At 46.3% G+C, this 71863-nt stretch overlaps 1 protein-coding gene across 1 annotated transcript; it reads right to left on the bottom strand.

Annotated features, from left to right (window-relative positions):
- Positions 1–42649: 42649 nt before the first annotated feature.
- On the bottom strand, positions 42650–70579 carry RASGEF1C (RasGEF domain family member 1C). Its single transcript, XM_022563332.2, has 11 exons — positions 67759–70579; positions 67465–67587; positions 66136–66273; positions 59105–59305; positions 57950–58024; positions 52778–52867; positions 50994–51096; positions 50399–50478; positions 50221–50316; positions 45030–45125; positions 42650–43002 (listed from the first exon to the last, which is right to left on the bottom strand). The coding sequence occupies exons 1-11, from the start codon at positions 68095–68097 to the stop codon at positions 42853–42855; spliced, it is 1491 nt and encodes a 496-aa protein (XP_022419040.2). The 5' UTR covers positions 68098–70579; the 3' UTR covers positions 42650–42852.
- Between the last annotated feature and the right edge of the window lie 1284 nt (positions 70580–71863).

Below are 71863 nucleotides of genomic sequence, written 5' to 3'. Positions count from 1 at the left end.
ACCCGGAAACAAAGAGGGAAGAAAAAGTCTCTTGCCTCTTCGGCTGTTCCAGACTTTTTCCTGCACTCCCTCCCAGCTAGCCGTGGTGCACTAACCCCTTCAGGCTGCGATCGCACCACCAACCCCAGTCCTCTCCCTGTGATCCGACCGAAACCCGACCCTCAGCTCCTAGCCCCTGCCCGCCCTGGTGGGTGAGCAGACAAGCCTCTCGGGCTGGTGAGTGCTGGTCGGCACCGATCTTCTGTGCGGGAATCTCACCGTTTTACCCTCCGCACCCCTGTTGCTGCGCTCTCCTCCGTGGCTCCGAAGCTTCCCCTCTCCACCACCTGCAGTCTCCGCCCGCGAAGGGGCTTCCTAGTGTGTGGAAACCTTTCCTCCTTCACAGCTCCCTTCCACTGATGCAGGTCCCGTCCCTATTCTTTTGTCTCTGTTTATTCTTTTTTCTTTTGCCCTACCCAGGTACATGGGGAATTTCTTGCCTTTTTGGAGGTCTGAGGTCTTCTGCCAGCATTCAGTGCGTGTTCTATAGGAGCAGTTCCATGTGTAGATGTATTTCTGATGTATCTGTGGGGAGGAAGGTGATCTCCACGTCTTGCTCTTCCGCCATCTTCCCGTCCAGCTCTGTAATTTGTTTTTTTATAAAGTTAACATCATGTCTTTTTCAATACACAGTTTCTGCCATTGTTTACACTGCTACCTAGCATTCTATCACTTAGGTGGCCCGCAGTTATTTTAATCAGCACCACCTATTAACTGTGGGCACCCTCTAGATGAACACTTGGAGTGTTACCAATCTATCCTGTCATAAACAATGAGTAAAGTAAGGAATTTTGCATGTGTGCTACTGTATTAGTTTGGTAGGGCTGCCATAACAAATACCACAGATATGGTGGCTTAAACAACAGGAATTTATCTTCTCACAATTCTGGAGGCTAGAAATCCAAGATCAAGGTGCCAGCAGGGTTGACTTAATTCTGAGGCCTCTCTCTTTGGCTTGTACATGGCCTTCATATATTTTCATGTGGTCTTCCCTCCATGTGTGTCTGTGTCCTAATCTAATCTTCTTATATGGACACCAGTCATATTGAATTGCAGTCCACCAATATGACCTCATTTTACCTTAATTGTTTCTATAAATGTCCTATCTCCAAATATAGTCACATTCTGAGTTACTTGGGGTTAGGACTTCAACATGTGAATTTGGGGACAGGGACATACAATTCAGTCCATAACAACTGCTATATTGGTTGGCAGCAGGATAGCTGGGTCAAAGGATAAATGTAATGTAATTTTGATAGCCATTACCAAATTGCCCTTCATGGGATGCTATAATGGACCAAATGTTTGTGTCCCCTTGAATGTCATGGTATTTTGAGATGGGGCTTTGGAGTAGTAGTTAGGGTTAGATAAGGTCTTGAGGGTGGGGCCCTGGTCTGATGTGATTAGCACCCTTTCATTTATTTATTTATTTTTAAAAAATAAATGTATTTATTTATTTTTGGCTGCATTGGGTCTTCACTGCTGTGTGCAGGCTTTCTCTAGTTGTGTCGAGCAGGGGCTACTCTTCATTGTGGTGCATGGGCTTCTCATTGTGGTGGCTTCTCTTGTTGCAGAACACGGGCTCTAGGAGCATGGGCTTCAGTAGTTGTGGCATGCAGGCTCAGTAGTTGTGGCTTGTGGGCTCTAGAGCGCAAGATCAGTTGTTGTGGCACACAGGCTTAGTTGCTCTGCAGCATGTGGGATCTTCCCGGACCAGGGCTCAAACCCGTGTCCCCTGCTTTGACAGGGGGATTCCTAACCACTGTGCCACAAGGAAAGTCCCACAGCACCCTTTTAAGAAGGGACACCAGAGAGCTTTCTTTCTCTCTCTCTTTCCACATGTGCACAAAGAAGAGGTCATGTGAGCACATAGCGAGATGACAGGTATGTGCCGACAAGCCAAGAACAGAGCTCCCACCAGGAACTAAATCAAGTGGCACCTTGATCTTGGACTTCCCATCTTCCAGAACTGTAAGAAAATGAATTCTATTACTTAACCCACCCAGTCTATGGTATTTTGTTATGGAAGCCTGAGCAGACCCATTTTCCCACAAACTTGACAAGTTGTCAAGAGTGTGTTGTCAATATTATGTGTGAAAAAAAAAAAGCTGGTGTGATTTTAATTTGCAGTTCTTCTGTTATTGGTGAGAACATGCACTGTTTCATATATTTAAGGACCTCTCATTTCTTTGTGTGTTTGTGTGTGTGTGTGTGTGTGTATGTGTGTGTGTATGAATTGTTTGTTCATTCTTTACCTATCTTTCTATTAGGTTGTTTGGTTTTATTCTTTTCTATTTCTAGGAACTCTTTATTTGGCCAAGTAATAAGGGGATGGTATACCTTAGCACCAAAATGTAAGAAGGCAGTCATCTAAGTGTTGGGTAAGAGTGACTTCTCTTACTTTCTGGCAAGTTTATATATGTATTTGTCAACTGTTGGGAGAGGTATGTTAAAGTCTCCCTCTACAACTTTGGATTTCTCTTTTCAGTTCTTTTAAGTTTTGTTTTATGTATTTGAAACTATGTTGTTGGGTCCATACAGATTTAGAATTGTGTTGTCTTACTCCTGATTTGAGTTATTTATCATTATATACTATGGTTTGAATGTTTGTATTCCCTCAGAATTCATGTGTTGAAATCCTAATACCCAAAGATGATGGCATTAAGAGGTGGGGCCTTTGAGAGGTATGTAGGTCAGGAGGGTGGAGCCCTCTGCCCCTTCCACTATGTGGGGACATAGTGAGAAGGTACCAATTATGAACCAGGAAGAGGGGTATCACCAGAAGGAGACCACACTAGTACCTTGATCTAGGACTTCCTAGCCTCCAGAACTGTAAGCAATAAATTTCTGCTGTTTACAAGCTACCTAGTCAATGATATTTTGTTATAGCTACCTGAATGGACCAAGACATTATATGATGTCTCTTTTTACCTTTACTAATTCTTCTTGCCTCTAATTCTCCTATATCTGACATTCGTATAGCTAGACCAAATTTCTTTTGGTTAATATTTGCCTAGTATATCTTTTCCCATCATTTAAATTCCAACCTTTTGGTGTCCTTATATTTAAGGTTTATTTCTTTTAAGTACTGTGTGGTTGATTTTTAAAAATCTAGTCTGACAATTGTGATCTTTTACTTGCAGTATTTTGCTTGTTCCTATTTAATGTATAATTGTGTTGATATCTACTATCTTATTAATCTTTTCTCTTTGACCAATTTTACTTTTTCTCTTCTCTGTTGAATTCTTTGGACTAATCAAATCTTCTGGATTATTTCATTTTATAGTTAACTACACTTCTTTTGTTAGTCTTTTCATAGTTAACCTAAAGAGTGCAACAAACATTCTTGTTATGCTAACACATATATATGGAATCTAAAAAAAAAACAAAATGGTTCTGAAGAACCTAAGGGGCAGGACAGGAATAAAGATGCAGATGTAGAGAATGGGTTTGAGGACACAGGGAGGGGAAAGGGTAAGCTGGGACGAAGTGAGAGAGTGGCGTGGACATATATACACTGCCAAATGTAAAATAGATAGCTAGTGGGAAGCAGCCACATAGCACAGGAAGATCAGCTCAGTGCTTTGTGACCACCTAGAGGGGTGGGATAGAGAGGGTGGGAGGGAGACGCAAGAGGGAGGAGATATGGGGATATATGGATATGTATAGCTGATTCACTTTGTTATAATGCAGAAACTAACACACCATTGTAAAGCAATTATACTCCAATAAAGATGTTAAAAAAAAGAATGTAACAAATTATTACTTTTTACCATTTCTTAATACAAATTATTCCCTTTACCTTTTCCCTATTAATGTTAGGTGCTCAAAACAGTTCAATTCCATAGACTCTTCCTGAGTTTTGCATTACTTTGGTATGTGTTTATTTCTACATGTATTTTAACTCCCACATGATATTACTTTTATTGTTTTGTATTCATTTATTTTAACCCATATATTTACCCTTTCTGTGCTTTTCATTTCTTTTTTCAATTCTGTAATTCTCTCTGGGATTACTTTTCTTCTGTCTTAAGAACTTTATTGAGATTTTAGGTTTTATAATAAGTTTGCTAAGAATGAATTTCTCTTGGTTTTTTAATGCTTGAAAAGCCCTTATATCCCTCCATTTTTGATGGACATTTTCTTTGGCTATAAAATTTTAGTAATTATTTTGTTTCAGTATTTTAAAGATGTTTCATTGTATTCTGGTTTGTGTCATTTCTGATGAGAAGTCTGCCATCGATCTTATTTTTGCTTCTTTGAACGTAATGTACAGGCATACCATGGAGATATTGTAGGTTTGGTTCCAGACCACCACAGTAAGGTGAATATTGCAATAAAGTGAAATTGCAATAAGGTGAGTCACACAAATTTTTTTTGTTTCCTAGTGCATATGAAAGTTATGTTAGGGCTTCCCTGATGGCGCAGTGGTTAAGAATCCGCCTGCCAATGCAGGGGACACGGGTTTGAGCCCTGGTCTGGGAAGATCCCACATGCTGCGGAGCAACAAAACCCGTGTGCCACAACTACTGAGCCTGTGCTCTAGAGCCCATGAGCCACAACTACTGAAACTCACATGCCTAGAACCCGTGCTCCTCAACAAGAGAAGCCACCACAATGAGAAGCCTGCGCACCACAACGAAGAGCAGACCCCGCTCGCTGCACCTAGAGAAAGCCTGCACACAGCAACGAAGACCCAACACAGCCAAAGATAAATAAATAAAATAAATAAATTTTAAAAAAGGTTATGTTACTGTTGTCTGTTGTGTGACATAGCATTATGTCTAAAAAAACAATTGCCTTGTGACTGGTGTCTGAAGTCCAAGGAGCGGGTCATGAGAACCTCCAATCTATAGCTGGTGGTCAGAAGCACCTTGGCTTGTGACTGGCATCTGAAAAGTTGGTTGCGGGCAGTCTTGAAGGATTGAACTCTTAACCTGTGGAATCTGATGCTATCTCCTGGTATATAGTGTCAGAACTGAGTTGAATTGAATTCTTGGATACTCCTCTGGTGTACAATAATTACTTGGTTGTATGTGTGGGAAACTGCCCCCCTGCGCTGCATTGGAAGTGGCTTCAGAATATCTGTTTAGGTGCTTTTAAGATTTCCTCTTTTTTTCCTTTGGTTTTCAGCATTCTTACTATAATGTGCTTAAGTGTGGTTTTCTTTGTACTTATCTTTCTGGGGTTTGCAGTGCAACTTGAATCTGTGCTTTGATGTCTTTAATTAATTTTGGAAAATTCTCCTCAAATATTTCTTCTTCTCCATTTCTCTCTCCTCACTATATGGGGCCCCAATTTCCATGTTTTCTCTCTCACTCATGTGATCCACATGTCTCTAACACTGTTTTCTGTATTTTCTTTTATTTTTAAAAAAATCTCTGTGCTTCAATTTGGATATGTTCTATTTATAATAACTTGTCTCCATGATATTTGTCATCAACTACTTCCCACCCTGAATGCTAAGGCAATTTTCCCATCAAGAGGTAAAATCTATTCCGTTATTTTCCTTGTATCTAGGCTGGGCTTAGAATCCACTTAAACAACAGAATGCAGTGGAAGTAATATACTTGGACTTTTCAGGCTAAATCATAAGAAATCATTCACTTTCCATTTATCCTATTAGAATGCCAATTCTGGAGAAATCTGGTGACCATGTAGGAAACCTGATTACCCTGAGGCTGCCGTGCTGTGAGGCATCCTAAGCTAATCATACATACAGAACAACCACAGGTGCTCCAGTTGATAGTCTCCACTGAGCTCAACCTTATGGTTATCCCCCAGTGTGCTAGTCATACCAGTGAGTGTGAGATTACAGAAAATATATATTGGTCTCTGCCCCCAGTTCTTGGTACAGAGCTCCTGGTACCCTTATAATTTCCTAAGTGATTAAAACATTAGGAAACATCTCTTATTCTAATATTTGCTTTTGATCCCATCCCTGACACAGGACTCCTAAAACCCTTGTGAGTTTCTCTCTCTTTTTTAAAAAATAAATTTACTTATTTATTTATTTTCGGCTGCGTTGGATCTTCGTTGCTGCACGTGGGCTTCCTCTAGTTGCAGCGAGCGGGGACTACTCTTTGTGACAGTGCACGGGCTTCAGTAGTTGTGGCTTGCAGGCTCTAGGGTGCAGGCTCAGTAGTTGTAGCACACAGGCTTAGTTGCTCCGTGGCATGTGGGATCTTCTTAGATCAGGGCTCGAACCCATGTCCCTGCATTGGCAGGCAGATTCTTAACCACCGCACTACCAGGGAAGTCCCAACCCTTCTGAGTTTCTAAGTGATAAAAGCACTATGATCATCTTTTGTTCTATTGAGGTAACTGTGAGTGAGCTCCTGGATGGCTCCTGGATGGGGCTTGTCACTAGCAAGACCAAGTTATGATGAGAAGTTTGAAACTTTCAGCCCCAATTCCCCACCCCATTCTCCAGAGAAGGGAGAAGGGCTAGAAACAGCTTTAATAATTGATCATGCCTATGTGAGGAAGCCTTCATAAAATCCCAGTAGTAGGAGGTTTGGAGAGCTTCTAGGTTGGTGAATACATACACACTGGGAAGGTGATGCACCCCAACTCCATGGGGACAGAAACTCCTGCACTTGGGACCCTCTCAGACCTTGCCCTATGTATCTCTTCATCTGGCTGTTTATCTGTACAAAAGTCATACCCTTTAATAAACTGGTAAATGTAAGTAAGTGTTTCCCTGAGTTCTGTGAGCTCTAGCAAATTAATTGAACCCAAGGAGGGGGTTGTTGGAACCTCTGATCTGTAACTGGTTGGTCAGAAGCAAAGGTGACAACCTGGTTTTATGACTGGCATCTGAAGTTGGGAGGACTGTCTTATGGGACTGGGCCCTTACCCTGTGGGACCTGACAGTAGCTATCTCCAGGTAGATAGTGTTAGAATTGAGTTAAATTTTAGAACACACAGCTGATGTCACAGAGAATTGCTTGTTGTGACCAGATGTGTCAGAAGTAAAATGCTCTGTGTGAGTTAATAAAGGAGACTCATAGGGAAGAAAGTCATAGTAAGGAAGAAAGGGGTTTTTCTCTACATAGGATGGGAAAATCTGGGGTTTTCCTTTATGGTGAGATTCTCTTGGACCAACCTATCTGTTAGTTAAATATCACCAAACAACCTCAGTTGATGTTACATGGAGCAGAAGAATCTGCAGCTAAACCCTCCTTGAATACATGACCAACAAAACTGTGAGATAAAATAAAATGATTGTGGAAGCCACTAAGTTTTGGGGTAATTTTTTATGCAGCAATAGCTAACTGGGACATATTTCAGTACTTGGCAGTGGGGTGCTGTCTTAATGGAAACCTGAAACATGGGGCATTGGCATAGGGACTGGTTGGTGGGTGGGCACTTAAGGAGCCTTGAGGAGACTGTTGATGAACACCTGAAGGACAGTGAAGAAAATGCTATTTGGAGGCGGGAGAAAAGGAGACTGGGACCCTTGTTATGTAGTTTGGCAACACTGTCACCTGTAGTATTGTGGAAAATAGAAACTGTACTTACTGAACCTGTGAACCTGGTTGGGGAGAATTCTGGGGAGATTTTAGAAAAGGCCAACTGCCCTTTTCTGACTGCCTATAAGAAAATATGAGAAGAAATGAAGTAAAAAATTTGCAGTTCAAATTTGAAGCAGATCTTAGATAAAATAGTTAAAAGCCAGGACTACATAGGTTTGAAAAATAAAAATTTTCATCCCTAGTCTTTACCAGCAAAAGATTCTCAAAGTTAGGGCAAAGATCTGAAACACTAAGAAAGATTTAACAGTGTGCTCAGTAGGGTTCCTACGAATCCCTGCAAAACAAGTGGGCCTCTAAGAATTTTAAGAATGTATCTCCCAGACTCTTTCAACTAGATAAGCAGGCTTCCAAGAATCCTGAGGGCCTTGTCCCATAGCACCCTGATTCTCAGCCCAAGCTGTGAAAAAGGCTTATTCCGGAAAGAAATGAAGATGTGGCTTTTATCCAATGGAGTGGCTTACAATTGGATACACAGTAAGTGTACAACATTTTAAAAGGAATTACAAGACAATAAAGATTCATTGAAGCCTTTTGGACCCCCAACTTTCTGTGAGTAGGAAGCAAGTGAAAACACAGGGTATTTTTTTTTTTTTTTAAAGAATGACTCAGAAGGCAAACCCAATGATTCTCATGGAGACTCATTCCCAGGGAGAAGAACCCAAGTCAGGGAATTGGCAACAAATTCCCAAGTGGAATTCAGAATTGTTATGGAGCAGGAACTGCTGTGTACCTTCCTTTTAAGAGAGTCTGTCTGGTCCAGTTTCGTTCACAATTTCTCTCCTTGGCCTGAGAGGAAAGACTCTCATTTAAAGTTCCACTGAAAGTGGATACAATGGGGCAGATTTCATATCCCAAAAGGAAGTGGGGTGCTGTTACCAAAAGAAGGATCAGGGATGCTAAGAGGTACAAAATTTCCATAATGATATAGAAATCTGTCCATGACATAAAGTTAAATGGAAAATAGCTAGTTTTAAAACAGCTTCTATGTTATGGTGCCATTTAATGTATGTGTGTGTCCCAAACGAAATGTCTGAAAATTGAAAAGAGCTAAATCTTCCATTGTTGGTAAAAATATGGGGAAGAATTTATTCTCATACATGGCTGGTTGAGAGAAATCTGGCAACATCAATTAAAATTTGAAAGATATAGTATTCAACCCAGCAATCTCACTCCTGGAAATTTATCTCACAGGAATAAAATCAGTGGTATGTAATTACTGTGTATAAGTATGGCTATTACAGCATTGATTTTTTGGGCGCAAAAAAATCCAAAAGCAAAATGAATACTCATCAATAAGAGAATGGCTGGAGAGGTGGAGTCAAGATGGCAGCCTGGGAAGATGCAGAGTTCGCATCTCCCACAACTACGGTGCTTGTCAGATGCTGGTGTGTGACCTCAATCCCCAAGGAGATGGAAGGAACCCCCAAGTGAACTGCTGGGGGTTGGGCTGAAGTTCCTGCAGTGGGAGCTCTGAGTCCAAACCACTGGACTAACAGAGAACCTCAGACCCCAGTGAATATTCATAGGAGTGAGGTCTCCCGGAGGTCCTCATCTTGGCACCAAGACCCAGCTTTACCCAACAGCCTACAGGCTCCAGTGTTGGAAGCCTCAGACCAAACAACCATTAAGACAGAAACACAATCCCAACCATCAAAAAAAATAAAAAGAAAATGAGACGGCCAAAAAATATGTCACAGACGAAGAAGCAAGGTAAAAATCTACAAAACCAAATAAATGAAGAGGAAATAGGCACTCTACCTGAAAAAGAATTCAGAATAATGATAGTAAAGATGATCCAGAATCTTGGAAATAGAATGGAGGCATGGATTGAGAAAATACAAGAAATTTTTAACAAAGATCTAGAAGAACTAAAGAACAAACAAACAGAGATGAACAACACAATAACTGAAATGAAAAATACATTAGAAGGTATCAAGCAGGATAACTGAGGCAGAAGGATGAATAAGTGAGCTGGAAGACAGAATGGTGGAAATAACTGCTGAGGAGCAGAATAAAGAAAAAAGAATGAAAAGAACTGAAGACAACCTCAGAGACCTCTGGGACAACACTAAATGCACCAGCATTTGAATTATAGGGGTCCCAGAAGAAGAAGAGAAAAAGAAAGGGTCTGAGAAAATATTTGAAGGATTATAGTAGATAACTTCCCTAACACGGGAAAGGAAATAGCCACCAAGTCCAGGAAGTACAGAGAGTCCCATACAGGATAAACCCTAGGAGAAACACGCCAAGACACATATTAATCAAATTAACAAAAATTAAATTCAAAGAAAAAAGGTCAAAATCAGCAAGGGAAAAACAAAAAATAACATATAAAGGAATTCCCATAAGGTTATCAGCTGATTTTTCAGCAAAAACTCTGCAGGCCAGAAGGGAGTGGCAGGATATACTTAAAGTGATGAAAGAAAAAAACCTACAACCAAGATTATTCTACCCAGAAAGGATCTCATTCAGATTCAGTGGAGAAATCAAAAGCTTTTCAGACAAGCAAAAGCTAAGAGAATTCAGTACCACCAAACCAACTCTACAACAAATGCTAAAGGTACTTCTCTAGGCAGGAAAAATAAGAAAAGAAAAAGACCCACAAAACAAACCCAGAACAATTAAGAAAATGGTAATAGGAACATACATACTGATAATCACTTTGAATGTAAATGGATTAAATGCTCCAACCAAAAGACACAGACTGGCTGAATAGATACAAAAACAAGACCTGTATATATGCTGTCTACAAGAGACCCACTTCAGACCTAATGACACATACAGACTGAAAGTGAAGGGATGGAAAAAGATATTCCATGCAAATAGAAATCAAAAGAAACCTGGAGTAGCAATACTCATATCAGATAAAATAAACTTTAAAATAAAGAATGTTACAAGAGACAAGGAAGGACACTACATAATGATCAAAGGATCAATCCAAGAAGATAAAACAATTATAAATATCTATGCACCCAACATAGCAGCACCTCAATACATAAGACAAATGTTAACAGCCATAAAAGAGGAAATCAACAGTAACACAGTATTAGTAGGGGACTTTAACACCCCACTTACACCAATGGACAGATCAGTCAAACAGAAAATAAATAAGGAAACACAAGCTTTAAATTACACAATAGACCAGATAGATTTAATTGATATTTATAGAACATTCCACCTGAAAGTGGCACAATACACTTTCTTTTCAAGGCACACAGAACAGTCTCCAGAATAGATCACATCTTGGGTCAAAAATCAAGCCTTGGAAAATTTAAGAAGATTGAAATTGTATCAGGTATCTTTTCTGACCACAATGCTATGAGATTGGAAATCAATTACAGGAAAAAAACTGTAAAAAAACACAAATACATGGAGGCTAAACAGTGCACTAGTAAATAACAAAGAGATCACTGAAAAAATAAAAAAATACGCAGAAACAAACGCCAACAAAAACATGACAACCCAAAACCTTTGGGATGCAGCAAAAGCACTTCTAAGAGGGAAGTTTATAGCAATTCAATCTCACCTCAAGAAACAAGAAAAATCTCAAATAAACAATCTAACCCTACACCTAAAGCAACTAGAGAAAGAAGAACAATGAAAACCCAAAGTCAGTAGAAGGAAAGAAGTCATAAAGAACACGGCAGAAATAAATGAAATAGTAATGAAGAAAACAACAGCAAAGATCAATGAAACTAAAAGCTGGTTCTTTGAGAAAATAAACAAAATTTATAAACCCTTAGCCAGACTCATCAAGGAAAAAGGGAGAGGACACAAACCAATAAAATTAGAAATGAAAAAGGAGAAATGACAACTGACACCACAGAAATACAAAGGATCATAAGAGACTACTACAAACAACTATATGCCAATAAAATGCACAACCATGAAGAAATGGACAAATTCTCGGAAAAGTACAATTTAAGACTGAACCAGGAAGAATTAGAAAATATAAACAGACCTCTCACAAGTAATGAAATTGAAACTGTAATTAAAAATCTTCCAACAAACAAAAGTCCAGGACCAGATGCCTTCACAGGTGAATTCTATCAAATATTTAGAAAAGAGCTAAAACTGATCTTTCTCAAACTCTTCCAAAATATTGCAGAGGGAGGAACACTCCCAAATTCATTCTACAAAGCCACCATCACCCTGATACCAAAACCAGAAAAAGATATCACACAAAAAGAAAATTATAGACCAATATCACTGATGAACATGGATGCAAAAATCCTCAACAAAATGCCAGCAAACAGAATCCAACAACATATTAAAAGGATCATACACCATGATCAAGTGGGATTTATCCCAGGGATGCAAGGAATCTTCAATATATGCAAATCACTCAATGTGATACACCATATTAACAAATTAAGAAATAAAAACCATATGAAAAAGCTTTTGACAAAATTCAACACCCATTTATGATAAAAACTCTCCAGAAAATGGGCATAGGGAACCTACCTCAACGTAATAAAGGCCATATATGACAAACCCACAGCAAACATCATACTCAATGGTGAAAAACTGAAAACATTTCCACTAAGATCAGGAACAAGACAAGGATGTCCACTCTTGCCATTCTTATTCAACATAGTTTTGGAAGTCCTAGCCAAGGCAATCAGAAAAGAAAAAGAAATAAAAGGAATGCAAATTGGAAAAGAAGAAGTAAAACTGTCACTGTTTGCAGATGACATGATACTGTACATAGAAAATCCTAAAGATGCCACCAAAAAACTACTAGAACTAATCAATGAATTTGGTAAGATTGCAGGATACAAAGTTAATGCACAGAAATCTCTGGCATTCCTATACACTAACAATGAAAAATCAGAAAGAGAAATTAAGGAAACAATCCCATTTACCATCGCAACAAAAAGAATAAAATACCTATGAATAAATCTACCTAAGGAGGCAAAATACCTGTATGCAGAAAACTATAAGACACTGATGAAAGAAATCAAAGATGACATAAACAGTTGGAGAAATATACCATGTTCTTGGATTGGAAGAATCAATACTGTGAAAATGACTATACTACCCAAAGCAATCTACAGATCCAGTGCAATCCCTATCAAACTACCAATGCCATTCTTCACAGAATTAAATTAAAAAATTTTACAATTCTTATGGAAACACAAAAGACCTCGAATAGCCAAAGCAATCTAGAGGGGGAAGAACTGAGCTGGAGGAATCAGGCTCCCTGACTTCAAACTATACTACAAAGCTACAGTAACCAAGACAGTATGGTACTGGCACAAAAACAGAAATATAGATCAATTGTACAGGATAGAAAGCCCAGAGATAAACCGACGCATATATAGTCACCTAATTTATGACAAAGGAGGCAAGAACATACAATGGAGAAAAGACAACCTCTTCAATAAGTGGTGCTGGGAGAACTGGACAGCTACATGTTACAGAATGAAATTAGAACACTCCCTAAGACCATACACAAAAATAAACTCCAAATGGATTAAAGACATAAATGTAAGACCAGACACTATAAAACTCTTAGAAGAAAACATAGGAAAAACACTCTTTGACATAAACCACAGCAAGATCCACCTCCTAGAGTAACGAAAATAAAAAGAAAAATAAACAAATGGGACCAAATTAAGCTTCAAAGCTGTTGTACAGCAAAGGAAACCATAAACAAGACAAAAAGACAACGCTCAGAATGGGAGAAAATATTTTCAAATGAAACAACGGACAAAGGATTAATCTCCAAAATATACAAAGAGCTCGTGGAGCTCAATATCATAAAAACAAACAACCCAATTAAAAAATGAGCAGAAGACTTAAATAGACATTTCACCAAAGAAGACATACAGATGGCCAAGATGCACATGAAAAGATGCTCAACAACACAAATCATTAGAGAAATGCAAATCAAAACTACATTGAGGTATCACCTCACACTGGTCCGAATGGCCATTATCAAAAAATCTAGAAACAATAAATGCTGGAAAGGGTGTGGTGAAAAGGGTACCCTCCTGCACTGTTGGTGGGAATGTAAACTGATACAACCACTATGGAGAACAGTATGGAAGTTCCTTTAAAAACTAAAAATAGAACTACCATATGACCCAGCAATCCCACTACTGGGAGTATACCCTGAGAAAACCATAATTCAAAAAGAGACGTACCACAATGTTCATTGCTGCACTATTTACAATAACCAGGACATGGAAGCAACCTAAATGTCCATTGACAGATGAATGGATAAAGAAGATGTGGCACATATATACAATGGAATATTACTCAGCCATAAAAAGAAATGAATTATTTGTAGTGAGGTGGATGGACTTAGAGTCTGTCATACAGAGTGAAGTAAGTCAGAAAGAGAAAAACAAATACCGTATGCTAATGCATATATATGGAATCTAAAAAATAAAAATGGTACTGATGAACATAGTGGCAGGGAAGGAATAAAGACGTAGACATAGAGAATGGACTTGAGGTCACAGAGAGGGGAGGGGGAAGCTGGGGCAAAGTGAGAGTAACATCGACATATGTACACTACCAAATGTAAAATAGATAGCTAGTGGGAAGCAGCAGCATAGCACAGGGAGACCAGCTCTGTGCTTTGCAATGACCTAGAGGGGTGGGATAGGGAGGGTGGGAGGGAGGCTGAAGAGGGAGGGGATATGGAGATATATGTATGTATATGGCTGATTCACTTTGTTGTACAACAGAAACTAACACAGCATTGTGAAGCAATTATACTCCAATAAAGAGGCATTAAAAAAAAAGAGAATGGCTGAATCAATAATGGTGCATCTATATAGAGGGATATTATAAAGCCGTTAAAAATAATGAATTAAAGCTTTTCTGTGGACTGGGAGGGATTTCCAGGAGTATTGGTGGGTGAGAAAAGCAAGATGCAGGAAAGCATCTGTAATAGAACCCAATTTTAAAAATGACCCAAACCCCTTGTGATGAAAATTATATAAAATATGGAAGGGTGCATATTAGGCTACCTCTGGAGCATGGAGATTGGGTGGAGGGGGAAGGAGAAGGGGAAAGGCCAAGCAAAAAAGAAAGTTGAAAAATCACACTGGAAATGTAATCCTAATTACATGAATGCATACACATAAACCTATTTATGTGGAGGCAGATATGTAAAGACAAATTTTAACCATTTCTGGAAATATATTTATTAAAAGGTTAACAGTGGTTATCACTGGAAAATAGACTTCTGTTTATATTTACTTTTCCTTTATGTTTTTAAGTATTATTAAATTTAAATTAATAATAATAATATAGTAAGTTATTATTAATTTGATTAGGGAAAATTATTTGAATTTGGAGCATCTCAGGCCATGTGGGCTGCTGTAACAAAAATACCATAGACTGGGTAGCTTATAAATAACAAATTTATTTCTCACATTTCTTGGTCCTGGAAGTCCAAGATCAAGGTGCCAGCAGATTGAGTGTCTTGTGAGAGCCTGCTTCCTAGATATCTTTTTGCTGTAACCTCATACGGTGAAAGGGGCAAGAGAGCTTCCTTGAGCTACTTTTATAAGGGCAGTAATCCTATTCATGTGGGCTTCAACATGTGCACTTGGAGAGGCACAAACATTCAGTTTGTAGCATGGAGGAAAGAAAAGAAAAAAGGAAAGGAAGAAGGAAGGGAGGGAGGGAGGGAGGAAGGAAGGGAGGGAAGGAGGGATTCCCTCTGAGCCCAGGCTTCTCCTGGCAGAGAGCACATCAGTGAGGGAGCACACAGCCCTGAGCCCAGTAGGTCTCACAGTGCAGGACCAACTTCTCCTTTACCTGCAGTGGTTACACAGATGCCCCAGGCTCTGGTTCCTGGAATCAGAGGAAGCTGAGGGAGCAGATTTGCCTTCCTGTCCCCAGGAGCCAGGGTATGGGCATGCAGCCTCGTGGTGGCCCTCCTGGAGCCTGAGGTCAGCAGAGGTCCTTCATGGGACAGCAGTGCCAAGGAGTGCCCTGGGACACGATGCCACTGTATGTCGCAGAGTTCAGAGACATGGCTTTGAGGCCCCAGAGTGGATGGTTCCCCATCAATTCCTGTCTCAGCTCTCCTTGGCTCCTTGGTTCCTGCCCAAGCCTGGCTCTCCCACCTTCCTCTTGGCCTTGTTAGCTGCCTGGTAGGCTTCCAATAAATCCCTTCTCTGCTGAGTCAAAAAGAGTTCGCTTCTGTTGTTTGCAGGCACCGCTGTTCATAATCAGCCCCGTGGAGAGATGGGGAGCTAGGCCTGTCAGTTCTGTGCATGGGGTCCCTGGGCCCACAGCCCCTCCCACCCTGCTTTCTCCCTTCTGAACTGTTACCCAGGCAAGGCTCACACAAATGTCACCTCCTTGGCAAAGCCTCCCCAACACCTGCCCTGGCCAAGAGGTTTACGACATTTTCTTGCCAAAGGCCTCGAGTCAGCATCCCCAGGTAGGGCAGGCTGGGGTGTATTGGAGATGTGACCCCCAGCTGGGTCCTCAGGAGCTGACACTGAGGGAGTGAGCTTTGCTTTCCTGGTGATGGCAGGGGTACGGGGGTTGGGGGAGCCTGGGACTGTTAGTTTCAGGTCCCACACCAGCAAAGCTGTGGTAATTTTTTTCTCTGGGGCCCTAGAGTCAAATACACTCACCCAATGACCACAAGCAAGGTCTGCAGACCACTGAAGCTGTTCCACACATTCTTCTTGCTCATGGAATTGGACCCCACTACTTGGGAGAGAGTCACTGTATTCCCTTCCTGGTGCTGTGGTACAAATCACCACAAACTTGGTGGCTTAAAATCACACACTTCTATCCTCTCACAGTTCTAGAGGTCAGAAGTCCTAAATCAGCCTCACTGGGCTAAAGTGAAGGTGGCGAGAGGGCTGGTTCCTTCTGGAGGCTTCAGGGGAGAATCCATTTCCCAGACTTTTTCACTTTCTAGTGGTCACCTGTGTTCCTGGGCTTATGGCCCCTTCCTCCGTCCTCAAAGCTCATCACTCCAATCTCTGCTTCCACCATCACATCACCTTCTTCTGCAGTCGAGTCTCCTTCTGTAAGTACACTTATAAGTATACTTGTGATTTCATTTAGGGCCCACTTGGATAATTCAGGATAATCTCCCATCTCAAGATCCTTAACTTAATCACATCTGCAGTCCCTTTTGCCATGCAAGGTAACAGTCACAGGTTCCCGGGATTAGGATTGGACATCTTTGGGAGCCATTATTCAGCCTCATGCAGTCACCCTGGCCTGATTATGCTTACAGTGCCTGTGCCTCCTTCTGGCCTTTTTCTCTTCAGAGGGGCCATTGTAAATACTTCCTCTTGAGTGTCTGCATGAGCAATGCTATGCTCTCACCACTTCTGCAAGCCCCAGTGAGCTTCCCAGTGGCCAGGGCAAAAGTTTCAATTCATTTTGTCATGCATGCCTATCTTTCCAGCTAGGGTTAGAGGCCACTGCTAAATGTCTTTGCCTGTCTCAGCACCTACACCATGCTCGGCGTGGGATGGGCTTCCACAGCATCTGCTGGCCAGTCACAGAGGAAGAGGCTGTTCCCCTAGGCCCACATTGAGGCTACAGCCCACAACAAGTCCTCTGTCCTCTTGGAGGTCTGGATAGGAACCTCTGCCCTTCTCCCTGGTCCCTAACCAGAGTGCCCTCAATGCCTCCTTCACTGCTCAGCTGCTCCTCTGAGATTCGTAGGTGAGTTCCATTCTGGTGACAGAGGGGACATATGCCTTGCCTGGGAGCCAACCTGACTTATTCCCCCAGCTTGACCAATCCTGACTCCATCACTCAGAACCCACCTATGAGGAAGGGCCACCAGGCATATCTGACAGGTTCTGGAACCTTCTCTTTTGGGTGTAAAAAAGGAAAAAAAGAATAGTGTAATTTTCAAGTGAATGGGAAATTAAGCCCAGACCAGATGACAGAGGGCTGTGGATAGATTTCATTTGAATGGATGCCAGCCTCACAGCCTCCTCAGGGTCCTGAACACAACTGACTACAGCCCAGGCAAGCCACAGGAAGAGACGAGAAGGCCATTGGGATTGTACAGAATTGCTGTGGCCCAGAGCTGGCAGAGGTGCAGCAGCTTCTCAAGAGAAGCCTGAGACCCAGATTGGTATATACAATCTCCAGTTCTAAATGTTTGCTTCCAAGTAACTAAACTGCAGCCACCACGCAGGCCTGGCCCAAGGGGTCTGGACCAGAATGTGGGTCTCCGACTGTGCCTCTGCCTGGTTAGTGTCTTTGATACCATGCTCTGTGGTGCCCAGGCCACTGTTTTCTCAACATGGGGATTGTGGACCACCTGTGTCAGCATCACCTGGGGACACAGGTTACCAGTGGGACTCCTGGGCCTGAGCCCTATGGGTAGTGCTTAGGACCCTGCACCTGCCACAAGTGCCACAGCAATAGTTCCTTTAAAACTTCTGGATTTGAGAACCCTGGCTAAAGTTCATCATGGAGCCCTGAGGAATCCAGACATCCAGAGCTGTTTAGCTCCAGTCAGTGTCATATTTGGGACTTATGTGACATATGAGTTCCTTTAAAAAACAATCCCACCTGCTAAATAAAGTTGCTATCAAGCTTTGCTGATGTGGGCAGTGGGAGCATGGAATCTAAGGCAGGCAGAGCAAGCTTGAGTGTTTGAAAACGAGTCCAGCCATGCCACTTGTCTGCTCACACCCTCCAGCGGCTCCCCATACATTCATAGTCCAGTCCTTGGCCAGCTCATGGCCTCAGGCCCTGGATGCCTCCACCTCTCTGCTGTCATTCTCCACCATTGCGCTTGCCCCTTTGCTCAAATGTCACTTTCTCAGTAAGACTTCCTCTGATCTCCCTATATAATGTAGTCTTTCCCACCCCAAACTCTCTCCCTTCCAAACAATTTTTCTTCCTAGTCCACAGCTGCTTCCACATTCTGACATCACATTATAGGATGTTTTGTTCCCAGCTGTATCCTCAGAGAGCAGTGCCTAACACACAGTGGGTTCTAAATAACTACTTGTGGAACGAATGAATGCAGGACCACACTACAAGTTGTTTCCGCCTAAGGGCCTTGGCGTGGGCTGGTGCCTTTGTCGGGAAACTTCTTCCTCCTCAACACACAGTTGGCTCCTTCTTGTTACTCAGGTCCCATTAAGTGTCCTCACCTCAGAGAGGACTTCCCTGACCCTCTAATATCCTACCTCTCAGTCTTTATTTGTCATCCTGCTTTATTTAATTTTTCTTTAACTTGAGATATAATTAACATAATATAAAATTTCATGTAACATAAAACTCACCATTTAAAAGTATACAGTCAGTGCTTTTGAGTATATTCGCAAGATTGTGCAACCGCCATCACTGTCCAATTCCAATTCCATAACACCCATTACTCCAAAAGGAAACCCCATGCTCATTAGCATTCTCTCCTCATCCCCCTCCCCCAACCCTGCAACCACTAATCTACTTTCTCTATGGATTTGCCTATTTGGGGCATTTCACATAAATGGAATCATACAATCTGTGGCCTTTTGTGTTTGACTTTTTTCACTTAGGACATTATTTTCAGGGTTCACCCATGTTGTAGCATATATCAATACCTTAATCTTTTTTATGGCTGAATAATATTCCATTGCATAAAGTGACCACATTTTGTTCATCCATTCATCAGTTGATGGACCTTTGGGTTGTTTTCACTCTTTGGCTGTTATGAATAATGCTGCTATGAACATTCACGTACATGTTCTTGTGTGAATGTCTATTTTCATCTCTCTTGAAAATGAAAGTTCTTATCACTTTAGAGTTCTTATCACTTAGAGCTCTTATCACTTTCTGAAATTATTACTGGGCCTACTATTTATTGACCGTATCTACCAGGGCCAGGGTTAGGGTACAGTGAGTGAATAAGCACTTATCTCAGGTACAAAATATAAGAAGCATGACCCAAACCTCAGTCATCAGCATAAATACTATTTTTATGCAATATTTTAAAAAATCAAAGATAGGATCTGTCAAAGTGCTGGAGCCTGAGGCAAAAGGGAAAATCAAATCCTGTCTCTATTTAAAATGTTGATCTTTTGTTCCCCATGGATTTTTTGCCTTAGTTTTGATTTTTTAAAATATTGCATTAAAATATTATTAATCTTGATGGTTGAATTTTGGGGCACTATTTTACATTTTGCATGGAGGAAAGTGCCTCCTTTGCCTTAGTCCCCTCAGGGTGTGAGTACCATGGGTGCTCCATCTCCAACACACACAGAAGGCTCTCAGGAAGCTCATGTCTGGCTGAAGGAAAGGATTGTCTGTGAGCAGGGGGTATACAGTCAACTTTGAATTTAGGGCAAGCTCTCAAGCTGTGAGGCCATGGCTCCCCTGATGCCCTTCAGAACCCAAGGTGAGAGGGACTGAGGCCAGTCCCCAGGGAGGGCTGCTTGATGGAGAGGAGGGAATAGATCCCAGGGCATTGTGAAGAAGAAATGGACACAGATCTGTGAGCAACTGATGCGGGGAGGTTGGCAGAGGAATTTTACCGTCCAGTTAGGCGTCTGATATCTGGCATTGAAGGTGCAGGAGGCCCAGCATGGCTTTGGGGACAGGTTGGCTGGGACTGCCTGCTCTACAGATGCATGCCTGAGCCGGGTTGGGGGTGCCAGAAGAAGGGCGCCTCCCTGGTAACCCCATGCAGCACTGGCACCAGCTTTGGTCTTTGTGAGACTCCAAGCAGACAACTCAACAGGGCTGCAACCCAGGTGCAGAATTTAACCAAAGGGGAGACAAAAAACTCCGTAAACAAGATAAATATTTTAATGCAGTAGTAAAAAAAATTAAATCAGGAAACTATTGTCTATATACTGGCCACCTGTTTTTGTTTTTTTAAATAAAGTTTTATTGGAAACTTGGCAAAAATTAGAGAATAAAAGCCCCTGGTGCTGGCCATAGCATCACAGAAGGGCACTCTCATGCCCTTCCTGGGGTGTCCTGGGTGTCCTGGGATGACAGTGGCTTTTAGCAGGGCTCTCTTTGACCGTTTCTTTCCCTCATGACTGAAAGGGCTGGGTATTGACACAACCCTTTTGGAAAGTAATTGGTCGATACTTACTAAAATTTAAAACCCACTTCTCCTTTGGAGCTATCATTGCATTAAAAAAAAATCCATTTAGGGACTTCCCTAGTGGTGCAGTAGATAAGACTCCATGCTCCCAGTGTGGGGGGCCTGGGTTCAATCCCTGATCAGGCAACTAGATCTCACATGCACGCTGCAACTAAGAGTTCACATGCCACAACTAAGGAGCCAGCGAGCCACAACTAAGAAGCCCTTCAGCCGCAACTGAGGAGCCCGCCTGCCGCAACTAAGGAGCCCACGAGCCACAACTATGACCTGGCACAACCAAGTAAATAAATAAATATTTTTAAAAATCCATTTAAGTTTTTATATCAGGTCCCTGTATTAAGTACTCCCATTTAGCATGATTTTAATTTCTCTTGTCTGGAATCTGATTGATTTATCTTCTACATCCCTGAGCAATCATTTTAGGGAGAGAGGAGAATTATACCAAGGAGTGGGATCACTGGTTTATAAGAAATATGCACACAATTATTCAAAATACTGCTAAAGCATTTGCCAGCATGGCCAGCACACATAAACTCCCTCATCAGCAAATGAGAGGCCTCATCCCCTCACATTCTCATCAATATTTGATATTATCTACCTTCCTAACTTTTTTTTTTTGGCTACGTTGGGTCTTCACTGTTGCGCGCTGGCTTTCTCTAGTTGCGGTGAGTGGGGGCTACTCTTCGTTGAGGTGCATGGGCTTCTCATTGTGGTGGCTTCTCTTGTTGTGGAGCACAGGCTCTAGGCACGTGGGCTTCAGTAGTTGTGGCATGCGGACTCAGTAGCTGTGGCTCGCGGGTTTAGTTGCTCTGCAGCATGTGGGAACTTCCTGGACCAGGGCTCAAACTCGTGTCCCATGCATTGGCTGCTGGATTCTTAACCACTGTGCCACCGGGGAAGTCCCTACCTTCCTAAATTTTGAAGTTTGGGCATAAAAGTGGTATTTCATCTTGGTTTTAACTTGTTATTTTCCTGATTCTTAGAGAGTTTTGTTTTTCTTTCTTTTTTGTATTTATTTTTCTTAATTGAAGTATAGTTGATTTACAATATTATATTAGTTTCAAGTGTAAAACATAGTGATTCAATATTTTTATAGATTATACTCCATTTAAAGTTATTATAAAAGAGTGGCTATATTCTCTGTGCTGTACGTTACATCCTTGTATCTTATTTATTATATACATAGTAGTTTGTATCTTAGTCCCCTTCTCCTATCTTGATCCTACCCTCACTCCTCTTCCCATTGGTAACCACTAGTTTGTTCTCTGTATCTGTGAGTCTGTTTCTGTTTTGTTATATTCATTCATTTTATTTTTTGATTCCACATAATAAGTGAAAACATACAGTACTTGTCTTCTCTGTCTGACTTATTTCACTAAGCTTAATACCCTCCAGGTCCATCTATGTTGTTGCAAGTGGCAAATTTTCATTCCTTTTTATGGCTGAGTAGTATTCCTTGTATGTATATACCACATCTTCCTTGTATGTATATACCACATCTTCTTTATCTATTCATCTGTTGATGGACACTTAGGTTGCTTCCCTACCTTGGCTACTGTGAATAATTCTGCAATATTAGGGTGCATTTATCTTTTTGAATTTGTGTTTTCATTTTCTTTGGATGTATACCCAGGAGTGGAATTGCTGGATCATATGGTAGCTCTATTTTTAGTTTTTTGAGGAACCTCCATACTGTCTTCCACAGTGACTATACAAATTTACATTTCCACCAATTGTGTACTTGGGTTCCCTTTTCTCCACATCCTTGCCAACATTTATTATTTGTTGTCTTTTTGATGATAGTCATTCTGACAGATATGAAGTAATATCTCATTGCGGTTTTGATTTGCATTTCTCTGATGATTAGCGATGTTGAGCATCTTTTCATGTGCCTGTTGGTCATGTGTATGTCTACTTTGGAGAAATGTCTATTCAGATCTTCTGCCCATTTTGCAATCAGGTTGTTTGTTTTTTGATATGATGTTGAGTTGTATGAACTCTTTATATATTTTGGATATTAACCCCTTATCAGACATACCATTTACAAATATTTTCTCCCATTCAGTAGGTTGTCTTTTTGTTTTGTTGATGGTTACCTGTGCTGTACAAAAACTTTTAAGTTTAATTAGGTCCCCTTGTTGATTTTCCCAGAACCACTTATTGAAGGGGTTCTTTTCCTTATTTTATATTTTTGCCTCCTTTGTCATAGATTAAATTTCTCTATTCTGTTCCATTGATCTATGTGTCTGTTTTTGTGTCAGTAACATACTATTTTGATTACTGTAGCTTTGGAATATAGTCTGAAGTTAAGGTGCCTCATACCTCCAGCTTTATTCTTTTTTTCTCAAGATTGCTTTGGGTATTCTTGTTTTGTTTTTTCTTTTGTGGTTCCATACAAATTTTAGGCTTATTTGTTCTAGTTCTGTGAAAAAGGTCATGGATATTTTCATAGGGATTGCATTAAATCTGTAGATTGCTTTGGGTAGTATGGACATTTTAACAATATTACTTCTTCCAATCCATGAACATGGGGTATCTTTCTGTTTATTTGAAACATCTTCAATTTCCTTCATCAATATATTATAGTTCTCAGCGTATAGATCTTTCACCTCCTTGGTTAAGTTTATTCCTAGGTATTTTATTCTTTTTGGTGTGGTTATAAATGGGATTGTTTTCTTGCTTTCTCTTTCTGATAGTTTGTTTTTAGTGCGTAGAAAAGCAATCGATTTCTGTATATAAATCTTGTATCTTGCAACGTTACTAAATTCGTTTATTAGTTCTAATAGTTTTTTGGTGGAGACTTTAGAGTTTCCTGTATATAGTATCATGTCATCTGCAAATAGTGACAGTTTTACTACTTTCCTTCCAATTTGGATGCCTTTTATTTCTTTTACTTATTTGATTGCTGTGGCTAGGATTTCTAATATTATGTTAAATAGAAGTGGTGAAAGTGGGCATCATTTTTCTCTTCCTGAATTTAGAGGAAAATCTTTCACTTTTCACTACTGAGTATGATGTTAGCTGTGGTTTTGTCATAAATAGCCTTTAATATGTTGAGATATGTTCCTTTTATACAAACTTTTTGAGAGTTTTTCTCATAAATAGATATTGAATTTTGTCAAATGCTTTTTTTCTGCATCTATTGAGATGATCATGTGATTTTATCCTTTGTTTGTTAATGTGGTGTATCACATTGATTGACATGCAGATATTGAACCACCCTTGCATCCCTGGAATAACTCCCACTTGATCATGGTGTATGATCCTTTTTCTATATTGTTGAAATCAGTTTGCTGATATTTTGTTGAGGATCTTTGTATCTATATTCATCAGAAATATTGGCCTGTAATTTTATTTTTTTTTTGTAGTGTCTGTCTGGTTTTGGTATCAGGGCAATGGTAGCCTTGTAGAATGAATTTGAGAGTGTTTCCTCCTCTTAAATTTTTTGGAATAGTTTGAGAAGGATTGGTATTAACTCCTCTTCATATGTTTGGGAGAATTCCCCTGTGAAGACATCTGGTCCTGGACTTTTGTTTGCTGGGAGTTTTTTGATTACTGATTTGATTTCTATACTAGTAATTGGTCTGTTCAGGTTATCTATTTCTTCCTGGTTCAGTTTTGGAAAATTTGTATGTTTCTAGAAATTTTTCCATTTCTCCTAAGTGGCCAATTTGTTGGCATATAACTGTTCATAGTATACTTTTATGATTGTATCTATGTATTATTGATTGTGATTTCTCCTCTTTTATTTCCTATTTTGTTTACTTGGTCCTCTTTCTTTTTTCTTAATGAGCCAGGCTAAAGGCTTATCAATTTTATATTTTCCAAAAAATCAGCTTTTGGTTTTATTGATCTTTTCTACTGTTTTTTTCTTATTTGTATTTTATTTATTTCTGCTCTGATCTTTGTTATTTCCTTCCAGCTCTGGTCATCAGCATCCTACTCCCACACTGCCACCTCACAATCAGTCAGTCCCCAAGTTCTGTCAATCCACTTCCTTAGCACTGTCTGTTCCCATCACTTCTGCTCCATCCAATCATTCATCCACCCAGCCATGTTTCTCTCCTTCACTTCTTACCCTCTTTCTCAGTTCCTTGCTGACCTCCTTGTCCTCAGCTATACCTTCTTTTTCACCTAGCACACTGATCATAGGACAATATTTCTGGAAAAGAATGTGACCTTGTTAGGGACTGTGACCCTTGGATCTCAAGGACTTAAAGGGTAAAAGCCAAACAACTCTTTGTGCATTAGCCACCTACTTTGCTTTCCGTCCCCTACTCTTGTACCTGCCATTTAGTCACAATACTCTTCCCAGAGCTCAGCCTACTCTTTGAAAGATAGTCATGCTGGGTATAAGATTCTTGGTTGACACATTTTTTTCTTTCAGCACTTTGAATGCATCATCTCACTGCCTACCTTTGATTCTGATGATGTTCTCTTGTACATGATAGGCTGGGTTTTTTTGCTGCTTCAAAGATTTTCAAACTTTTTTCTCCTTCTCTTTCAGAACTTTTACTATGATATGTCTGTATGTGGATGTCTTTGAGTTTATCCTAGTTGGAGTTTGCTGAGCTTCTTAAATGTATAGATTAATAATTTTCATCAAATTTGACAAATTTTTAGCTATTATTTTTCAAACAATTTTTTCTGTTCCTTTCTCTCTTTCCTCTCCTTCTATTCTTCCCATTATGCATATGTTGGTGAGATTAATAGAATCTCACATTTCTTTGAAGCCCTGTTTACTTTTTTTATTCTTTTTTTCTCTTTGATCTTCAAGTTGTATAATCTGAATCAATATATCTTCTAGTTTGCTATTTCTTTCTTCTGCCAGTTCAAATATACTCTTGAGCCCTTTTAGTAATTTTTTCACTTCAGTTATTATGCTTTCGACCCCAGATTTCCATTTTCTTCCTCTTTATAATTTTATATCTCTTTATTTGTATTCTCTGTTTGATGAGACATTGTCATCATATCAACCTTTATTTCTTTAAGCGTGGTTTCCTTTAGTTCTTTGAACATATTTACAATGGCTGCTTTGAAGTTTTTGTCTGTTACATCTGACATCTTGGTCCTCTCATAGGTAGTTTGTGTTGTCTGCTTTATTTTTTCCTTATGCATGGGCAGATGTTCCTGTTTCTTTTCACATCTTGTAAATTTTTGTTGGAAACCGGAAATTTTAGAAAATATATGTTAACAAATCTGGATACTGGTCTTCATCCCCACCCCCCACCCCCAGCCTAGTTGTTGTTGTTTGCTTGTTTATTTGTTTGGTGACTTAGGTGGACTGTTCTAGTGAAGTAAATCTATTTTGCTGGCAGTGTGAAGCCTTTGATGTTGCTCCTCAGAGGGTGCAGTCTTGGGCATGTGCACAGTCACCCTGAGATGACGGTGGCTTTGGCAGGGTTCTTTTTGACTGTCTCTTTCCCTCATCTCTCTGTTATCTGTCTTTCTTTGTTGGTATCACACCCATCTGTTAAGCTCCACTAATTCTTGGATGATTTTTCTATTGCTTTTGACAATGTCCTGGGACATATACTGTTCCACAGTCTGGTCCAATTAAATGCAAGTCCCCTTTTCAGGGGTAGTTTTAAAGGTCAATTTTTGAGTTTTGTTCTGACCCCAGTTGGGTTCTTCATCACTGCCTTTTTCCATGGTTCTTTCTGGTAACCTAGCTGTTTTATGGTTTAGCTTATAGTTCTCACAAGCTACTAGTCTCCTACTAATTGCTTAATTGCAATTAAGCTAATTGCTTACAGAAATTTCTATTGTTTTTGAGAGTGCCCTTAGGCTTGAAATTTGCTACATTATGTTTCAAATAAAGTAATATCCTCTGGGTAAAGCTTGGGAGTTCTCTGTTCTTATGGCCTCCCTATCCCTGGGCAAAGTCTCTGAGCCACTGCTCCATCATGGGTAATGGGGACAGTGACCCACTTTCTCAGAGTGATATCTTTGCTTTATGGGCAGAGCACTGTGTGGGGGCTGTAGCATCTGGTCTCCTTGGCTTGCCTCTCCCAGCGTGGAAACTTCACCTTACAAGTGAGCTGGGGTGAGGGTAATCAGGGCTCCGATATTCTCTGACTAAAACACCTGGGATAGAGTTTCCACTCTATGAATAGGAGCTGGTGGAGGAAGGGAGCCTCTGACCTCTCAGGTGTACTAACTCAGGGTTTAACCTTTGCAACATGTAACTGGGGTGTGGGGATGAGAAATACTGGCACTGTGTTCCTCTTGGGGAGATATGGTAGCCCTTGACTGGAATCTGGGGGGAGAAGGAGCCCTATGTTCTTGGTTGCACCTGCCTAGAGTGGAGCATCTATCATGCTGAACTGAGAGTGAAGAGTAAGGAAGTGGGTTCAAACACCATAAACTTTCACTGTTCTTACTGAGTTTCAGTAGATTTTCTTAAATAAGTTTTTCTTCATTTACTCTATGCTCTTAAGACAATTTACAGAAACTTAAAAAAAATCATTTTCACCACCTATGCTTGTTTTACTGGAGAGTGGGTCCCTGGAGCTCCTTACATGACCATTCTAGAAGTGGAACTCCTCCCACCTGCTCTTTGAGATTTCTGCCTCTGATGCTTGAAAGAGACTCTTCATCATCACTGCTCTGAGAAACTTTTCTGGCCCTGCCCTCCCCATCCTCTGTCCCCAGGTGTTTCCTCCTCTGGTAGCCCCAAGTGTTTGGAATCGTATTACTTTGGAAGGAGATAGCTTTTGAGAGATAAACCTATCTTTTGCTGTCCCTGCACTTCCCCATTTCCCTGCTCATTATTCTGGGTACACAAGCCCTCTCAGGTTTGGGAGCCTCATTCTACCTCCCACAGTGATTTACTGTAATTTTTTTGGTATAATCCTTGAATGGAATTTTATAATTTGGCTTTAGAAATTATTATTATTTTTGCGGTACGCCGGCCTCTCACTGCTGTGGCCTCTCCCGTTGCGGAGCACAGGCTCTGGAAGCGCAGGCTCAGCGGCCATGGCTCATGGGCCCAGCCGCTCCGCGGCATGTGGTATCTTCCTGGACCGGGGCACGAACCCGTGTCCCCTGCATTGGCAGGCGGACTCTCAGCCACCGCGCCACCAGGGAAGCCCCTAGAAATTATTTTTGAAATTAATTTAAAAAATCAAAGTACTGCTTGAAAATAATCTATAGTGTTAAAGGGCTTATAACAAAGGTCAGCTATCCCTTTTCTCCCCTTCCCTTCCTTTTTCCATTCCCCAAGAGCACTCTGGGATAATGGTTAGGATGGTCACACCTGCCAGCCATCCCTCAGAGCAGGCTTTTCCAGGAGTTCCTGCCCTACTTGCTCCAGTCTGCCCTGTTTCCCCATGTCTTCCCTTGTTCTCTCCTTGCATTGTAGCCTATGATTGCTGGTGCTCATCACCTTTCTTATTTCCTTATTTGGCACACATATCTTGCAGCAGGAACATATCCTGATGTTATTAAGTGTTGGCAAGGATTTGGGGGGCCCCCTGAATCTTGTTGGTGGGGATATAGACTGGCAAATATTCTGGAAAGCAATATTCTGTGAAATTAAGAATGTATAGATCCTGTCCAGTAATCCCATGTGCATAGAAATCTCCCACAGCTAGAAGCTGGAAGTCTTCACTCTTCAGATTCTCAAATACACGCTCTCTCTGTGTGTGAAATTTTAATCAATTTAATTTTTGGATAGGTAATACATTGCATAGTTTAGAAGCAGAAAGTCTTTTTCTATCCACCCAGTCCACATCTCCCAAAGTTAACTATTATTAGATTTTTGTGTATTTTAAAACGTTTAAAAAATTTTAGAGACTTTGAATGTAATATAAGCAAATATAAATATATATTTCTTCCCATCCATTTTTACACAAATGCTAACATACTATACACGCTTTTTTATACCTGTATCATATAGTGGGTACCTTTTTATATCAGTAGGTAAAGAGCATCCTCATTACAGCTGCACAGTATTCTGTGGTAGGGCTGTGCAGTGATTGATTTAACAAGTTTCCTATTTATTGACACTTGGGCTGTTTCCAATCTTTTTCTGTCAAACAGTGCTGTGATGAATAGCTGTCTGCAGGCTTATTCATTTGGAGGTGTACAAGCATGATGGTAAGATAAATTGCAAGAGATGGAATAACTATGTCACAGCATACACGTATTTGCAATTCTGGTGAAAACTGCCAAATTCACTTCCATAGGACTGTATCAATTACACTCCAAAGAGCAATGTGGGACTGTCTGTTTCCCCATCTTTGCCCACACAATTTTGCAATTATTAGTCTGTCAATCTAAGAGGTGAAAACAGCATACCAATGTGGTCCTCTTTTGAGTGAGATTGAACATTTCTGCCATCCCTGAGCATCTCTTCATACATTTGAGTCATTTGCATTTCTTCTTCTATGAAACTGTTTTTATCTCCTGCCCATTTTTCTATGGGATAGTCAATCTTTCCATTTTCTTTTGAATCGTCTTCGGTCATACGTTTCCCCCACCCCAAATTTCCCCGGAACTCCTCCCTTTGAGGTTGCTGTTTACCTCTTTGCTGCCCAGTGTGAAGGTCAGCTCTTGGTTCTTGTCTTATTTGAATTTTCAGTAGCACGGGACACAGGTGATCATCCCTTCCTTCTTGAATCTCTCTTTATCAGCTTTTGTCTCTTCTTTGGTTTTCCTCTTAACTTCTAGAAACTCCTTCTCAATGTCCTTTGGTGGATCTGCTTTATTTCCCCAACCTCTAAACATTCGAATGCCCCAGGGCTCAGTTATCTTCTCTCTGTGCCCTGCTCTCTAGGTGTTTTATCTGTGCCCCTGGCTGTAAAGCAGCCTGCACAGGGAAGCCCCCCAGATTTATATACCCAGGCCAGATCTGCCCTCAGAACCCCAGAGTCATGTCATTCCAATTCGTACCAGACACCTTCACTGGGTTGCCTAATGAACATCTCAAACTGAGCATGCTCCAAATCAAATTCCTGATTTTCCCCTTTAATCCTACTCCTCTCCCGGTTTCCCACAGCTCAGTAAATGGCAGTGCCATTCCTTTATTTGCTAAGGCCCCCAAACCTTGGAGTCAGTCTTGACCTTTCCCTTTCTCTCACATTCAACTCCATCAGCAAATACTCTGAAGGTTTTACCTTCAAAATATATCCCAAACCGGGTCATGTTTTGCTACCTCCACTGTTACACTCTGGCCCAGGTTACCTTCTTCTCTCGCCTGCGTCCTGTTAGCGTCTCCTAGCAGGTCTCCTTGCTAAGTGCCTGCGTGTGTGAGATCCAGTGATTAACTATAAAGACAGACCTAGACAGAGAGGTTGTATATATTAGTGTTAAGAGATCTTAATTTAAACCAAACTGTGCTCTACCCTGATGTATTTTATTTATGTTTTAATGCAAAAAGGCAAATAATTATTGAAGTAAATGAGATGTAACTGTCCACAAAAGCAGTAAGAGTAAGTAAATTGGCTGAAGAGCTTTCTGCATTGCTATGCTGCACTAATATTATTGCTGACTTAGCTCCTCACTGTCAGCCCATCCAGTGTGCATGCAGAGGCCAGGAGAATGCACCAGTCTCCCACTTGGGCTCCAAGAAGGAGTTTAGGCATGCCTCTTCAGCAGGTGGGGGCTCTCTAGGTTCTGGGCTGGGCTGGGGAGCAAAATCCACCTGCTGTCACAGGAACAGGAATAATGTAACCATTAGTTACTTCCTTATTATGCAAATACTGTGCTAATCAAATTTTTTTCCTTAGGATAAATTACAAAAGTAGAATTATTGGGTTAAAAGGTATCAAAGAAATCTTTTTAAAACGGACTGTGTTTTCTAAAACTCTTATATTAGTCTGGGTTCTCCAGAGAAACCAATAGGAGAGATAGATGGTAGGTAGATAGATAGATAGATAGATAGATATAGATGATGGGTAGATGACAGATAGATGATAAGGAATTGGCTCATGTAATTATGGAGGCTGAGAGTCCCAAGATCTGCCATGTGCAATCTGGAGAGTCAGGACAGCCAATGGTGTAAATTCCAGTCCAAATGCAGAAGAACCGTGTCCCAGGTCAAAAATAGGCAGAGAGCGAGTGAATTCTCCGTTACTTCACCTTTTGTTCTTTTCAGGCCTCCAACTGATTTGGGTGAGTCCCCCTCACATTGGGGAGGACAATCTGATTTACTGAGTCCACTGATTCAAATGTTAATTTCATCCAGAAACACCCTCACAGACACACCAGAATAATGTTTGACAAAATATCTGGGTACCCTGTGGCCCAGTCAGGTTGACACATAAAAGTAACAACTACATCACCTCCTAAAACACTTTAGTGTCCCTCCTGCCCCAACCCAGAGTTCCAGGGTAAACTCCAGGCTCCTTGGTCTTCCCCAGGTGAGGGGGTTGTATTTCACCATATGGCCTCTGCAAGTCTTTCCTGCCATTGCTCTCTGCCCCCGACACACTGGATTCCTGTCTCCGCCGTCTCTCTGCTGATCTTTTCCCCAGCTTGCCCACTTCATGGAGGTCTATTGGTGGGGGTTCTAGCTTATGCCTCAGGTCTGTTCATTCCCAGTTAATTTTCCTACTCTTCTGGTCTTGCCTGGAGGCCCAGCATTGGATATCTAAGGCAGTGTCAGGCTCTCTGCTCAGCCTGAGGGCAAGGGCCTGGTTGTGCTGAGAAGCATCTTGTGTGTGTATTTTAAGATCTCTCTGGATCTGTTCCCTGGCCCAGGGATCTAGGGCTCCCATCTGAGTCCTGAGAGTGAAAAATGGAGCCATTTTCACTGAAGACGCTGTGTACTGGGATGTGAACCTTACAGCATGGATGCCGGTGGCAAAGGGTAGCATGATGGGGAGCGTGGGGTGAGGCCTGCTGTCTTCTGCTGCTGGGGAAGAGGCACAGCTGTGCCCAGCAGAGCCCACAGAGGTGTGTGTGCAATAGGGGAGCGGGGAGGTTGTCTTGAGCATAAATGAGACAGTACATGCACCAGGGGGCACGAGGGGGCTCAGCAACCCTCCAAAGAGGAAGGGGCAAGAGTGGAGGAAAGATGTGTGTCATTGTGTCTGTGCTGGCAGGAAGACCCAGAGGCCATTTGGAGCCCCCCTTGGCTCCTCAGCACCCTGAGCAGCAGAGCCTTGCTGGACAATGGGCCCTGGTAGGCCCAGGCTCTGTCCCTGCAAGCTGGGTGTCCTTGGGCAATGGCTTTGCCTTTCTGAGCCTCCGTTTTGTCACTTGGCAAGGGGGATGGTGATAGCACCTATCTCGTGGGATGTGTCAGGCTGTATACGAAGTGCCAGATCTGAGGCTTAGCACCCATGATGGAAGCATTTCAGTTTTGGGGTGAAATGGAGCTTCCAGCTGAGGCACACCCTGACTGTGGCTCTTGACTGAGTTATCTGGCTTCCTGCTCCCTTGACTCATGGATGGGGTGGTCAAGAGTTAGAGACTGTGGAGGGCACTGCTTAGGCGTGCTGTGGGTGGGGTGCCCCTTCCTTGGGAACCTCATATGAGCCCTGCAGCGTGGGGGATGAAGTGCCCTGAGGTCTGATACCTGCCTGCGGTATCTGAAGGACGAGGGGCCACACTGGTGGCTGTCTGTCTCTGAGTTGTTAGGGTCTGTGGTGTTCTGGGACAACTTTGGATACACGTTTGAGAATCATCCTGGGGTTGTCTGGGGTCCTGCCCTGGAGGGCTGTCAGGTGGATAGACAGGCCTCCACAGAAGCCTGGCTGAGTTCCCGGGATAAGTCACTGGTCACTGGCCACAATGGAGACACCCGCCCCAAGAAACTAGGGTGGGTAGGGAAGCAATGTAGGGGGCAGGGGCTTCAGAGGACCCACAGATCGCCCATATGAGATGAATTGATTCTGAACCCCAGCCAGCCCCAGGGGTCTCTGAGGCAAACCCCAGACAGGGACATCTTCCTGTCCTAACCCCCCTGTTCCTTCCCTGGAGGGCTCAGAGAAAAAGTGCTAGACAAAAAAAGAGAGACCATAGCCATGGCCCTTCCCTGGCCTCCTGTGCACAGTGGGGCTGTTGGTCGTCCCGGAGCCCTGAGGCCCAAGTGCCTGCTGTGTGGCTCAGCTGGGCGGCCTCAAACCTGCTGTGTGGCAGGGATCTGTGTCACCTGGCACCAAACTGGGCCTCACGGGCCTCACTCTTGGGCACCACCTGTGTGGCTGACACCTGCCCCCCAGGAATAGGCTCCAACTGCTGCATCCCCTGTGGGCCATCTGACCTGGCCATAGGGACTGAGGCCAGGACGGCAGGAGGACAAAAGGGCCTCTACAGGGAAGGGCCTGGAGTCCTGGATGTGACTAAGGAACCATCCAAATGGCTATGAGCAGGGCACCATCCCTCTCTGGGCTCCGAGGCTGCACCTGGAGAAAGGGCACCAAGATCCCCACCTGCGGAGTTACTGAGAGAAGGCCCTCCTCCTAGCCTGGGCACCCAGGGCTTGGTACCAAGTGGATGCTCAGCGAGGCAGGGAGCAGGGCCCCTGGGATGAACCTAAGACACAAACACACTCAGCTTGAGTCCCCTTGGCCCTGTGATCTCTGTGGGGCTGGCCATGGGCTGCCTCCTTCCCTCCTTCCCTGGACTCTCTCCCAGCTGGGGATGAGCCCAGGCCTCACACCACTATCCTCACCTGACACCTATTCTGCACTGGGCCTCTGAGGGGCTTGCAGACTAGAGGGAGCAGATGTGGGTGAGGGGGCTGCATGTCAGGAACCTCTGCCCAGAAGGGGGAACTTACAGCTGAGTTTGCAGCTCCGACTAGATCAACAAGCTCAGGAACAGCATGCCAGGCAGCGGGAAGAGCAATTGCAAGGCCACAGAACTAGGAAATAGGAAATAGCCTCAAGCCTGGGGGTGGGCCTCTATCAGCAGTGACATGCTTGACTTGCCTCCCACCTAACCTCCAGAGTTTCAGCTGCGGGCCCTGTACTGCTTCTCCAACATCCTTTCTTCATGCTCCCCACAGCCTGGAGGAGGCTGCCGCAATCTCCTAGTATGAGATGGAGAGGACTGCGAGGGGTATGGCTGAGCTGAGGAATTTGGAATCTGGCCTTGGAGAGAGAGCTGGGATCCTGGGCCTGGGTGAGGGATTGCATGAGGCAGGGGGGACAGTGGCCAGCTGCCCCCAGCCCCTTGACCTCACCTGCTGCTTCCTGAAGCTCAGCATTCTGGGGTTTCCTCATAGGTCCCTGAACTGAGTTGCTCAGGAGCAGGGAGCTGGAGCCAGGTGACCAGCAAGGTCGGGGCCCATGGGTAGACTGGGAGCCCCCTCCAGAGTGTCCTGTCTCCCTGTGGCTGGGGAAGGATATAACCTCCTCTTTCCCGGGCAGGCCTCCCAGAGCTCCATGGGCATCAGCCCTGGACCGGCCATCACATGTCTCCAAGGCCACTAACCCCTTCTGTGCCACTTGCCCCTGCTCCTGACAGGCAGCGCTCAGTGTGACCAGGATGCAGGGACAGTCCCTGCTGATGTTTGTAGGGGTTTTGTCTAATGTTGCCCCAGACACCAAGGGAGTGTGTTGGGTAGGGACGAGGGGATCAGGAGGTGCTTCTAGTCAGCTCCTGGAACCCCCCAGGACTCCTTGGGTTTGGCACCAGGGCCCCACCCACACCCCTGTGGGAGCTAGATATGGTGTGAGGCAGGGTGGGAGCCTGGGTTTGGCTGAAGCCCAGTTCCTGCTCTGCTACCCACTCCACTACTCACCCTCTCTAGGGTCTCAGATGGAAAGGGGTGGGCTGGTATGGTGCAGATCAGATCCCATTCAACCCTAACGTGCAGCATTCCCATGCCTCTGTCAGGCTGCAGGGCCCTTCTGGGGCCTTGCTGAGGTCCTGGGTTCATCAGGCAGAATGCCTCGAGTTGGGGGAGGCACCTGGGGTGCTGGTTGCTCTGGCTTTGCCTGTCCCTCAGGTGGGACCCAAGGCCACACTGCCAGGACAGAGGTGTCAGGTCCTAGCTGAAGGGGGCCTAGACTCTGAGAGTCCTGACATGGTCAGGAGCTGGCCAGGATGCATCAGTGCACCTTCAACACATCACTCTGCCCTCAGGCCCTGACCAGGAATGGGGGTGTACATCACGCTCCCTGACTTCTTGGCTGGGTGACGTGGTCACTTGCCAAGTGGGGGCTCAGCAGCTCCACAGCCCCTCCACTTCCTGGCCCAGAAACTTGGCTCAGCGTGTGAAGGGCTGGGTGAGAGCCCCAGGGGAGGAGCTTCATGGTGGGCTGAGGGTCCTCCCTGGGTTCATCACTCCTTGCCCAAACAAGAGATGTGTCTGGCCTCACACAAGGCTGTCAGTATCCATTCACCGGAGCTTACCTAGCATCTACTGCACACCAGCTCCTTTTAGCAGGACATGGGGTTTATGGAGTGGAAATAGCCACCAAGTCCCCCTCCTGAGCTGTGGTCACAGCATTCCTGGGCCTGAGCTGGGAAACTGCCCTGCATCCTGGCAGAAGCCCACGGGTGAGAGACATGAAGTGGATGTGGATACGCAGGGTATACCAATGTGTTTATACCAACTCTAAAATTTACAATGTACTGTACACACTGTCAAGTCTGTGACTCAAATTTGTCCTGCTGACCAGCATTATAGTGGTCACCAGAAAGCTATCCCGATACCAGCAGGATGCAGAAAGGGGGTGCACGGGGCTGCAGAAACCAGCCCATCTCAAGGGGCAGGGTCAGGTCCATCAGTAGAATGGCAGAGGCCACTGGTGGACTCTGGCCCTTCTCACGTCATGGTGATGTTTGCTGGAGATACAGAGGCTCCCAGGCCATCTGGAGATGGACCGGGTGTCTGTCTCCATGGCACGAGTCACCCACTGAGAGCAACACTGCAGTCACCCAACCCCTTGGGTCATCGCTGAGGACAGACAGACTGACCAACAATGTGAACATCACTGTCCTGAAGGTAGGGCCCCTGAGGCACGTGCCACCCCTGTGTTTGGAGGCTCTGGGCCCTTCCAGGGCTGAGGTTCCACAAAAGGTGGAGAAAGGTCTCCTGTGCTGTGTGGTCACTGTGATGGGCACCAGGCCACAGGGTCACGGTTTGCAAAGCAGCGAGGCACCAATGCCTCCTCCTCCCACTGGGCTGGCTGGGGCAGGGCGGCAGAAGGCTTCTGCTGGCTTCCTCTCCTCCTCCCCCCTCTCCTCCTCCTCCAGCTCAGTGCTTTTCACGTCTTCCCCAGAATAGAAGACCTGCAGATTTAAACATGCCGAGCGAGGGTGGTGAGAGCCTGCTGGCCCGGCCTGTGGTTATACTCCCGTCCAGCCCCCCACCCCACAGGGGCATGTGCAATCCTCTTGGCTCAGTCCTTAGAGCCCGCAGCTGCACATCATTTCCAACCTCCGCTTGGCTGTGTTAACAGGCCGAACAAGCAGGAGGTGGTGTGTGTCTCACTTTCTGGCATAAGAGTATGGACTGGGGTTCCAGGCCCTGGGGCACACATCTCAACTGCCCACGGGGCAGCCTCCAGTCGTGGGGGATCGTGGTTCCAGCCTCTTCTCCCTACCCTAGCGCTTAAGTTCCTCCTCCACCTCTAAGACCCTGGTCTGACCTGCCCCCTCCCCACGGAGGGGCTCCCAGGAGGCTGACAACCGAGTGTAGATGAAGTCCCTCCACTCTGTCTTGGCCCCAAGCGCCCCACCTGCTCCCTCCACCTGCCTCCCACACTTGTCTTGGCACAGAGACTCACCTTAGAGATTTCCACCTCTCTTTTTCTGTTTGGTTCTCTGGACTCTCACTTTCATAAGAAGCCAAATAAAGACCTAGTCAGAAAATGAAGTGATATTATGCATTTATGAGCCATGACAATAACCTCTTCTACACCCAGACTCTCACCTGCTTTTTGTTTTTAAATTAAATTGTTGTTGGGAGGTAACTGTAAATTCACAAGCAATTGTAAGAAATAATACAGGGAGATCCGTGTATCTTTTACCCAGTTTCCCCCAATGGTAACCACTTGCTAGACTATAGGACAGGATCATCACCAGGATTTTGGCGCCGACACAGTCAAGATATAGAACATTCCATCACCACAAGGATCCCTCATGCTACCCTTTTATAGCCACACACACTTCCCTCCCATCCCCACACCTCTCTTAACCACTGGCCACTACTAATCTGTTCCCTGTGTCTATATTTTGTCATTTAAAGAATGTGATATAAATGGAATCACACAGTATGTAACCTTTTGGGATTGACTCTTTTCACACTGTAATTCTCTAGAGATTCATCCATGCTGTAGTGTGTATCAGTGTGGTTCATTCCATTTTGTTGCTGAATAGTATTCCATACCATACTTTGTCTAACCATTCACCCACTGAAGGACATCTGTATGGTTTCCAGTGTTTGGCTGTGACAAATTAAGCTTCTGTAAACATTGGTGTATGAGTTTTTGTGCAAACTTGTAAATTCATTTCTCTGGAATAAATATATGCCCAAGAGTGTAATTGCTGAGTCACATAGTAGTTGCATACTTAGTTTTATAAGAAACTCTTTGTCTGGTTCTACATCCTGAAGATTTTCTCTTGCTTTTTTTTTTTCTAAAAGTTTTATAGTTTTACATTTTACATTCAAGCCTGTGATCCATTTTGATTTAATTTTTGCATAAAGTGTGAGACTTAGGTTGAAGTTCATTTTTTGCCCTATGGATGTCCAAATGCACCTGCACCATTTGTTGCAAAGACTATCTTTCCTCCACTGAATTGCTTTTGCACCTTTGTCAAGAATCACTGTGGGTCTCTTTATGGGTCCTCTATTCTGTTACATTGATCTATGTGTCTGTCCTGCAAACACCACACTGTCTTGAATACTGTAGCTATTCAAGCTATATTGGCCTTAATATCGGGTAGAGTGATTCCTCCTGTTTCATTCTTCTTTTTCAAAATTGTTTCAGCTATTTTAGTTCCTTTGCATTTTCATATAAACTTTAGAATAATCTTGTCTGTATCTATAAAAAATCTTCCTGGAATTGCATTAAATCTGTCCTGAAATTTGGAAAGGAGAACTGATATCTTTGCTAGGTTGGAGTCTTCCAATTTATGATTTCATGTCTCTCCATTTATTTAGATCTTCTTTGATTTCTTTCATCAGCATTGTGTAGTTTTTAGCATACAAATTCTATACATGTTGTGTTAGATTTATACCTAAGCATTTCTTTTTTGATTGATTGTAAATGATATTGTATATTTAATTTCAGTGAACTCATATTCATTGTGAGTACATGGAAATAAAATGATTTTTGCTTGTTTATTTTGTATTCTGTGATGCTTGCTGAACTCATTTTGTTCTAGGAGTTTTTATGGATCGCTTGGGATTTTTTACATCTTCTGCAAATAGGGGCAGTGTTAATTCCTTTCTGATATGTATGTCTTTTATTCCTTTTCTTGCCTTATTGCACTGACTAGGTCTTCCACCAATGTTGAATAAGAGTTGTGAGAGTAGACATCCTTGAGTTGTTACCAATCTTAGTGGGAAAGCATTCCATCTTTCACCATTAAATATGATGTTAGCTGAAGGGTTTTTGTAGATGCAATTTATCAAGTTGGTAAATTCCCTTCTATTCTTATTTTTCTGAGAGTTTTTACCATGCACGGGTGTTGAAATTTGTCAAATGCTTTTTCTCCACTGATTGACACAATCTAGTTTTTTTTTTGTTCTTTGGCCTGTTAATATGGTGGATTATATTGGCTGATTTTCAAATATTGAATAGCCTTGCATTTCTGGAGTAAGGCCACTCAGTCATGATATATGATTATCTTTATATTTTGCTGAATTATACTTGCTAATATTATACTTGCTAATATTTTCTTAAGGATTTTTTGCATCTATATTCATGAGGGATTATCTGGGTAGAGTGTATTATCTGTACTGTCTTTGTCCAGTTTTGATATCATGATAATGATATCATAAAATAAACTGGGAAGTTCCCTCCTCTTCTTTTTTCTGAAGGAGATTGTGCAGAGTTGGTGTTACTTCATTAGATATTTGGTAGAATTCTCTAGTGTAACTATCTGGGCTCAGACATTTCATTTTGGCATGTTTTTAAATGAAAAATTCAATTTCCCTATTAGCTATAGGGCTATTCAAATTATCTATTTTATGTTGAGTTGTGGCAGTTTGTGTTTTTTGAAGAATTGGTCCATTTCATCTAAATTGTTAAATTTACATGCATAGAGTTGTTCATAGTATTTTCTTACAAGTCTTTTGATGTTGGCAGAGTCTGTAGTGATACCCTGTTTCATTCCCGATACTGGTAGTTTCTGTCTTCTCTCTCTTTTTCTTTGTCAAGAAGTTCTTTGCTAGAGGATGGAAATTTTATTGTGCTTTTCAAAGAACCAGCTCTTCAATTAACTTTTAAAAATTGTTCTGTTTTCTGTTTCATTGATTTCTGCTCTCTTGTGCTCTTATTTCCTTCCTTCTGCTGACTTTTGGTTTATTTTGCTCCTCTTTTTCTAGGTTCTGGGGGTGGGAACTTAGATGATTGATTTGAGGTGTTTCCTTTTTTTCTAATGTATGCATTACATGCTGTAAAATTCCCTCTCATCCCTGCTTTAGCTGCACCCTGCAAATTTTGATAGCATTTTCATTTAGTTCAATTTTTAAAAAAATTTCCTTGAGACTTCTTAACTCATGGATTATTTAGAATTGTGTTGTTTAGATTATAAGTGTTTGGACATTTTCCAGTTATCTTATGTTATTGATTTCTAGCTTGATTCCACTGTGATCACATGCTGTGAACACATGCTGTATGATTTCAATTACTTTAATTTGTTGCACTTAGGATATGGTCTATCTTGGTATATGTTCGTGGGCAAATGAAAAAAATGTGTATTCTGCTGTAGTTGTACGGAATGTTCTATAAATGTCTATTAGATCCTATTGTTTGATGGTATTGGTGAGTTCTGCTATGTCTTTGCTGATTTTCTGTCTAGTTGTTATATTAATTGTTAAGAGAGGGTGTTGAAATCTCCAAACTATAATTGTGGATCTATTTATTTCTCCTTTCAGTTCTATTGGGTTTTGCTTCATAAATATTGCAACTCTGTTGTTTGGTAGATACACATTTAGGATTGCTATATCTTCTTGGGAGACTGACAATTTTGTCATTACATAATGTCCCTCTCTGCCTCTGGAAATTTTCTTTCCTCTGAAGTATACTTTATCTGATATTATTATTGCCATTTCTGCTTTCTTTTGATTAATGTGTCCCCATCCTTTTACTTTTTAACCTGTCTACATCATTATATTTGAAATGAGTTTCATGTAGGCAGCATATAGTTGGGTCACATTTTTAATTTATTCTGCCAGCCTCTGTCTTTTACTTGTTGTATTTGGACCACTTACATTCAATATAAGTATTGATATGTTAGAGCTTAAGTCTGCCTATTTATTTATTATTTTCTATTTGTTCTGTGTTTTGTTTTTCTTCTCTTTCTGTGGGTTACCTGAACAGTTTTTAGAATTCCATTTTGACTTATCTACAGTAAATTCCTAAAGGATATTTTCACTGGATATAGAATTATGGGTTGGCAGTTGTTTTCTTTCAGCACTTGAAAAATGTGCCACTGCCTCTGGCTATGGTTTCTGATGGGGAACCTGATGTCATTTGAATTGTTTTTCTCCTATAGGTAAAGTATCATTTCTCTCTCAGTGCTTTCAAGATTTGTTTCTTTTTCTTTAGTTGCCAGAAGTTTGACTATGATGAGTCTTGGTATGGGTTTCTTTGGGTTTATCCTGTTTGGGATTCACTCAGCAACTTGAATCTGTAGGTTTATGTCTTTTCCACATTTGGGAAATTTCCAGGCATTACTTCTTCAAGTACTCTTCAACCATACCCAATTTGTCCTCTCCTTCCCAGGCTCTGATGACATGAGTGTTAGATCTTTTGTTATAGTCCCACTGGTCCCTGGGGCTCTGGTACAGTCTATATTTTTCTCTGTTGTTCAGATTGTAAAATTTCTATTGTTTTATCTTCCAGCTCACTGATTCTTTCCTCTGTCTTCTCCATTATGCTGTTGAACCTATCCATTCAGTTTTTATTTTAGTTATTGCACTTTTCAGTTCTAAAATTTCCATTTGGTTCTTCCTTATATCTCCTGTTTCTCTGCTGAGATTTTCTGTATTTTCACTTGTTTCAGGGAGCCTGAGACTGACTGGATTGCCAGCATGCCCTGTCAGGGGAGGTCTGATGGAGCTGAGGGCAGGGCCAGGCTTTTGTCAGAGGCTTTTACCATCCCATTTGGGGCCCAATACATCTTAGGTCCCTTCTCTTGAATTTCTCAGCTCTTTTGGGGAGGTAGAGGGAAGGATAGGAAGAAGAGAAGGTCAAAAGGGAAGGTGCTTCTCTCTAAGGGTATTCCAGAAGGGCCGGGATTTTATTTGCAAATTCATAGCTGTCTGTCTGACTGGCACACAGCAGACTCTCTAGAAGTATTGTTGACTGAAGGAGTGAATGAAATGCCCCCACCCCACCTCTGCCCTTCCTGCCTCTAGACTCTCCCCACCTCTCTCCTAATGTGCCTTTGACAAATTTTATTGCCCAAGTTCCACTGGGTAATGGCAACAGTCATTATAATAACTAGTGTAGTACGTTGAATAATGGGTCCCAGAGATATTTAGGTCCTAATCCCCTGAATATGCCCTTTTGGGACTTCGCAGATGTGATTTAGTTAAGGATCTGGAGATGAGGAGATTATCTGGGTGGGCCCTAAATGCAATCACAGGTGTCCTTATAAGAGAGAAAGGGGGAGATGGCTCCAGAAGGCAACATGATGATGGAAGCAGAGGCTGGAGTAATGTACTTTGAAGATGGAAGAAGGGGCTACAAGCCAAGGAATTCAGGCAGCCATTAGAAGTCATAAAAGGCCAAGAAGTGGATTCTCCCACCAGAGCCTCCAGAAATAACCAGCTCTGCCAACACCTCTATTTTAGCCCAGTGGAACTGATTTCAGACTTGCTAACTTCTGTAATCATAAGAGGCTAAATTTATGTTGTTCTGAGGCACTAAATTTGTGGTGATTTGCCACAGCACCAGTAAGAAACTAATACAACTAGTATTGATTGAGTGCAGTCCTGTGGGCTTTGCTTGTGTCATGTCAACTAATTCTCACCATGGCCGTGGGAAGTAGTTTCTCTCATTACCTCATTACCTACCCTTTATAGATGCAGTAGGTGAGGCTTAGAGAGGGTGAGAAAGCTGCCCAGGGTAACACAGCTTCTGGGGTGGGAGCAGCCAGGCTGGTTTATCCATCAGGCTGCTGAGCTTCTCATGTATGTGGGGTAGGGGAGACTCCAGATACGGATGAGACCCCCCCAAAATTACTGGCTCCAAAATATAAAAAATAAAATGGCAAAATTGAAAGTATTAACAATTCAGAAGCAAGTCATTAAAAAGTCCTTCCCCCTAATTTTTTATTTTTGGCAGAAAATGTTTTCCTGGGCATGGGTGTGGGTCCCTGTGTAAAATGCCTGCCATGACAAGGAGCCAGGCCTCCTGTGTGCTGAGCAGGGTTCTCCCAGGGTGGTACCAGGGCATCTTGCATCCAGAGAGCAGCTAACCATGGGGCCACTCTGCTCCCCACAGGGCCCATCAACTCAGCCAGATGACTGTTTGCTTCTCCAGCACTTTCTCTTCTGGAGGAGGGAGCTCCAAGAGTATGCTCATTTAGCAAATTCATAAGCAAATCTGTTGTGTCTGACAAATGATCGGATGGAAATACTGGCTATTTAAGGGGACAGACATCAACAGTGCTCTGGAGAAAGGATGCCTCGTTTCATGCTGGTGTGTATTACACATGAACACACACACATACACAGGTACACACTCACACACACAAACATGCGCATGCACACACCAGTTGTGGAAAGACCCATGGTCAGCCTAGTACTTTGCCACCCCTACATGAGCCCTGGAAGGGCTGTTTTTATCATCATGCCCACTTTTCTGATGAGGAAATTAGGGTCAGACATCGTTCAGATTTACAATGTCCAATGGCATCCAAACTGTGCCTGGGGGAAGCCTGGCCTTGGGAGCCCAACCTGCAGCTCCTCGGGCCCTGTCCTGTGCTCTGGGGGTAGCAACTATTCAGTTGGGGGATGCAGACTTCCCTGCTTCCTTGCAGACATAGCACACATGGGCGTGGTGCATCCCTGCTCAGAGCAGGGGCCCTGAATGGTGATGTGACCAAGAGACCACCCACGAGTTCTGTGGCTGGGGGTCAGGGAGGCCATGGGGCCACCTTACCATCCTCGCTGAAGATGGGAGCAGTGTGCAGGTAGTGGGTGATGCTGGGGTCTTGCTCGAAGGGACACTCCACTTGTTTCCATGTGATGAACTCTCCTACTTGCTTGGCCAGCTCCAGAAATTTCTGCCAGGGACACAGAGACACAAAATGATGCACCCTGAGTGCCTGGAGGTCACCTGTGACAATGGGGCCGGCCCTGGCCCAGTGTCTCTCATCATCCCCAGTGAGGCCTGCCTCTAGGGTGGGCAAGGTGGGACACGGGGCAGAAAAATGATGGAATCACCCATCAGGAAATCTGGACGTTTGTCACATCTCTTCATTCTCTCTGAAGAATTTGCTATGCCCAGCACCTAGGGTTCACCTGTCCCCCTTGTCATGGCGAGAGAGCAGCCTTGGGCTATGCCATCAGCAGGCAGTGCATTTAGCTAGAGGTGACTATTACTTTAGTTTCATTCTGTTTATTTTTGTGGTTATCTCAACTAATGGCAAGAGATATATCCCTACTTACAGCAACTTTGTTTACATAGAGAATGAGGCAAATACATTTAAATAAATGTATTTAAATAAAATTTAATTCATTTAAGTAGAATTTTAATTGAGTAAAATTTAAGTACATTTATTTAAGATTTTAAAAACTGCTAACTTAAAGCAGGATTTTAAATACAAAGCTGTGACTGGGTGAGAACCCCACTCTGTGGCATTCTTTGATCAGCCTTGGTGTCTGCCCCCAGTCCCCACTGCCCATGCCCCAGTATCTGGGGCCACATGAGTACCTGTCTTCTTGCCCCTCACTGCTCCCCCGCCCATCCTTCCGCCCAGGCCTTGATTCTGAGGACCAATTCAAGAAAGGCAAGAGACAGAGTGTGCGTTGGGACCAACTGGAGAGTGAACTCCCAGGCCCCCTTGGCCCCTGCAGTCTCTCCCAAGCCCAGCCTCTTCCATGTCGCCTCCAGCCTGGACTGCCCCCTGGGATGCAGAGCCCAGGCATCCTGCTGGACTGGGCTTCCTCCAGCTATGCCGGCCCCTAGGGGTAACCAGACCTGTGGGCAGCATGTGAAGGTCTGCTGGGGTGTCCATGTGAAGCCCCACAGCAGAGGCAGCTCCAGGCCAAAGGGCCCAGGCATTCATTGTGGGCCCTGTCAGCAGGAGACACGTGCAGAGCCTTTGGCGGACCATGTGGCATGTCCACTCCTCCTAGCCACTCTGTGTGGTCATGGTGGCAGCCCTGTTTCACAGAAGGAGAGACTGAGACTTGGACAGAGTGAGGGGCTGGCCCAGGACTGGTGTCCCTTGGAGCTGGAGGCTGAGTGGGGCAAGCAGTAGGGTAGGGCTGGCCCTCTCACAGGAGAAGAGCCCCTTCTTTCCTGTGGATTGGGGGGGTACCACTGCTCATGGCGTGCTCTGTCTGACTCAGTGACCATCTGCTGTCACCATCCTGTGCCCTTGGGGCTCCTGGGCCCCATTCCTCCCCCTCCCCATGCCTAGCCCACCAGCCACTTCGAGACGTACATGCTGGGTAAGCTTGTATGTGGGGTTGAGACATGGAGTGGATCAGCCTGGCCTTGCTTCTAAAGAGCTTGGGGACTTGGGTGCTGTGACTGAGGGATAATAGCCCGCTATAGAATGGGCCTCTCTCCTCCTGTGAGGTCAAGGGGAACTTCCTGGAAGAGGGAACATTTGAGCTGACAGTGATGAGTGTCTGCAGAGGGAGAGGAAGTCTTTCTCTCCTTCCCACTCTGCCTGACACTTCCTCCTGTTGCTAAGGGCTCCTCCTTCGGAAGGCCTCTCCTGACCGTGAACTGTGCCCCTGTGCAGCTCCTGTCACAGCACCATGTCAATTGTCACTGTGGGTCTGCAGGGCTGTCTTTCTTGCCAGCCTGGGGCTCCTTAAGGACTGAAAATGATGCTACTTCACCTGTGCTAGACACGAGGCCTGCACAGAGTGGGGGTCAATGCCTTCATGAGCCTCAGTCTCTTCCTATGGAAGATGTGGGGAGACCCCAATAATCCCACTCTGATGTTGGCTGCAAACTGCTGCACTCTGCCTCGGAGTCCTCCTTTAATCCAACCATTCAGGGCCAGAACTCCTGCTCTGGGAGCTTTTATCAGCCTGCTTAGGTGGCAGGCCCTCCAAGGCCCCTGGACCCTACCTCAAAGTTGACGTGTCCATTGGGGAGGCGGTTGGCACAGCCTTCGTTTAGGAAGTAGATGTCTTTGATGAGCAGGCTGAAGAAGGGGATGACAATCTGGAAGGGAGAGGGTGCAGATCAGCCCTCAGTTGGCCTCCCCACAGTGGCTGCATAGGAGAGAGGCAGCCTTGCCAGCAGCCACCTGCCCCAGGGACCTCAGATACAACACCAGGATGCAGAAGGTGGGAGAGACTTCCCACCTGGGCAAGGCTGGCCAGCCTCAGGGCTTCATGGGCCACAGGCTACGTAGTACGGACCATGGGGAGCAATGTGGAAACCACAAAGAAAGGAGGCACAAACTAGGGCCAGACCATTTCTTTCCAGGTCCCACCAGACCCCAGTGCAGTGCTGATTGAGCTCCTACTGTATACAATGCCATTCCCCTTCCTGTTGGGGCTGGGTGAAAGATGCATAGTTTCAGTGGCCTTTGAACGTTTCTCCCATCGTCTGTTGGGAAAGGCCAATGGGAGCTTCTCCCCACAGTCCAGGGGTCCACAGACTTAGGTCTCCTGACTCATGTGCCCCAGGAGGAATGGAGTGTGCCGAGCACACTTAAATATAAAATAAAAATTTTAGAAAAGAATAAATATACTGAAATAGAAAAATATTTTTTTAACGTTTTGGTTTTATGAATCAAAAAATATGCTAATGGAATGTGAATTATCTGCTGTGAAATTCTGTGGCCTCTTTTAAAAATATACATTTAACAATTTGCCATTCTATGTCTTTCTTGATGCGAAAGATCTGATGCTGCTGCACTATGGTAAGGCTGAAAGCATCCCTACTCTGGTTCCTGAAGGGACAGGCTTATGTGCTCAGCCTGAGAAGGATGGGGTCTCTGTGTTTCACTGTCAGATGTCTTGTTTCTCCCTCCTTGTTCCATACCTGCTAACCCCTAGAGAAAGGAGTCCAACTGGTGACAGCTCAGACTACTCTTGGGGAGCCAGCTGGGTCTACCTTGTGTGTGGGTTAAACTGTGTCCCTCAAAAAGTTATGTTCAAGGACTTCCCTGGTGGTGCAGTGGTTAAGAATCCGCCTGCCAATGCAGGGGACACAGGTTCGATCCCTGGTCCGGGAAGATCCCACATGACACGGAGCAACTAAGCCTGTGTGCCAAAACTACTGAGCCTATGCTCTAGAGTCTGCAAGCCACAACTGCTGAAGCCTACTGAAGCCAACTGCTACAACTACTGAAGCCCACGGGCCTAGAGCCCGTGCTCCACCACAAGAGAAGCCCGTGCACCACAACGAAGAGTAGCCCCCACTCGCCACAACTAGAGGAAGCCCGTGTGCAGCAACAAAGACCCAATGCAGCCAAAAATAGAAAGAAAAAAAAAGTTATGTTAATGTCCTAAACCCCCCAGTGCCTATGAATGGGAACTTATTTGGAGATAGGGTCTTTGCTATGGATGGAATCAAATGGAGATGAGGTCACATGGATTAGGTGGGCTGGTATTTTTATAAAAAGAGGGAAATTTGGACACACACTGGGAAGGTAGTCATGTGACAACAGAGACAGAGATGGGAATGATGCAGCCACTAGCCAAGGAGTGCCTATGGCCATCAGAAGCTGGAAGAGGCAAAGAAGAATCCTCCCCTAGAGTCTTTGGAGGGAGCATGGCCCTTCCAACCTTGATTTTGGCCTCTGGCCTCCAGAACTGTAAGAGAATACATTTCTGCTGTTCTAAGCTACCTAGTTTATGTGCTTTGTTATGTCAGCCCAGGAAACTAACACATCTGCTCTGCCCTTAGGCTCCAGAGCTGGGCACATGTGGCCAGGCCAGCTAGTGCCGGCTTCCAGCCCATCACCCTTAGGCCCGGGCACCAGGCCCTGACACTTCTGGCTCAGGGACTGCCTAGGTCATTCCCCAACCAAGCTGACAAGGGCTTTGATGTGAGGACCTAGGCACTGACCACTCGGCACAGCATAGAAGCATGGATGGCTCAGCTGGGCGGGGCAGATGGGGAAACCAAGGTCCATAGAGTGGCAGGGCCTGGCACCAGGTCATCCAGCTAGTGATCACCAGGGCCAGGACCAGAGCCAGGTTTAGCAGGGTTTTTCCACAACTGAGTGGTTTCCTGGGATGCAGGACTTGTGATACTAAACCTGGGGCAGTCCTAGGCAAACTGGGATGAACTGGTCACCCTAGATTTATGTCACTTCCACAAACATTTGCTCATGTCTTCTCTATGCTAGGTGCCAGGGCTTGGGGGACAGTGAGAGTGTGTCACACACATTCATTCCTGATCCCAGTATAGTGGGAGACAGTCAAGGGAACAACCTACAAAACAAGGAAGCCTCATCTTGGCTTCCCCCACACTGGCTTTAGTCCCTTGCTGTGCTCTCAAAGAGTGTCTCCACTTACGCCCTTGTCACCGGGGCATCGGTGGTGGGCCTGAGTCCTTCAGTGTGCTGAGGTATATACACATGAGATCATGTTTCATCCTCATCACTGTCCTGTGAAATAGGGCTTTTATGACCCCACCTCACAGATGAGGAAGCTGAGACTCAGACAGGTTAAGTAACTCATAGAAGCTCACACAACAGTAAGTAGTGGATGCAGGACTAGGACTCTGCTCCAGAGCCCCTGTCCTGTCTTCTTCCTCACTGTGCCAAGAGGGAGGGTGGTCTCAATCCATCTCCCACCACCCACACTGGTGCTGAGTCCCTGGTCCAGTTCTTGTGCATGATGGCTGAATTGAGTTGGAATGGGGAGACCCACTGAGACGGGCAGGGGTGGGGATTAAGGGCTGTGGGACTCTGGGGACAGAGATGGCTCCTCATGGGCCTGGTGCAGGTTTCCTGGTGGCAGGGCCATTGAAGTGGTCCTCTGGGTGGCAGCATTTCCCATGTGTGAGAATTTTTCACTACTTCTGTCTGTCCACATGACTGTAAACCTGGGCCATTGTTTTCTGGACCTGAGCATTTCCCTCAGAACCCAGCTCAACCTGGAGGGCACCCAGAGAAGCCTGTGTGGAGGGTGCTTTGTCACAGAGACTAGGGGAGAGTGAGGGGCAGACAGGAGCCAGCCATAGGCAGGAAGAAAACACAAAGTGACCTCCTGGCCTCAAAGTTTCAGCTGGGGGCACTGGGAGACTGCGAGAGCATCTGCAAGCTTCTTTCCCTCCTTCCCTACTTCATTTCCTCCCTCTTTCCTTCCCTCCCACCCTCCCTCCCTCTTTTTTTCCTTCCAACCTCCAGCCTTCCATTCTTCTATCTTTCCTTCCTCCCTTCCTTGCACACTTCCATCCATCTATCTATCCTTCCTTCCATCCATTCTTCCATCCATCCATCTATCCGTCCATCTGTCCTCCAACCTTCCATCCATTCATGAAGGAGCTTCTGTGGGTCTAGCCCATGGTCCATAACTCCCTGGAAGTTAGAGGAGAATGCAGTGAAACTAAGTGCACAGCTCTGTCAGTCTCCCACCTATAGCCCCAGACCTAAATGCACAGCGTCCCAGCACCCCAGAGCTAGAAGGGGTGCAGGGAGCAGGAGCACAAAGTCCCAGTTTGTTCACTCTGCTCTCAGGGTAGAAGGAAAACAGTGCAGAGCACCAGTGCTGTGACTGACACCTCAGTCCAAAGGCTGCAGCCTCCTCTAGGCATCCCACCCACAGTCCAACTCCTGGGCCAGAAACCAGTACCCCTGTGACTGCCACATGGTACCTGTGCCCCGAGGACGGAAGGTAGGAAAGACTGGGAGACTTAGAGTCTGATTCCTGGCTCTGCCGCCTACTTACTGAGTGACTTGGCTAGTGAGGGCTCCTCTCTGAGAATCAGTCTTCTAATGCAGAAAGTGGCAATGCTGAAGTCTACCCCATGGAATAGTTGTCAGAATTAAATTGGGAGATGGTGGTCAAGTGGCCCTCATGCGGTGGGTGCTCAGTGAAGCGAGAGTGCCCCTGCTGCCCTGGTTTTCCAGCTTCCTGGCTCCCGGGGGACAGGCTCACCTGCCCTGGGACTTGAGGACATGCCTTGCTGAGTGCTGCACCCCTGCACCAGGCTCCCCGGGACCCAGCATTGCTGAAGTGCTGACAGCCTGAACAGGAAGGGCCAGCTGGACAGGACATGGCCAACAGTGTGGCCTGGGTCTGCGCATAATCTGTGCTCTGTGGGGAGGAGGCTGGGAAGGCCTGGTGGGTTGCACGAGCATGCATATCTCAGCCTGCTCCCCAAACCCGACCACATATGCATCCAATACAATCACAGAGTCACTTCGAATTTCAAGAACAGCAACTGGTTCTATTATCCCGTAAGCTGGAAGCAACTTCCACAAACTATGGTGGGGCCCTGATTCCACCAATGTTCCTGGAAGAGAGCAGACTGAAAAGGCACAGCAAGTTTTGCTGTTTTCTCCCCATGGAGATGAACGACTCTAATCATCAAGCTGGTGACAGGTTTTAAGCTGGCGGATCATGGCAATCCCAGGGCCTGTGATGGTTTCTTGTATCAGAGGCCACTAGGAGAATTTGGAGGAGAAACAAAATTGATCAGGATGACCAAATGCCCTCCAAATGCAAATGTATAAGAACAAGATCTGTGAAAATGCAATTCTGTGGCAAGAAGCCACAGAATTTTGGTTTAGTCATTTCCAAAAACATAAATGTGATCTGAGGCCACATCAATGAAGGTATTGCCTTTAGGATAAGGAGGTGTAAGACCCTATGTACTTGGAACCACAATTTGATCTGAAACAGAGGGACCCTGACAAATGGAGCTGTTCAGAGAACAAAGGGGCCCAAGAGGGGAGGGAACTGGAGACCACAGCATGGCAGGGCAGGCGTGGGGCTGCTGACTCAGGAGGAGAGAGGGAGGCGGGGCCTGGGGCTCAGAAGGACTGGTGGCTGGAAGAGGGAATGGCCTTACTCTGTGTGGCCCTCTGGAGAGGACAGCCCCAGGTGGCTGGCACAACCCCACAAGGCAGCACTTGCTACCAGTTAGAGCTGCTGGGGGGTGGGTTGATCTATTTGGGGAGGTGGTGAGTTCCCTATACTGGAGGCATGCGAGCAAGGTGACACGACTCTCTTATTATAGATGCTGCAGAAGGGCAGGGGATTGGACCAGATGACCTTCAAGTCACCACCCCACCTGGGCCTAGGTGGTCTGGAGCAGGGAGGGGCTCTGAGGGCTGGGCAAGCCTCTGACCTACCTTCTCTCGGCTGCTGTGGGCGGTCAGGGAGCGGTGGGCTGCCCCACGCAGGGCTGTTCTATAGTTGCAGAAATTCCCTGTTGGGTCCATCTGGTGCTGGAAGGAGATAGGGAGGCATTTGGGCAACTGTGTCCTGGGGATGGCTGCTGGCACCCAGCAGCCCAGCAGCCTTGCTTACCTCGAGGATGAAAAACTTGGCTGTCTTCACTTTGGCCCAGGTCTTCTTCAGTCTTGAGACAGGGCTCATGTTCATGCCAGCTGAAAGAGGGAAGGCTGAGCTGGGGGCAGGGCCAGGCTGGGAGGACTGTTCTGAGCTGCACAGTCCCTCTGTGAGGCCCCCCGCTGGCCTAGCCCCTCAGGCTGCACCCTGACCAGGGCTGATGTTTGTGGGGCCTCAGCCTGCCAGATGGAGGGTGGGTGGGTGCTAATGGACACTGTGTACAGGTAGGCCTGGCTTCTGTATGTGCAGGGCCCCTGTCCCAGTCCCTGTCCCACACTGGCCCTATACTGTGACCAGGGGCCTGCTTTGGGCCCCTGCTTTCCCTGGTTCTGGGGACACACTGCCAAGCTCTCATCAAGCACCCTGAAAGCCCTGGGCTTGCCTCAAAAGGGGCACCTCCCCAGGACCTTTGGGGTGGGGTGGGGGGAACATGGGCCCAGCCTGCACCCACCCCCTGCTCAGGTAGCTTGCACCCCACCTGCCTGGGTGTGCCCACTCCACCCTCTCTGGGAGCACTTGCACCAGGGGCTCCAGGCCTGGCCGGCCCACTCACAGATGATGGCCATTAGGGAGTTGAAGTTGCCGATGTTGAAGCACTCACGGGCTACGTCGATGAAGAACTCAATCACCTGGGCCCTCTGTTTCTTCTTGGACGGCTGGGGACAGGGCATATGAGCCTCAGTGATGAGGTGTCCCCACCCTGCCCTGACCACACACCCTGCTTACCTGTCCTATCCCTCATTAATCTTCTTTAAGCCCATTTCACAGCTGAGATGCTTGATGCCAAAGCAATTTGTAGCCCAGGGACTGAGGCTCTCAGTGCACCCCGGGTGGAGCTAGCACAGAGCTCATTGCCATGGAGGGCCGGATGGGGGCTGGCGGGACTCCTGTTGCCACACAGGAGCCACCTGCAGCATGGGAGGTGCTGGGGGCCCCCACATGTCCTCCTGCCCTCTCAGGCCTAGCTCCAGCACCCCTACACCTAGAAGCAGAAAACATGACTCCCTCACCTCTCTTCCCAGCACCAAACTTCTCCACTTCACACGGGGTGCGGGGGCCCCACGGTGACCCTGAGGCCCTGTCCCGTAGCAGCCCCGCCAATGCTTTCTGTCGACTGACGGTGATTTCAACCCCAGCTCGAGTCGAGTGCGTGAGACTTTGATCTCTCTGATGGGTCAGAACCAAACTGTGTCCTCTCCCAGGCTGAAGCGCTGCCTGACTCTGGGGTGGGCTCTGTCCAGGCTTCACTCAGGCAAACCCCCGTCTTAGCTGCCAGGCCAGTGATGCGGTGTCAGAAGCAGGCAAGGCCCAAGGAACCCTACAGTGTTCTTTCCACGTAGGTTGCCCTCCTCCCATAATTGCAGAAGTGGTCCTTACTGCTGCCAAGAAGCTTGCTGTGGTGTCTGAGGAGCTGTGCATCCAAAATCCCTTCCGAGAGCTGCCTGCCTGAGGTCCTGCCCTTTCATGGGACAGCCCACACGGGGATGGTGATGGTGACCGAGCAAGGTGGGGGATCAGGGCCAACTACTAGGGTGGATGTGGGCACTCTGACAGGAAGCACTGTCTCAGGCTGAGGTATCACAGATGAGCTTCTCCTTTCTCGGTCGCAGACCCCTCATAAACACCTTATGCCCCAAGCTCTGTCTCAGTGTCTGCTTCCAGAGAGCCCACCCTGGCACATATGCTGCCTCCAATCTTCCCCTGAGATGGGGGACCTTGGGCTTCACCTGACAGTGGGAGAATGGGCTTGGGAGAGGGTTCCACTGCCATAAGGAAGAGAAGAAGGTGGGCAGGGTCTGGCTTGGCGGGGCTGAGACCCGGTGGCGAGCATGTCCAGCTCAGTGTTGCCTGGTCTTCCTGCTTTCCAGGAGAAGCCAGAGACCTGGACTTTAAAGTGCAATCTCCCACTTCTTAAAGGTTAGATTATTTCTACCTCTAAGTCCTGAGTGAGCCAAATGGAATTTGTCTGCAGGCCAGACCAGTCCGCCCCAGGAACAGGTGGAAGAAGCAGAGCCCGCCCCTCTCTCCCTCAGCAAGCATCTCTCTGACACCCTCTGTGACTGGCAGGTGGATCCACGCCAGGCAGGATCCACCGGCACGCCAGGATCCACCGCATCACTGGCCTGGCAGCTAAGACGGGGGTTTGCCAGGCTCTACCCAGAGGGGAGATATCACTACAGGCAAGCTGGGTGACACCCGGTGTCCCAGAGCATGCCCAGCCTGGCCCTGGGCTTGGAGACAGGCTCATGATGCTCTTCTGGTTCCCTCCCAAGAAGGCTCCTCTCAAGCCCTGGCCACCTTTGGCCATGCCAGGTCAGGCCTTGGCTTCCTACGCACCATGCAGATCTCAGTAGCCACGAGGTAGCACAATCTGTTGAACCATTTCACGTAAGCTTCCAGGTTGTTAGTCTTGTCACTGAAACAAGGCTAGGAAAGACACAAGGACCATGCTCAGGCTTTTTGTCAATAACTTTTTGAACACGAATAACTTTTTGAAGTCAGCCATGATCATTATAGACAGTCTGGGAAATGTTGCAACCTCAAAACCATCCACAAATATCTCAAAACCATCCAAAAATACATGATTTGACATGTATCCTTCTAGTCTTTTCTTCTATATGATATCATATATATCTATATGATATATATATCATATACCCACACACACAATTAATCCTCATTATTCACAGATTTTGTGTTTGCGAATCTGTCTACTTCCTAAAATTTCATTTGTAACCCCCCCAAATAACACTCATGTCACTTCTTGGTCATTTGTGGACATGTGCAGAGTGGCAGAACATTTGAGTCACCCAATGCACCTGTGTGTTCACAGCTGAGGTTGAGCTGATGCCCTGACTTCTGTTTTCAGCTCCCATACTGTAAACAAGTGTCCTTTTTGTAGTCTATTTAGTGTCTTTTTTTTTTGTGTGTGGCACTTTTGTGCTTTTTCTTGGTGATTTCACTGTTTAAAGTGGTCCCAAGCACAGCGCTGCCATGCTGTCTTGTATTCCTAAGCACATGAAGGTTGTGACGTGCCCTAAGGAAAAAAATATGTGTTAGATAAGCTTCATTCAGACGTGAGTCACAGTGCTGTTGGCCATGAGTTCAATGTTATTGAATCAACAACATATATTAAATAAGGTCTCATTAAACAGAAACACACATAAATCAAGGTTATATATTGACTGGTTGATGAAAATGTTGTGATGAAAGGCTTGCAAGGAGCCTAACCCTATGTTTTCCCCAGGAGTAATGGCTCAGTATTTGCTAATTCAGTGTTCACAACGACTATAGGATATAAAGATGGTGAATAATGAGGACCAACCATATGTATTTATGTATGTATGTGGGTATGTATGTTTCTATCTCTATCTCTATATTCTATATATATTCCCACATTTTTCTACATGAACCCTTTCATGTGCTATAAAATATTCTTTGGAAACATAATTTTAAAGATTGATGTAGACTATTCCACTGTATAAATGTACTACAATTCCAGAGAATCCAAAGGAAGTAAAGAAAGAAGGAAAAAAAGAAGCACAAGAGGTAAAGAAGACAAGGTACAACAGAAGACAGTAAAAACAAATGCATCTAGAGCAGTAATTACCCTGATATAGACCAGTCACTGTAATTTTAAAAATCCAGCCTTCTGCTATTTTCAAGAGGTACACCCCAAACCCAAGGATATAAGTAAAAAAATTGAAAAATACACGTGATAAATATTTATGTGATATTTATCATCACATAGCTATATTAGTATTAGACAAAATAGACTTTAAGGCAAAAAAGGACTCCAAGGCAAGAAGCATTAAGAGAGTTTAAAGGGTAACTGCATAAAGATAAAAGTTTTGATTTATTGAGAATATGTCATGAGTCTAAATTTGTCTGCACCTAATAGCATAGCTTCAAAATATGGAGGCAAAAATAATCCAGAGAGGTAAATTCCTTATAAGGAGGAAATTAAGAATACTTGTTCGTTAAAAGACACAATAATGAGAACGAAAAGCAAAGCAACCAACTAGGAGAAGAAAATTTGCAGTACATCTAACTGACAAGGGATAATCAACTAGTACACATTTTAAAAACTCACACAAAACTCTTAAAAATCCTTAAGAAAAAGACAAATCACCAATAGAAAACCGAACAAAAATCAGGGGCAGGCATTTCATAGACGAGAAAACAAGAATGTCCAAAACACATGAAAAGATGCTCCATTTAACAGTTTGACAAAAATTAAAAAGCCTGACAATTTCAAGCGTCAGTGAGGCTGTGGAGCAAGAATAACTCCCTGCTGGCAGTGTAAGTGGATACAGCCTCACCTGGCATCACCTGGTAAGGTTAATCATATACCCACCCTGTGACGGACACAGTGACTCCCTTTGTAGGTATATATTAGAGCAACATCTCAAAGTGTTGTCCATGGACTCCTGGGGGTCCCTGAGACCATTTCAGGGGGTCCACAAGGGCAAACCTAATTTCATATTCATAGATTATTGCCCTTCACCATGTTGACATTTGTACCAATGCATAATAGAATGATGGGTAAAATTGCTGCCACCTTAGCCTGAATCGAGACAGAGTCACCAAATGACACCAGTGGCCATTGTGGTCTTCACTACCACACACTCACAGTAAAAGAAAAAAAGTGAGTGTGACTAAGAATGTCCTTGAGGACACAAAACTTTTCAGTTTTATTAAATCTCAACCCTTGAGTACATGTCTTTTTCATGTTCTATGTGACAAAATGGGAGTGCAGTTGTCCCTCGGTATCTTTGGGGTGGGAATGGTTCCACCTCCCCCCTCAGATACCAAAATCAGAGGATGCTCAAGTTCCATATGTAAAATGGCGTAGTATTTGCATAAACCTGTGCACATCCTCCCGTGTACTTTAAATCATCTCTAGATTACTTATAATACCTAATACAATGTAAATACTATGTAAATAGTTGCTTGGGTGAGCAGTAAATTCAAGTTTTGCTATTTAGAACTTTCTGGAGTTTTAATTTTTTCTAATATTTTTGATCTGAGGCTGGTGGAATCTGCAGCTGCAGAACCTACAGATACGAAGGGAGGACTGTAGACATAGGCACTTCTGCTGCACACAGAGTTTTGATGGTGGTCTTGCGGAAAAGCACTGGTGTGACTGACTTGTGAGCTGAACTTTACTCATGGAGCACTATTTTTACCTGAGAGAAGGACTGACCCATTATGGTTACTCAGACTTCAGTATTTGGTTGATATTTCCTTGAAAATCAACAAAATGAGCCTGTAACTTCAAGGAAAACAACTGATAGTATTCGTTGCCAAGGATAAAATTCAAGTTTTCAAGAGAAAATTGGGAACTTATAAAACATGTATCTGCCTGTGGAGCTTGACAGCTTCCCAATACTTAAGAACTTTTTGGGTGATATCAGTAGTGAATATATATAATTTCATGAATGAATATCATTTTAAAATATCATATAATGAAACATGCCAACATTCAGAAGGTCTGCTTGATTCAGTGAACCCATATTTTCCAAATGGACAATATATGTCACAAAATCCTGCATGGGCAAAAAGATCCATTCAAGATGCAAGATGGACCAATGAATTTTAAAGTGATAGAGTTTATTTTCAGATTCCAAATTGCAGTTGATCTTAAAACATTACCCCTTGTTGAGTTTTAGTGTACTATCAAAGAAGAATATTCACAATTATCTGAAAAGGCTGTAATGTATGCCTCTCTTTTCCAACTACATATTTGTGTGAGGATGGATTTTAAACCCAAAAAATGTTAGGTCAAGAGATTGAATGCAGAAGTAGATTAAGAGAATTCAACTGCCTTCTATTGTCAGTCATTAAAGAGATTTGTAAAAATACTGTAAAACAATATCACTCTTATCATTAATTTTTTTTATTTTGGAAAATAGAGTTATTTTTCATAAAACTTACATTAACATATAATGAGTTATGATTTTTGAATAAATAAATATTTTAAAAAGTTATTGGCTTTAATGGCTAATAGAATAAATACCGGTAGATAGTATTAGTACATAATCAAAAGTTCTTTGGGGTCCTCCATAATTTTTAAGAGTGAAAAAGGCATCTTGAGACCAAAACATTTGAGAACTGGTGCCCTAGAAAAAATGTACCCACATACATTAGAAATGTGTAAGAATGTTCATAGCAGCAATATCTACAATAGCCAAGAGTCCAGAAACAACACAAAAATGTTCATCTACAGTAGAGTGGGTAAAGAAATGTCACGTGCAATCTTGATGTATTTCACAATAAAAAATAATACTTGGAAAGGGCCAAACCCCCAAACAAAACAAAACAGAACAACAAACAACTCAATAAGAGTAGCAAAGTCTCCTTTCCACTCTTCTCCCAGCTCCATGCTGGGCTCCCCAGAGTAACCAGTATTCCTAGAGATTGTCCACACGCATGTGCAAGGGGATATGTATCATGCACCCTCCTATCTGTTGTTGTTACACAGATGGTCACATACTCTTTGCCACTGCTCTTCACTTTACTCTCTTTTCTCAACAATGGACCTTTGGTGATTATTCCATTCTTACAGTCGCTTTTATTCTAATAGTTGCATAGCATTCTATGTATGGATGTATTATAATGTTTAATCAAGTCCCTGTGGATGGTAAGGTAGCTTGCTTCCAGCCTTTGGTCATAAAGCACAGAAAGATATCCCAAATATCTTTGTGCATACATCTTTGTGTACATGTGTGTGTATATCTGCAGGGTAAATTGTTAGGTGTGGAAAGTTGGGGTCCAGAGTGTATATTTCAAGTGTTGATGCTATTGCCATGCTGCTCTCCAAAGTGGCTGTGCCAATTTTACCCCTTACCAGCCCTGTATGAGACGGTCCCTTTCCCTGCACATACACACCCATAATGTTTAATCTTTGCTTATCCGAGAGGTGAAATGCAATTGCATATTCAGTTTTCTCTTCTTTTATTAGGTGCCAGGGCAGAAGACAGGATATTTCCAGTTCTGGTTCGGATTTAACTCCTTGATAAGCACCAGGCTAACTGCTGGTTGGGCTCTGAGAGAGAGGGGCAGGCTCTGAAATTCCACCTTCAGAGGGAAGAGCATGCCCTTAACTTCCCTGGGCAGCTGGCACCAGCCCGCGTCACCCCGGGTGGCCGCTAGAGGGCATCAGCGCCCACCGCAAAGCACCGGGAGGGCACATGGGGTCTTGGAGAGGGTCCGTGGGAACCTCTACCCTCTAACCCACCCAGGGCTTCTGCTCCTCGACCGCCACTCCGCCCTCGCTGGGTGGGTGACCCGGCCAGGCTCATCCCGCCCTCCCAGGCTTCCCCAGGACTCAGGGCTGCTGGGGTGTGATGGCCTTGGGCTAGGGGCATGGGTGGAGTGGGCACGACCCCTCCAAGCCCATCTGCCCTTGGTCCCTCCGAAGCTTGCTCAGCTGATGCTCCGGGGATCCCCCAGAGGGACCGGTGAGTAGGGGTCACTGCTGGGACAGTCCGTCCAAGGGCCTTCTACCTTTGTGCTGGCCAGAGGGTCCTTGTTCACAAAAGCCTGGACAAATTCCTCAGGTCCAATGTGTTGTAGCCGTTCCTGCACCAGAGACAGAAAAGGAGTTGGGAAAATGGGAAATGTATGGGGAAGGGATGCTCCCTGGGGGCCTGGCATGGGCCCAGCTGCCCTTCTCACCGGGCCTCTACAGCCCTGTTCTGGGTTGTCACAGAGCTTAGCACCATCTTGAAGGGGGCAGCCCCTCCTTTCCCATGCTCAGGGGCAGCTGTATTTCATGGGGGCAGGGGTCAATGTCTCCATAGGGAGTGCTTGTAGGGTGTGATACCTAGGAAACCAGGTTCGAAATCGGGTAATTGAAATGACCTGCTCCCTCCAGGGTAGGCCTGGTGGCTAAGAGCATGGGGTCTGGGTCAGAATTGAATCCTGGCTCTGTCCCTTCTGCTGTGTGACTTCTGGCAAGTCACTTAAACACTCTGGCTTTAGCTTCCTCAACCGTGAAAAGACAATAATAATAGCACCTATCTGGTAAGGTGGTGGGAAGATGAGATAGTGCACGTAACTCTTGAATATAATGCCTGGAAACCAGTAAGGGTGCCATAAATGATGGAGGTTTAAAAGAAAAGAACCCTACTCCCCAGCTTCCCTTCTCTCTGGGGCAGGCCCCTTTGGCCTCTGCATCTACAAGGAGCCCAATATACTGGAGGTTAGGCCAGGGCATCCCTTTCACACACAGGAAGGCCTGTCTGCGCTTCTCTGGAAAGCTGGGGTGGGTACAGTGTGACTGTGTGAGTCCTGGATGGGGGAAACTGAGGCCCGGGTGGGGAAGGCCTTGGATGTGGGAGGATCACACATCAGGTGGTGTCAGAGCCAGGATCTGAACCTAGTTCCTCTGTCCCAGGCCTGGACTCTCAGGCAGGCCAGAGGTCAAAGTTGGGCAGGGCTGGTACCTCCAGCCTTCCTGTTCCTCGCCCCAGGTGTGGTGAGAGACTGCTCCAGAGTCAGGGTCCTCAGGAGATGCCTGGGTGGCCCTGATGTGATGGGCTCAGGCCCTGGGTTAGGCTGAGACCAGGTGGGGTACAAGACGGGGAGTTGGGGGGTGGCCGGCTATTTTCAGTGTCCCAGGCCCTGGGTCTGAGTGGAGGGCGGCGTGGGCCTGCTCACCAGCTCTATGTGGGTCAGCTGCTGAGCCAGTGTGTAGGGGTCACTGCAGATGCTGAGGAGCTCCCTGTGGATAGAGGCTGGAGGCTTGTTCCTGTAGGAGATGGGCTTGTCAGCGCCCAGCAGGCTTTCCGGCCCCTGGCCCAGAGCTGCCAGCTTCTGGTGCAGAGCCTGCAAGAGCTGATGCATCCTCTTTCGGTATGCCTGGAGGAGGGTAGAGAGAGGGTGCTCAGGCCTGGAAACCTGTCTCCGCATATCTAATAGCTGAGGCAGGCAGGCTCCCCAGCTGTCAGGGATGGGCTGCTCCTAGGTGTGCCTGCACCTCCCCCACCCTGAAATAGGACCCAATCCAGGGCAGGCTGGGTTTGGGGCCTACAGTCAAGGCTGGCTGGGGAGAAGGCTGCAGGATCACCAGTGGCAGCCAAGAAGAGCACACATTAGGGAGAGTGGCTGGGTGCAAGCCCCCCCAGCTGTCTGGGGAGAGGGGCAGCATGGGGTAGGGACTGCCAGGGGGTAGAGGGATAGAGGAGGGAGATGTGGAATGGGCCCTGCCCTGGGTGCTAGTCTTTTGCTTGGCTTCAATGGGGGTCCCCTCCTGTCTCCCAGGCCTAGCTTAGAGAGGCTTTCCCTGACCAGCCTTGCTGTTCATCCTCTGCCCCTGGCACTCTGTCTCCAGCTCACCCTGTGTGACTTCCTTATGGGACCCCTGCAGGAGATGATTGGGGTTGTTTACTCCCCTGCAGAATGACAGCTCGGCAGGGGCAGGGAAGTCTGCGTTAACCTCTCTGTGTCATAGCTCTGGGCATGCAGTGGACACTTGATAAGCATTTACTGTACCGACAGAGCCCCTCACCATGCAGCTCAGATGCTGGGCTTGGTGCAGGGACCACCCTCCCACCCCATGGGGAAACTGATTATTGCCCCTCAGAGACCCCTATTTCCAAGGAAGGTGCATCAGACTAGCTGGGTTTACTGAGCAAGTGGTCCACACATTCCCAAAGGTTTGGTCAGTAGCCCACAGAACAGGCCCCCGACTGGTCAGCAAATGGCTCCCCCAGAGGTGGATTCAACCCCCTTGAGCCAGGAGCTGGCCTGGAAGTGGCAGTGGGCATCCAGGGCCTGGACTCCTGCCAACAACAAGGTGTCAGGAAGACAGGTTCCCAGCAGGGCCTGGTCCCAGAGGCCTCAGAAGAAGGTTGTGGATAGTCAGTACTGCCAGGTAATTTCAGATAGAAAAAGTGCACATTCTTCATGCACACAAACCCAGAGGCATTTTGCAGGTGGGGCGTAGGGTGTAGGGCTTGCCTGGGGGACCTCAGAGTTTTCTCAAGTCTCTGATGGGGCTCAAAGGAGCACTGAGGTCCAGCATTGTTAGTGCCCAGAGCTCTGGTGATGGAGGTGGCATCCCAGCCCCTTATGAAAGTGCTTCTCTGTGGAGTGGCCAGGGCAGCTGTGGTAGAGCCTTCAGGACACAGGAAACCCGAACCCAAGCCCAAACCCTAACACTAACCCTAACTCCCAGAGCCGTGGGGGGCAGACCCAGAAGGCACCCATGGGTTAGCTGGGTTAGTGTGGGTAAACTGAGGTCCAAGTCTTCCCTTTGTCGCCAGTGGAAGGAACAACCCGTCTCAGCTTTGCTGTATCCAAAAGTGTGGTCAGCACACATGCTGCCTCCCAGGTCTTCATTTGAGTGCCAGGAAGATGGTGAGTTAGGTCCAGTCAGAGCCAGCCCCGGTGACACAGTCACTGGTGATTCCCGACACCTCCACCAGCCCCCCACCTCTCTCTGCTACCCAGCCCAGAGGTGGCTACACTGGCTGTTGAGATCCCGCATTTCCCACTCAACCCTCCACCATCCCATCTGCCTCCTCTCCTGTCACCAGACTAACTCTCACTGGCACCAAGGACCTCCTGTCATGAAAGCCAGGGGCTGTTTCTCAGGCAGCATCTGCCTCAGCTCCCCAGTGTCTCCTGCCTCGGGCTGTTTGTAGGCTTGTCTGTCTGCACTGTGATTGCATGCTGGGTTCCGCCTGCCTCTGTCTATTCCTCTCTTCACCATCCTCTGTACTTCATTCCTGGGTTTTCTGGTTCATGTGCAGAGTGTCGTTTAGTATTCGTGTGCAGACAACCTTCTCCTCTGATCTCCAGAGCCATGTGGGCAACGGGCCACCTGGACCTGGTGCATGCAAGAAGTCATGCTCTCCTCCCCAGGGCTGCCTCTTCCACCTGCATCCCTGTCCGCTGAATGGAGCACTGGCATCAGGCACCTGGACGTGGAGCCATCCTCAAACCACCTTCTCCCTCAGGCCCTCCAGGCCATCACCAACCCTCTTGATTTTGCTTTCTTCCATTTCCGTGCTTGTCGTCCACCACAGTGTATGTGGTCCAGGCCATAGTCATTTCCCTGGTGGCTGCAGTGGCCTCCTCAGTGGACCCCATGCATTCACGCCAACCTCTCTCCATTCCACCCTGTAGCAAGAGTGTTCTGTTCAAAATGCACATGTGACCACTGCACACTTCTTCCCTAAATTGCAAATTGCTTTTGCAAAGACAGAAAACCTGACATGGCTGGGAGGCCCTGAGGTCAGCTCTGGGCATGCTCAATGGCCTCCATGTAGCCCTTGCTCCTCTTTTCTGTGCTCCAGACACAGACCACTCCCCGATCCCTTTGACCCCTTGTCCCTCCTGCCCCATGACCCAGGCAGGACCTGTACAGCCTTCTCCCTCCAAGCTCCATGCCCTTCCTTCACAGCCCTTGTCCAAGCCTCTCACTGGAGTACCAGCTCCATGAAGGCAACACTGGGTCACTCTAAAGGCTGGTCCCCAGCATGAACAGGAGGGGCCCACACATATTTGCTGATTAGATAAAACTGGGCTTCACCTGCTTCTAGACAGTCAGCCTCTCCAAGGCAGACTTCAGAGCTCTACTAAAGTCAAGGATGAAGTGCATCTGTGGCTACAGTTTGATAGAACCAGGCACTGGCCCTATTTTTAAAAATATGCAGACAATTTAGCAGGACTTGTTTCTATTGAACCAATATTCACTCCAAACAATTGCCATTGCTTGCGTGCTAATTCATTTAAAAATTTTCCTTTAGTGTTAACCTCAAGCTTATCTGTTGCTTTTTTCCTGAATCTTCTGTTCCCCCTCTGAATGTGGGGAAGGTATTTGACCTTCTCTTTGACCTCCTCTCATTCTCTCACTGATTTCTACACCTTGTGGACGCTGTCTGGGAGATCTCAGTGAATCCGGGCAGGCCCAGGGACCTACCGCTGAGAACGCCAGTGTGTTCCTTGTCACTGTCAGGAGCCCACATTTGAGCGCCAGGGTGCACCCAGCATGGCTCAGCTCTCCCCCAGTGGCTCGCCCGTGAGCTGGGAGGATGGGGACTGGACTGTTTTCTCTGTCATTCTCACAGAGCTGCCTGCTGCATGCACGGAGCCGAGTGTGAGTGTAGAGGTCGCCATCCAAGCGTGGCCTGGGTGGTGGCCATGGCTCTCCAGGTGCCTCCAAGTTCTCTTGGACCGAGCGTTTCGTGATTAGGATCCATTTCCATCCAGACAAGTACGGGCCCTTGTTTTCTGAAGTTCCTGAAAGCTCCCACCTGAGCCAGCCCACGGCTGATGTCCAATGGGCTTAGCCCACCTGCACAGGCAGGAGTTCTGCACCCACTGCCAGCTCGTTCTCTGTCAGCTGTCCACCACCTTTGCCCTTGGCGGGAGCTAGTAGACAGCCATGTGAGTGGGAGAGCAAGGCCAGAGCGAGGAAGGCTGCCCGTACAGTCAGCTTCCTCTGGCCAGCCCAGTGGGTGTGGTCAAGGCACTGCTGTCCTCCTGTCCTGTCTCCCTCACCAGGGCTGTGACCCTCTAGGCCTTCCTGTGATCCCCCAGTCTCCCTCAGCCTCGGCATTGGTCTTCCTGAGCTGTAACTGCTGAGCCCAACCTACCAGGATGGGAGCCGAGGGTGGACTGGAGCAGCACAGAACCCACAGTCATAGAGAATGGCCTTCCCAGAGCCGCTCCAGCCCCTTGTTCCTGGTTACTGAGAGGTGGTGGGGAGCACAGTGAGGACCTGAGGCTTCCAGGAAATGGCAGGGGGGCAGGAAGAAAGAGAAAGGTGTCACCTTTCACAGCTACTTTGATGGGGAAGCCCCACTCCTTCCTGGCCCTGTACCACCTCCTCCACGTTCCTGAGCAGCATTGTTCTCCTCACAGCCCTTTGAGGGAGGGCTTATCATCTTCCCTCTTACAGAAATTAATTTAAGTTCCAGAGAGGTTAAGTAACTTGCCCAAAGACACGCAGTTCTGAAAACACTTGTGTTCATCTCATTGTATTATGCACAACACTTTATATCATCCTATCTTGATCCTATCTCTGTGTAAGAAATCTTTTACAAGATGATTCTGAAATGTTTTTGGAGCAAAAGATATAATGCCTATGATTTAAAAACATAATTTGGAGGGAGGGGAAGTGTGTGAGGGGATAGAAGAAACAAGTTTGGCAAAATGTTGATAATTGTTGAAGCTAGGCTATGAGCACACAGGAGTTCATGGTTACTATTATCTATGTTTGTATATGTTTGAAATGTTCCATAACAAAAGTTTCAAAAAAGTTAAAAATAATCCCCATGTGCCTGAACTTTGGAAAGAATTTGTTCCTCATCATAGCTCACATTTACCAAATGCTGAAGTACGAGCACACGTGACTTCAGGGCCTTTGCTGCAGACCTGTGTGGTGGGAGCAGTTATCGTCTCTGTTTGACTGATGAAGAAACTGAAGTTCAGAGAGGGGAAGCACCTTGCCCAAAGTCACATAGCTGTGGTTTCTGAGCTGGGATCTGAGCTCAGAAGGTCTGACCCTGACCTCATGTTCTGAGTGCTGTGGGCCCTGCCTCATCAGTTAGGTTCAGGGCTCACCAGCTCCTTTCCCAGCTGAGACTGTGCCTGTGCTGGGAGGGGAGCAGCCTGCAGTCCACCTGCAGCATCCAGGGGAGGGAAACCAGCACCTACAGGACATCCCCTTGGAGCAGGTGCTTTCTGGGGAAGGGCAACTTGGGGATTACAAAGACACATGGGGCACCCCTGGCCTGAGCCTGGGCGGGTGGCATGGAGACTAGGGAATCCCAGGTCCAGTTCTCACCACTCAGCACACCTAATTGGATTCCAAGGGAAGGAATGAGAAATGCCCCGAATGAGTTATTTCTGCTTTGAAAATCCACACCTGGTGGATGGCTGCTTTCTATAGCCCATTCATAGGTCTTGGCTGTATATTATTTTCATCTACTGGGTAGTTAGAAAAGATTTCCCGGCACAGTCTTGACAGATTTTTTGAGGGCTCAGTGAGGAGGCACTGCTTCTCAAGGAAACAAGCCCAGGACTTACACCCATCCCACGCCACCGTGGCCAGAATGGCAGGGTCTGCCTCTGAAATTGCTCTGCCAATGGCAGAGGCAGGCCTGATAAGGGCAGATAATCCATCTTGTCAATGGCTTAGACCTCACCTGCTTGAAGGCCTACTGTGGCGGGGGAGATAAAGCAGAGGACTGGGCTCTCATCTCACTACATACCCTCTGCTCCATCCATCCATCCATCCATCCATCCATCTACCGTCCCTGCAACCATCTATTTCCCACCCATCTGTTACTGCCCACCTCCCCTTTTATACAGTCACCCACCCACAGATCCATCAATTCACTTATCTATCCTTCCTCCCTCCAGTCTAACATTTGCCCTCATCCATCCATTCATACATGCATCCACCATTCATCCATCCATCCATCACCATCAATCCACCATCCATCCATTCATACATACATCCACCGTCCATCCGCTCACCCACCCATCCATCCATCCACCATCCGTCCATCCATCCATCCATCCATCCATCCACCCACCCACCTTCCCATCCATGTTCTCACCCACCCACCCATACCCACACACACCCATCCACCTACCCATTCACTCACCCTCCCATCCATCTAGTCATCCATCTACCCACTCATCTAGCTATCATTTCTACCTTTCTCCTCCACTTCTTTCCATCAATCTCTCCACATCCACTTAGCCCATAAATCTCCCTGCCTACCCAACTTCCCAAACATCTTTCTTTCCCCCTCGACTCATCCATCAAAGTAGCCAACTATGTACCAAGCCGGTCAGTCAGCATCTACCCTTCCTGCTTCATCCTCCTGATCCATCCAATCATTGAGCCTTCCCTGAGTCTCCTTTCTGCTGCAACCTAAGCCAAGTTTTATAATCCCCAGATGGATCAGGGGATGCAAAGGAGGAGGAGGAGATGACCCTCATCTCACCGAGCTCTCATAACAACTAACTTGCTGGCTATGTGAAATGACATCAGGGCAGGGCATCCCTTTCTGAGTCTCAGTTAGGCCTTGGACTTTACAGCTACCTGGTGCCCAGCCTGCCTTGGCAGTTCTCCTTTGGCTCTGGCTGGCTCTGTGTTCAGACCCACTGTGGGGCATGTCACTAGCTGTCAGCTTGCCGCATTCAGTCTCCTCCCAAGGCAAGCAACATGCACTCCCCCTCATTGTTCTCACCCTAATCCTGGGAGGTAGGGAGTAGGGAGTTTTGTTCCTCTTTCACCTTTAAGTGCTTTCCCCAGAGTAATGCAGCTGGGAGAGCAGGGCAGGGTGTGGGGCGCAGAGGCACCAGATGCCCAATACACTGGCTGCCTCCCAAGCTACTGGGGAAGAGGGTTCTGCCAGTCCAGCCTAATGGGTCATTGACCTATGGCCCGACCACGCAGCCACAAGAGCCCTTCACTTGCCATCTGATGCCACTGATAAGAGCAGGACAGGAGAAAGGTCAAGAGACCAGGCCTGGAACCAGAGGCCTGCTCTCCCTGCCAGCTCTGCAGTGCCTGATTCTCTGATGGGGCAGAAAGGGGCTGATTTTAGAGGGGCTGCAGTGTGCTGGTGGGGAGATGAGGACCCTGAGGCCATCCCAGGAACAGGCTCAGATCTGGGGTGTGAGGGTGTAGACAAGGTGAAGAGAATCCCGCTTGGCTCGCCCACCTCGTCACAGGGGGCGATGCGGCCCACCACATCCTTCAGGTGACTGATGGTCGACTCCTCCTGGAAGTCCCGAGGGAACGTCTCTGTCCACTCGGCCAACAACTGGAGCAGTTTGGGGCCAAACTTCCGGACCTGGGCCTGCAAGGCAATCCGAGGGTCGTCTGCATTTGGTGAGGGTTGCTTGGGAGGTGGGGGTCATAGCAGCCACTGTCTCAGCCACTCACTGCGCGTCTGGGCTGTCCGAGGGGCAGCAGCAATGGCCGAGGCGGGGTGGGCCTCGTGCCTACTTTGTGCCAGGAGACAGAGACGGGACATGGGGATGGGGGCTGACCACAGCAGAGCAGAGGGGGACAGACACACGTTTGGAATGGGGGTCATCTCTTGTTTGTAACTGCCAGTCGTCCCATCTCCCTTTCTGTGGTGACAGCATCTGTTTTCCTGTGGGGTCTCCCTCTCCATCCTTCCCAGCTGATCCTGACCCAGGGCTCCAGGAGTGTGCCCAGATCAGTGCTGGCCAATCAGGGCATGGCACACCCCCATCATGCACTGTGATTGGCTCACAGAGGGGCATGTGGCCTAAGCTAAGCCAATGAGATCGGGGCTTTTATTTATCAGGATCCTCTTTCCACAGGATTGGGAAGGGTAGACCATGACCCTGGAGCCGCGGAGGCCATCAGTCACTGTACAGAGAACCTGCCTGAGCAAGAGTGAGGCTGGCCAGAGGTAAACAAAGCAAGGGGTCTTAGGGAGAAAGACCACGTTTTAATGGTGTTTTAGTCCCTGGAGCCAATGGTAGCTTGAGACTTTGCAGTTATATGAGCCAGTAAAGTCCCTTTGCCTTAGGCCAGTTGAAACTGGGTTTCTATCACTGGACAGCGGAACCCTACTGACACATGTATAAATAGACAGTTGTAGCCCATGGGATATGGCGAGGGACAGAGGAAAGGATACGGGGAACCGAGGGAAGGCTGAGCCAACAGTGGACCTGCAGAAGAAAGGGTGGAACAGAGGGTGCTGGGGGCAGGGAGACCAGCAGGCACGGCAGGGCCATCCCAGGCCACAGATGGGGATCTACTCATGGGGCTCTGCGGGCCCAGGTTTGGGCTGTGTGAGCTCAAGGCTCCCCTAGGGCATTGGAAAACAGCACTGGGGTTAAAGGTTCTGACTCTGTCCCTTCTGGCTCTGGGCTTCAGACAAGTCAGAAACCCCTGTGGGCTCCTTGTCAGGAGAACGGGAGCAATTGCTGCCTCTCCAAGATGTTGATTCACAAGTGCATGTCAGGGGAGACCCAGTACACTCGGAGGCCCCTGGCCCTGCCCTGCCTCTCACCTTGTCCAGCACTGGCTTGTCCAGCTGCTGCTGCTCGATGCACAAGTGGCAGACCCGGGCCAGGAGCTCCTGGGGCTCGATGAAGAGGCGGGAGCTCAGCAGGAAGGTAAAGATGTAGGCTTTCTGGGGGGATACGGGAGAAAGGCAGCATGTGCTCACAAGGGCATGGAAGGACGTGCCTCCCAGCCTACTCCACCCCCAGGCCCAGCCAGCCCCAGCTCTGCTGTCTCCCCCATGCCTGGTGGAAGAGAGCCCAGTCTGCTACCCCTCCTCCCCACTGGGTGGATCACCCACCTCAGGGTAGTAGTCAGCTTTGGGCACCAGCTGCTCGATCAGGGTGTCCAGGGAGGCTGAGGATGGAGCTCCATCCAGGAGGGGCTGCCCGGCCTGCTCACCATCCGTGGGCTCAGGGTGGGGTAGGCCGAGGCTGCCTGGAGTGACCATGTCGGAGGTGCTCAGTGTCCGGGGCATGCCTACCTGCAATAGCAAGGGGCATTTGGACCTGCTGGTCCCCCAGGATCCTGGCTGGGCAGGCCCTGCCTCCCATAGGCTCTTCTGTGCCCACCTGAGCCCAGTGATCACCTCCTGGGAGGGCTGCCAGGGAGGGATCCTCCCACCCCATAGCCACTGCATCCCCAGGAATCATCTCTTTTCCATTATCATTCCTAGACATTTAGGGACTGACTGTTTCCAGTATCCACTCCTACTCGCAGTGAAGGTTGTTTTTGACCAGGCTTAGACAATCAACGTATTTGCCCTGCTGCTGGCCACAAGAATGAGTCAGGGGTGGACCTGATCCAAACTAGAGGGCTCAGATGCAATCCTAGAACTTCTGTGGCACTTGAAAGCTCTTTCCCCTGGGTCCCTGAGCAGTGGAATGGCACGGTTGGGACCATCCTGTCCCTCAAGGAGCCAGGAAAGTGAGCACATTCCTGAGTTCAGTGGGTGAGGCCCTGGATCCTGCTGTGCCCGAAGCTGCTCTGTGGACTGCTTCATTACATGAGTCTGTTTGAGTTTCTCTCAGGTGCAGCCAAATGACTGTCCAGGCTCTTTGTGATTAGGACCCACTGACCTGTCCAGCTATTCCCCCCTTGCAGGAAGGCTCTCCCACCATCTTCAATCCTCCATCCCTCTGCACGTGGCTGAAGTGACTCCCCCTAGGTGGGACCTTCCCTGTTTCCCTGCAGCAACCCCTCAAGGCTGGGCCTGACTTCCGGTGGGCATCAGCAGATTCTCCCTGTCAGCATTGTGGAGTGCTTGGGGTGCTGCTGGTGCCTGGTATAGAGAAAGGTCTCCAGCCAGACCTCCTCCAGGTGGGGCCACAGCACACATGTCTTCTGACCCAGCACTGAGTCAAGGTCCTGGCCTGCAGCAGGCACCTGTCCACGAGTGTGCACTGGACAGTGCTTCCTCCCTCGGGCTCTGCACATATGCCTGTTGGCCAGTGTTCCTGAACGAAGCCTTTGGGGCACTTGTGGCAGCGAGTCCTGGCCAAGCCTGTGACTGTTTAACCATCTCTCATACGTTTAACCAGCTCCTATATGTACCCATCTCTCCATACATTCAAGTAGCCCCTGCAGCTTTAACTGTGGAGTCCTGCAGGATCACCACAGGGACCTTACAGGGAGCAGCCTCCCCACTGCCCCTCTCACCTCACCCCTGCTGCCCCCATGGCAGACCCTGGCCCCAGCCTGTTTCTGACTTCTCCTGCCCCCTGGTGACCTGGCCCTGAAAGTAAAGACAGAGGGACTTGGAGAGTCCAAGCTGATGTTGGGGATCAGAAGCAGCCCCGCAGAGGGCCGTCCCTAGGGCGTGCAGGGACTGGGTTACGGTGCAGGGAGGGTGCGGGAACCAGTCTGAACAGCGGCCTGGACAGCCCCAGCCCTAGGGACAGCCACAGCTTTATTTCACCTTTCCAGCAAAGTTGTAAGTGTTCAATTTTCAGTTGATGAAACTAAAATTTCACAAAATTGTCTCCTGTCCATCCCAGTGGGAAAGCTGCTGCACATGAGGGCACGTGGGGGCTGCCCTGCAGGGAATGGTGGTTAACTCTGGGGTGAGCGCTGCCTCTGCCGCACACCCAGAGCCCAGAACCAGAGCCCAGTTCCACTAGACAGAAAGCTCTTGAGGCCAGGAAGGTCCACTCTCTCCTGCCAGACACCTGGCACCTCCTCCCTGTAGCCTGTCCCAGATCCCAGTTTTCTCAAAGATGAGCCAGTAGTGGAGGTGGAGGCGATTCTGGAAACCTCTCTGTAGCTCAGGGTGGTCCGTCAGACAATGTGAGAGGGGCTGCAGAGGGGCCTTTCTGGGGAAGCCAGGATGCCACAGCTTCAAGAGGTGAGCTGGGAAGCATCCAGAGCACCTCAGGTCTGGCCTGGTACTGGGAGCCGGGTGTGGGGGGCCGGACACACGAGGAAGGGGGGAGGGCTTGGACCCAGCTCTGTTCCGAAGCAGCAAGTTTACACTGGAGGTCAGGGGTTGCGTGGAGCTGGGGGCCAGAACCATTATGACTCACAGGGATGCCCAGAGAGCAGATGGGTGGTTGATGTTGCCCTCCCACCTCCAAGCACCCATCCTGTTGCCAGCTGGGCTCTGGCCCGATTATCAGTGGATGGATGGGCTTGGCCCCCTGCTGCAGTCTCTGGTGTCTCCTGCTGTTGCTGATGGTCATTCATGCGTGCATGCATGGAGTGGCTGCATACGGACAGGACCTCTCAGAGCTGGCAAGGGGTTGGGGAGGCAGACATAAGCAAGCCAAGGCATGCAGAGAGACTGTACCACTGAGGCTCTGAAGGGTGTGCCCAGGCAAGGGGAGAGGGGATGATGACTTCCTGCATCTGGGTATTCCTTTGAGATAGGGTGGGTGTGGTCAGAGCCACGGTAGTGCCCTGACATTCCTCCCACCCCTCCCCGAAGGTGCGCTGGCACAGACGTCATCCTCCTCCCTTGAGCAGGGGCTCCAGCCTACTGGGAACACAGATGGGCTGCGGAAGTGGCCCCCATTCACCCTTTCCCATAGTAACTGCTTTTATTAATTTCTTACCTATTTTTCTGTCCTTCTGTATACAAGGACAAGAAAATATAAATATATATATTCCCCCCTTTCTTTATTACACAAAAAGTAGTGTATTGCACACACTCTCCTGTGCTCTTTTCACTAACAGTACATTTTGGAAATCTTCCCATGGCAGGACAGAGCATGTTCATGCTTTTTATTTTTTAACTGTCCCACAGTAATCCATTGTTTGGATGTCCAACGGTAATTTTTTTTTAACATCTTTATTGGAGTATAATTGCTTTACAATGGTGTGTTAGTTTCTGCTTTATAACAAAGTGAATAAGCTATACATATCCATATATCCCCATATCTCCTTCCTCTTGCATCTCCCTCCCACCCTCCCTATCCCACCCCTCTAGGTGGTCACAAAGCACGGAGCTGATCTCCCTGTGCTATGCGGCTGCTTCCCACTAGCTATCGGGGTAAATTTTAAAAGCCAACTCAACTGTCCATCAACAGATGAATGGATAACAAAATGTGATGGATACACACGATGGGCTATTATTCAGCCTTAAAAAGGAAGGACATTCTGACATGTGCTACCACGTGAGTGAAACTTGAGGACTCTAATGCTGAGTGAAATAAGCCAGACACAAAAGGACCAATCTGTATGATTCCTCTTACATGCAGCTCCTGGAGTAGTCAAGTTCATAGAGACAGACAGTAGAAGGTGGCTCCCAGGGCAGGAGGTGCATGGGGAGTTACTTTTATTCAGAGAGCTTCAGTGCTGCAAGATAAAAAGAATTCTGGAGATGGATGCTGGTGGTGGCTGCACAACAATGTGAATGTATTTAATGCAATTGAACTGCACACTTAAAAATGGTTAAGATCGTAAATTTCATGTTATGTGTATTTTACCACAATTTTAAAAGAAGCCAGTGATGCTGGGAAAATTGTTTATTGTCACAATTTCCCTTGAGAATCCTTGGAATCACCAGTAGTTCCCCAATGTGTGCTTCTAAGCACACAGCCTGCATGGTGTACATGAGCAGCAGCTGGGAGTACAGGGCCGGCACAGAGGTCCCGAGCGGGCTGGCGGGCTACTCCGTCTATGCCCCATCTAAAGAGCTGTTTCAAGTTATCTCTCTTTGCTTTGCCTGGGGGCCTGGGACTCCGTGTGTGTGTGTGTGTGTCTGTGTGTGTGTGTGTATAGACAAGTGCATGGTATGACTCCAGTAGGTGTCTGCTTTATGCCCACTAAATGAACAAGACAACAAAACAACCAGTGCTGTCTGGCATGTTGGAACAGCCCTTTAAACACTGCTGGGCAGGGCTATACACTGTCACAGCCCCTTTGAATTGGACAAGATTTGACTCGATGTGCAAAGAGCCTTATGTTTG

Source organism: Delphinapterus leucas, chromosome 3 (assembly GCF_059928025.1).
Source record: "Delphinapterus leucas isolate spDelLeu-1000000601 "Yukka" chromosome 3, BTC_Dleu_Yukka2, whole genome shotgun sequence".
Taxonomy (NCBI): domain Eukaryota; kingdom Metazoa; phylum Chordata; class Mammalia; order Artiodactyla; family Monodontidae; genus Delphinapterus; species Delphinapterus leucas.
The sequence above is the reverse complement of the archived record's forward strand: the minus strand, read 5'-3'. Positions and strand labels throughout refer to the sequence as shown.

Bases quoted from the DNA above. Each gene is read 5' to 3' on its own strand.
- RASGEF1C (XM_022563332.2), bottom strand. From the start codon at position 68,097: ATGCAGTGGCTATGGGGTGGGAGGATCCCTCCCTGGCAGCCCTCCCAG. The intron at 66,274-67,464 runs GTGAGAGGCAGG...ATTGCCTTGCAG, and splicing joins ACAAGCCAGTGCTGGACAAG to GCCCAGGTCCGGAAGTTTGG. The intron at 52,868-57,949 runs GTAGAAGGCCCT...TGTCTTTCCTAG, and splicing joins ACCCTCTGGCCAGCACAAAG to CCTTGTTTCAGTGACAAGAC.